The sequence below is a fragment of the Hydractinia symbiolongicarpus genome, chromosome 9, assembly GCF_029227915.1.
Source record: "Hydractinia symbiolongicarpus strain clone_291-10 chromosome 9, HSymV2.1, whole genome shotgun sequence".
NCBI lineage: Eukaryota > Metazoa > Cnidaria > Hydrozoa > Anthoathecata > Hydractiniidae > Hydractinia > Hydractinia symbiolongicarpus.
In genome coordinates this window covers 6,147,544-6,212,745 of record NC_079883.1, presented here as the reverse complement: position 1 = coordinate 6,212,745, position 65,202 = coordinate 6,147,544, and the positions used below count along the sequence as shown (strand labels likewise).

The 65,202-nt window shown below is 33.5% G+C and overlaps 7 protein-coding genes across 9 annotated transcripts; 3 read left to right on the top strand and 4 right to left on the bottom strand.

The window, feature by feature from the left end:
• Nucleotides 1-931: 931 nt before the first annotated feature.
• Nucleotides 932-1,577, bottom strand: LOC130656902 (calmodulin-like). The gene has a single exon (XM_057459844.1). It carries the CDS (start codon nt 1,508-1,510, stop codon nt 1,082-1,084), a length of 429 nt encoding a protein of 142 aa, XP_057315827.1. The 5' UTR covers nt 1,511-1,577; the 3' UTR covers nt 932-1,081.
• A 1,533-nt stretch (nt 1,578-3,110) lies between these two features.
• LOC130656899 (dynein regulatory complex protein 9-like) lies at nt 3,111-6,683 on the bottom strand. 2 transcript variants are annotated; one of them, XM_057459842.1, is made up of 4 exons: nt 6,563-6,683; nt 6,302-6,388; nt 4,130-4,866; nt 3,111-3,661 (listed from the first exon to the last, which is right to left on the bottom strand). In XM_057459842.1, the coding sequence occupies exons 3-4, from the start codon at nt 4,851-4,853 to the stop codon at nt 3,261-3,263; spliced, it is 1,125 nt and encodes a 374-aa protein (XP_057315825.1). In that variant the 5' UTR covers nt 4,854-4,866; nt 6,302-6,388; nt 6,563-6,683; the 3' UTR covers nt 3,111-3,260. The 2 variants fall into 2 exon arrangements, with proteins under 2 accessions (XP_057315825.1, XP_057315824.1); XM_057459841.1 differs by lacking the exons at nt 6,302-6,388; nt 6,563-6,683 and adding an exon at nt 5,526-5,734.
• A 2,089-nt stretch (nt 6,684-8,772) lies between these two features.
• Nucleotides 8,773-9,987, bottom strand: LOC130656901 (centriolar satellite-associated tubulin polyglutamylase complex regulator 1-like). The gene is made up of 2 exons (XM_057459843.1): nt 9,847-9,987; nt 8,773-9,700 (listed from the first exon to the last, which is right to left on the bottom strand). Exon 2 carries the CDS (start codon nt 9,688-9,690, stop codon nt 8,914-8,916), a length of 777 nt encoding a protein of 258 aa, XP_057315826.1. The 5' UTR covers nt 9,691-9,700; nt 9,847-9,987; the 3' UTR covers nt 8,773-8,913.
• Nucleotides 9,804-10,369, bottom strand: LOC130656903 (succinate dehydrogenase assembly factor 4, mitochondrial-like). The gene has a single exon (XM_057459845.1). The coding sequence runs from the start codon at nt 10,211-10,213 to the stop codon at nt 9,881-9,883; it is 333 nt and encodes a 110-aa protein (XP_057315828.1). The 5' UTR covers nt 10,214-10,369; the 3' UTR covers nt 9,804-9,880.
• Nucleotides 10,370-11,868: 1,499 nt separating this feature from the next.
• On the top strand, nt 11,869-24,596 carry LOC130656896 (sec1 family domain-containing protein 1-like). The gene is made up of 21 exons (XM_057459837.1): nt 11,869-12,535; nt 15,946-16,016; nt 16,719-16,807; nt 16,936-17,026; nt 17,188-17,310; nt 17,448-17,535; nt 17,652-17,741; nt 18,077-18,132; nt 18,223-18,305; nt 18,561-18,660; nt 19,228-19,367; nt 19,732-19,822; nt 19,901-19,977; nt 20,308-20,389; nt 20,522-20,581; nt 20,739-20,775; nt 20,847-20,914; nt 21,369-21,722; nt 22,455-22,520; nt 23,541-23,615; nt 24,106-24,596. Exons 1-21 carry the CDS (start codon nt 12,505-12,507, stop codon nt 24,127-24,129), a joined length of 1,896 nt encoding a protein of 631 aa, XP_057315820.1. The 5' UTR covers nt 11,869-12,504; the 3' UTR covers nt 24,130-24,596.
• A 14,675-nt stretch (nt 24,597-39,271) lies between these two features.
• LOC130656898 (ADP-dependent glucokinase-like) lies at nt 39,272-45,530 on the top strand. The gene is made up of 2 exons (XM_057459840.1): nt 39,272-39,706; nt 43,532-45,530. Exons 1-2 carry the CDS (start codon nt 39,300-39,302, stop codon nt 44,607-44,609), a joined length of 1,485 nt encoding a protein of 494 aa, XP_057315823.1. The 5' UTR covers nt 39,272-39,299; the 3' UTR covers nt 44,610-45,530.
• Nucleotides 45,531-50,564: 5,034 nt separating this feature from the next.
• Nucleotides 50,565-64,847, top strand: LOC130656895 (ribosomal protein S6 kinase alpha-5-like). 2 transcript variants are annotated; one of them, XM_057459835.1, is made up of 17 exons: nt 50,565-50,758; nt 51,787-51,858; nt 52,170-52,388; nt 54,334-54,449; nt 55,499-55,606; nt 56,431-56,517; nt 56,652-56,755; nt 56,884-57,034; nt 57,568-57,729; nt 58,116-58,247; nt 58,416-58,486; nt 58,908-58,964; nt 59,337-59,424; nt 59,915-60,085; nt 60,319-60,522; nt 61,313-61,466; nt 61,677-64,847. In XM_057459835.1, the coding sequence occupies exons 1-17, from the start codon at nt 50,710-50,712 to the stop codon at nt 62,816-62,818; spliced, it is 3,087 nt and encodes a 1,028-aa protein (XP_057315818.1). In that variant the 5' UTR covers nt 50,565-50,709; the 3' UTR covers nt 62,819-64,847. The 2 variants fall into 2 exon arrangements, with proteins under 2 accessions (XP_057315818.1, XP_057315819.1); XM_057459836.1 differs by lacking the exon at nt 50,565-50,758 and adding an exon at nt 50,808-51,497.
• Nucleotides 64,848-65,202: the final 355 nt, after the last annotated feature.

The window sequence follows — 65,202 nt, the reverse complement described above, 5'->3', positions numbered from 1 at the left end:
TTATGCCTTTTTGTGAAGACGAAGTGTGTGTATAAAACGAACTGTGATAAATTATAAATTTCCCTCGACTCTGGTCGTATAACTAAACAATGTTATTATTAAAAAATAAAATATATCATCAAAGGCAGGCTTTTCCTTTAAAAATCGGCTAAGAATGCAAAAACTTCATAAATCTAGGTAGTAAGTATTGATTGGTAATTAGTTGAAGAATTGTACCAGGAGAGGAAGGGGGGGGTCCACGGGCAATTATCTTGGGGGGAATGGTTACCCCAATTTGGCACCTTTAAATGCAAAAACGGTTATAAGCATATTCAGGCTCAGATTTCTTAAAATATTTGCTAAACTACCTAGCTTTATTTAATAAAACACAACTAACTGTCTAAATTTGTACTCGTGTTATCATACTTTTTGCATCTATCGATAAGGCAACTATAATGTCTTTAATTTGTTTCTGCAGTAAACATAATGTAAGCATAGCCTAAGCCTCATTGTGCTTTTTACATAACCTTGTCCGTATGAATCTTAGTCAAAAATATCATGGGTAGAATTTTACACTCTGCTGAAGGTTTTCTTATGGTGGATAGATTACTAAAGTGAACCTTGTTTTCAAGCTCCTTAAATTTGCGCATGCGTATTTACCATAAAGAAACCAAACAACTTCGTCCCCAGGACATCTTTTATCTTTCCGACATCCGGGACTCCCTGTCAAAAAGATACAAAATACCCTGGGGGGCCACAGGATGGTAATACTGCCTCGAAATTTTTCACTAGTTTTTTGGCTCTTGCAGAAGAGAATAACTGATAACTCTTTAAAGAGATTTGAAACAAAAAGGCGCTTGATGCAATGACTATTGTAAAATCAATGGCAATGGATGTCATCCGAGTGATGAAAGGGTTTGTTGCCTGTCGTTGATGACTAACGTTGAAGTAGTTAATTTTTGCAAATGTTTTTTTTTGTCAGGATATTTATTTTTGGACAAAAATAACAAATAATAATAAATTATTCTAATACAACAAAGAGTTGACCCGTTCTTGTTGCGTCAAATAAGAAAAGAAGAAAAAGAAACATCCAAAATATCGTTCAATGTCCACAGGCATAAGCCTTTGCAAACTCATCAAAATATATCAAGCCGTTTCCATCAGTATCCATTTTATTGATCAACTCCTCCACCTCGGCGTCACTGAGCTTTTTGGGTAAGTAAGACAAGGCTTCTTTCACTTCATTGCGGGAAACAACATTGTCACCGTTTGTATCGAACACTTTGAATGCTTCATACGCTTCCTCATACACTTTATTAGTTGACAAAACACTGTTAATAAGTTCTCGAAACTCCTTTAAATCTATGTCTCGGCTGCCATCTTTATCAAATTCATATACCAAGTTTTTGACGTCACTTACTGACAGTTTAACACCTAGACGTTTAAACATTTTCCCTAACTCTTTTGTTGATATACGGCCATCGTTACTTACATCGACTTCTCTGAATAAACTTTCAATTTCATCCGCCATATTGTACAAAATTACTACAAAGGAAAAGTCGTCATAAACTAAAGGGAAACATTTATTTTAACAACATTGCGTTTTCCATTAAACAATTATTGTTGCACTCCACCGGGGGTTATAATGACATGTTAGCGAGTTTGTTAGTCGGTTTCGACTACTTACGTCAGTCAATCCTGTGCAATTGTTTTAAACATAAAAAAAAATCTTAACAACGTTTTTTGTGCAACATCTCTTACGTTGCTTTGTTGTACAACGTGTTTCCATTGTGATCGTAGCTGTGACTGTTGTGAGGCAGTTGTAAAACTGTTGCTCCAACCTCGTCCCCAGAACATTTTGTATCTTTTTTAACATGGGACGGCGATATGTTTGTCTCGCCGTCCTATGGTTATAGAAAAGAGACAACATGCGCTGGGAGCAAGGTGGCTGTTACTTAACGCTTTTTATAATGGAAAACGAATTTTAGACACGGCACTATCTAGGACAGTGTCTTGTTTTCTTAAGCCTGCAGTTAATCTTTTGATGACGATAATGGAGCTATCTCCATTGAAAATTATCCTGCTTATCCTAACATTTAACGTGAATGAAATACCTCACAAGGTTCATAGAGGGCTTAATAAACATGTTATAAAGAACTGTGTTGTGCGTCTACAGCAACCAGCAAAAACTAACTTAAAAAAGAAATTAACACGTGAAAGAAGAAACAAATAATTTCGAGTAATTTTACTATAAACCAAATTAAAACTACCGTATTCAAAGTGTTCGTTGTGATAACAAAAACAAAACAACCTAACAAATAGAAAAGACCTCGAGATAATGTTGCATATAACAGAGTGATCTCTTCTGTATCACTTTGTTGTTAGTGAGAACACATGTAGAAAAAAAAGTCGAAATGAATATTGGCATCCTTTTTAAAGCCATATTTTTATTAGATAGTACTTGTTTAAAGCATACACTGCTATTTAAATTATGCAAAATTTCTTGGTGCAGCTCCAATGTTACAAAATTGTGCAGCACTATCGTTGCAAAATTTGCAGATTGACAAAATCTCAAAAAACATGCAATCAAACTTATTTTAAATGTTGACAGATACACTCGCTTCGAAGTTTTATTACAAAAACTAAATATACTCAGTTAAACATTTCAGGTTCTTATTTTTATTTTTAAACTTGAGAACAATCTGATACCAAGAGTATTTAAACCAATATTTTAGAAGATACAACATAAGTATCCTTTCCGATTCTCGCGTAATAAATTCTTTCAACCCAGAAGTAACTATACAATCGTTAAGTCCTCTATCACTAGTACAGGACCTAGACTATGGAACAAATTTCTTGACAAACACATGAAAACCTTTTCAACACTTACTCAATTGAAACGGAAACTAAAAAGGAAACTAATGACTGCTGACAATGAACTACATCTTTTTTAGATAAAAAATGATTAAATCGCGACATCTGTATCTTCCTTGCTAATCTCTACGAGAAGGTTCAGGGGTTTGGTGATAAGACTACTGCAGTCTTCTTCTTGTTCCTGTCATTTTTAACTACTCTAGCTGCACGCAAGGACATGCAATAACACATTTCTAGGTTCTACAATACAACAGCTATAGTTTTGTATTAATTTTCACGAAAAAAGGTAAATTCTTTAACGGCGAAATGACAAAAATAATAATAAACAAAAAAACAAAATTTCTAATTAGCAAAAAATACTTTTTCAAATAGATAATTTAAACATTTTAAAACTAAAAAAAATATTTTTATTTCTTCTTCCCGCCCTTTTTCCCCTTCTTTTTTCCTTTCTTCCCCTTCTTCTTTACTTTGTATGGTCCTAACTGTCTGCGTACCATGATACCTTTCCACCAGGCTTGTATCGTAGTACACGCTTTCTGTTCTTCTAATTCTCGCTCCGCTTCTTTGCGAAGCCTTTCTTTTTCTGATTTATCATCCTCCACCACCTTGCTGTATTCATGGTACTTCTGTGTAAGTTCTTGTAGTTTAGCGAGATCACTTGCTTTATTTGATTTCAATGAATCCAGCTCGTTTTGTTTATCTTCGACGTCATTGTCGTATTTGTCCATCCAGCGTTCGACTTTTTCTTCGAGTAACGTGTGGTGTTGACGCAGAAAGCTTTCAATTTCGGTATTACAACGCGCTTCATCTAAAAAGACAAACAAATATTTTGTTCGAACAAAATTGCAAAGAAAAAGGACGTTCATTTTCATTTTTACAAAATTATAAGACATTGAAATCTATGACATGGAAGCGTAGGCTGAGCAGTGTGTTGATAGGTCACTTCGATGGTTGTAAACTTCTGTGAGACAGATTTAATGAGATAAACTCATTGAAGATTGTTGAAAAGCTTTTATCGTTAGATCCATTACATAAATTAAAGATGTTTATTGATTGTTCTTGTCTGTTTCTAATTTCGCGTAACACAAAAATCACAAGACAAACCGAATCTAGTATTTTGAAACATTTCTGAGTTCTGAGATTGAAATCTTAGACCATGCATTATTGATTTTAAGCTTCTTCGTAACATTTGCGACAACACCTCGTCCCTGGGGCTTTTTTATGTGTGTGAGTTTCTTCCAAATATAAAAACTTATATATTTTTGGTAAAACTTACTTTCTAATTGCAAATTTAGCTGCTGTATTTCATCCTTTAATTCTTTCTCTGTTTGCATGCATTTCTTTTGTGAAATTGCAACTCGAACCTCCGCATCTTTTTTGATGTATTTACCTTCCATGCTTGTCTTGGCTTTTGTTTCTTGTAGTTGATCTTTCAAATAAGCTATCAATTCGCTCCGATTTTGCAACTCAGTTTCTTGTTCCTTACGATTGTCAATAATCGCCCTTTGTAATTGTTTCACTCGCTTTCTACTCGCCTCTTCCCTCGCCACAATCGCTTGTAATTCTGTCTTCTTTGTTTTCTCTTGATTGACAGCATCAACTAGAGTATTAAACGTACTGGTTTCTTTTATTTCACGTAAAGTTGATTCTAAAACGTCACTTAAAAATCTGTGATCCATTTGAATTTTCTGTCCGGCGTCTTGCACGAACTTATTCCGTCGAAAACTTTTATTGATAGCTTGTGTGTTCACATGAATTGCTTTCGTCACTTCAGTGATGTCTGAATCTGGTTGTTGTGCTTTGGGTAATAACATGAGCTCTTCGTATCTAGCTTCTAAAAATTTTTGTCGCTCGACCAACTCAGTAACTTCATCGTTTGCATGCTGTTTTGGGTTGGAACTTGTTGGCATGATACGCCCAAGTATAGCCAATTGATCACAACAGTCTTCAAGAATAACTGATAAGTGGATGGAATCTAACGCGGATAACTTGTGCTCCATGTTGTGACAGGGTCTAAAATGAAAAAAAAAATTGACACAAGTTACGCTATATTTGACGTCATCAACGCAAGTTATATCAGTTTTTTTTACATCTATATAATATTACGTCACCTCTTTATAAAATTACGCGATTCAACCCCGATGTTGGTTAGCGGATCTTTTTTCTTCTAAGCGGATAAAAATGGTCAAGGACATGTGCTAGGGGGGGAGGGTTGTTATCCTACGTTCGTATCGCCGTCTTGATATAAAAAGAGGCAACAGTCGTTTGGAATAAGGTTGAGCTAAGGGGTATTAGCGGGGAATGGGAGGTGGCAAATTGTCCTGTCATCCGATAAAAACGCCTTAAACCTTTGTTTCGTCCCACGTTTTTCTACCTTGAACTTGTTTGCTTGTCAGTTCAGCAAAAAATCGTCAAAGTTGAGAGCACCATTGAAAGTTTTTATAGCGCAAAAGTTTTATATGTACGTAAGAAGATTTCTTCAAATCGTAGTCACAAGAAAGAGAAGGCTGTGCTAGAGACATCTATACACATTATTAAAAAACGTTTAATCGAGACGTGTTACTATGTTTATAACTGTACGTTCCTTACCACAGAGTGAATTTTTATATATTCGTAAAACTTAAATTATTTTTGTTAAATACGATAAAAAATCGACAATATATAAAGTTTACCTCGTGCAGGCTGTGATTACTTTCTTATTTTTCTTAATGTTTTGAAAATATGTGTTAAATAAAAATGTTTTTCTCTGTTGCCACTAGATACTTAAATTCGTGTTTTCTTTTGTTGATGTAATTTTTAATGTTTACTCTCCACCACGGAGTTTATGATTATTGCAACAAAACCAATACGAAAGAAAAGATCGCATACAAATCGTTTTTAACCTGTTAGGAATAAAATCATAAAAAAATTAAAAAATTTGTAGATTTTACTGTACTGTTGAATTTTTGTCCTCTCTCAATTATGAATGATTTTAACGATTTACGAAGTACAAGAGTTGTATCAATTTTATCAAATCCTCTGACTTTTAAAAATAAAATAACTGTTAACTGTTAAAAATACTAACTGTTTTTCGAAGAAAAAATTCCAGCCATTTCAAGGAGTTTCTTAGATTAAGTGCCCATCCTGAGATTGCTAAACACTACTTCACTTAATAAATAAGCCAGTATCCTTTTAAGTTTTCCTGAAAACACAAAATATGCCAAAATGATATGTCTCCGGAATCATATCGAACTGCAACATTTAGACATGCCTTTGCATAAAATGTACGTTTTTAACGTTATCTAAAGTAGTTACGGGTTTGGAAAGAAACGACAAGAACGATATAAATTAATTAAACAGTCCCACTTTTTCCTAGAGTGTAAGACAATTCTAGAAATACACGTGTTTCTTGTACGGAGCAGGTATAAGAAACATCTATAAAAGTTGCTAACGTCAAAAATCCACTAACGTTAAGGCAGTTCTCGTTGATCTTGACTTCTTCTTCTTCTTTCATCCATCACGTTTTCGTCCAGTGCTGGAGGGAGGAAGCCATTTGCTAAAAACAAGTAACAACTTTGCTTATCGTTAAGATCCTGATATCGTTAAATTTTTTGCTGCACCCAACATCTAATTTTAACAGATTAAAAAATTACACACGACGAATATAGGTACATACTAAAATTCTTTATAAAACCAGCGAATAGAAAATGTAAACAAAGCGAAAATTTACCTGCGGATGAACTTCAGCAAAATAGAATTTTCAAGATTTCGAATGTTTTTGTTCGAAAAATATAGAAAAAAAAAATTTTGTTTGAAAAAAGGAGCATTTCAGTCAACGGAAGAACTTATTATCCACGTTTTCAAGATCCTGCATGAGTTCCTTAATAAGCGATGTACAGTACCCAGATTATTTGATTTATTGTTGTTCGTAGTCGTTTCATCAGTTTGTGATTGCTAAAGAGGTGAAGAGGGTGTTTTTCAGATTCCGAAGCTATCGTTATATGTATATATATATCCATAATGCTAAAAATTAGTTTTAAAACAAATCTTTTGTCCTCGAATAAAAAACTTTTGAAATAGTTTAAAATAACTTAAAAAACAAAGCGAAGGGATTTCCCTTCGCTTTGTTTTTTGAGTTATTTTAGTTTGGTGGCACCACAATCGTTTACGTATTTGCGATAACATTCCCAATTTATTCACACCGTTAAGTTAATTCCTTTAAAGTGTAAAGAATCTTTCGCGCGTACATTCTAGTCCCCAGAGTTCTACTTCAATACCTCTGTGGAAGAGAATGCTGCACAGCATAAACCTTATGCATTGACTATTTTTCAAACACCCCAAGCTTGATATTCAGTAATGTTATGAGCCAAACACAAAATTGTATGATTTGACAGACGTACGGCGTTTTGATGCACAACAGTTTTTTTCGCTTAATACGATCTTGGAAAAATCAAAAAATTCTGAAATTGAACATATGTAGAAAACCCATAACAAGAAGATATATCAAAATAATCGTGACACCAACCTCGCCCCCACTGTCTGTTTTGTTCTTTGGTATAAGAATGTAACACGTACTCGTCATACCAAAAAGCGTCAAAGACTCTGTGGTGGGATTGAGGTTTTTGCGACTTGAAGATACGCGTTGCGAAAGCAAATACCCCGTTCGTGTACCACGGCTCTGGTGTCATGTCGTGGACGCACTACCGAAGTAAATATTAAATGATAATTCAAATGTCGTACGTACAAGTGTTGTCAATGCATCGTCAGACTTTGGTCGGATTGTTGTTACACGGCCCATCGCGAAAGTGGCTGTTTCTCAAGGTGTGGAAACCAGCATTTTGTGCGTACATTAAGAACTAAAATTTTTGACGGAAAAATTTTCTGTCAAAAAAAGTATGCCTAAGTCTTTTGAACGAACTTTAACCAAATTTCAAAAGTAATGATTACGGAAAATTATACAAAAAAGGTAATAAGCAAAAAGTACGCTAGTGTGCATATATTCAAGCAAGATCTAAAATAGGGATTAGGATCCAGCTTTATAGATAGAGCCTCAACCAAATGTGAAAAAATAACGAAAATAATAAATTCAAAAACTGCAGTTTTTATTGATTTTTTGATTACCCTATATATAATTTCTATGCACTGGTCCTGTTTTTAAAAAAATTAGAAAAACTAAAATTTTTGGACGAAAAAACTTTTGGCAGACACAAATTTTGGACAGAAAAAAGTTTAGAAAGAAAAAAGTTTTTCTGTCTGAAAATTTTGTTCTTATTGTAACTCTCTTTTCGTGTGAAGAAATTGACAGAGTTGTAAAGAAACACAAAATGTTTTCAAAATTGTGAATACAAAACATGTTTTTAATGAGTTTGAGTTTTTAATAAATAATATTTGCTATCACCAGATGAAGTTTAATTCTAGCAAAAAAAAAAAAAAAATTAAATGGTGCCTGGACAAATTTTTCACACAAAGAAGTTCTCATCATTTTTAAAATTTGTGGGAATCAAAAATAGTGTTGTATTTTTCTTTTTAATAAAGAAAATAACTCGCAAGTTAAAACAGGGGGACTAATTTGTAAGTAAACGCAATGAAATGATTCAAAGATTTTTTTTTCAATTGTACCTAGATTTTAAGCAAAATTTCTTGATTTTGCGTGAAAATGGCTAAAAACGCCACTGCCAATTACACTCGTATTATTTTAAATTATTTTATCGAAGGTTCCTGTTATTTTAAAATAAATCATAAAGTTTTTTACTGTACAAACAGCTTCATTGCAGCAAGTGCTTGTGATATAGAGGTTAAACGTAATTTAATGTGACGAAAATTGTCTGCTGTGTATAGTTAACCTCTATATAGGAATGTATTGACCAGATACCAAAATTTCAAGATATTGTTCCTCGCTATAATACACCGTACATCCGTAAGTTTATTACTACATCCAAATCTGTCATTTTAACGTGATTATTTTGTTTAAAAATAACTTCGCGTAAAAGAGTTTGAAGGTCAAGCACGTTTATAATAACTTAGTATATATATATATATACAACTTGTAAAAATTTGACATGAAACCATAATAAACAGTGTTTACTTTAGTGTCTGGTGCATTCCAGAACTAGGTCGAAATTCCGGTAACACATTAACAGATTGATTTAGCATCTCATTCTTCGACAACAGCATCATAAAACCATAAAAAGTAATTTTTACTGAACTACTGAGTACTATTCGAACCACTTCTTGAGGGGGTGCTGCAATTCTTATATCCTTGCTATAACACTCTCTTTCAATGCAATGCAGAAAATGATTCGAACTGATACCATTAGATCTTTGAGCATCACTTGTATTAACCAAATCAGTACTGATATTTGTGGAGGAATGATCTTGAATATTACTAAATATTTCTAAGCATTTAAGACAAAATTCATCATAGAAGAAATGTAATTGGAAGGCATATAAAAAGTCTGAGAACGTTATCAAACAATCTGAAGCATCGTCTGTGAGAATCGTTCGAACAACTCTTTGTAGAATCTTGAATTCGAAATCGTGACAGAGAAGACATAATAAAGAATGATAGTCTCTTATGGTCAGTAAATCACCTTGAACACTGAAATGTTGAAATGTGTTCCAGAAATTTGAGATAAATGACTTTCTGTTTCTTGCTGTAGCAGAGATAAAAGAATATTCACGAAATACTGTGTGTGTCCCTTGCTTGATACTAGAGAAGTAATCATGCAGAAAAGAAGCTGGGTTGAATTTAATGTTGGCAGATTTATATTGAAGCATTTGAGTAACAGCATCTTTGAAATACACATTTAGGTCGTGCTTTGAAAGATATTTGTCTGCCGATAACGGTTCCTTGTTCATTATTTGACTTCTAAAAAACCCCAAAAAAATTAGATAACAAATATTTGATAAAGAACATTTCAAAATGGATAACACCCAAAACAAAACGTATATATATATTCCAAAAACAACAATTTAGAAGTAGAGATAATTGTTATTGAAAGAATTTACATATACATTTGAGATTTTTAATATGACAGTCCAGTTAATGTCAAAAATCAGACACTCTTCCTTTTCTTTCCCAATCTCCATATCTAGTAGGCTCAGGACCAGTTGGTCCTCCTATTTCTCCAGTTGTTGGATTTGTAGCATCTGGAAAACTTGCAAATGGATCTTCCTTTGTTTCTAGATCATCCTTGTTTTTCTCAATTACTTTTTCTGCATCACTGAAGCGACCAAATGGAGTTTTTTTCTCTAAGATGCTATCATTTTTATTTCTGTGGGAAAACATGCTAAACAAACTTCTCTGGTAAAATGGCGATATAGGTAAATGGAATGATGAAGTAAAGAATACTGTTCTGCATAATAAGTTCAATTTATTCATAGTAATTGTATCTAAATTTAAATTTAAAAGGAAAATATAATGAAATCAAAACACTACTTTACATTGGTGAATCTTTGATAATCAGGTTTACCACAAGTCTTACTAAATTCATAGATTCTCGCAAGCCCTTATAACACACTTGAACCCCTACTATGCAGCCCCTGTCATTTATTATGTAGAAGAAAAAATGTCTTTCAGTTACAATGAAAAAAGCTCCTCTTTCAAAAGTGATGAAAGAAACACCACATTGCCACACAACTGAGATAAAAAAATTTGAATGACATCATTAAGTCCAAGATGAAGTCATCTTATATTTCCAAATCCAAAAAAGGTTAAATATGAAAAATAAACTTTATAAAAAAAAATTCTAACCATCTGTTAACCAATGAGTCACCATGATGTGATGTCATATAAATTTTTTTTTGACTATCCTGAAGCTAACGAAGTAATATCAAATAATCACAGATGATGGCATCATCAAATTTGTCTTTATATATAAACTTCTTACTGAATATGAAGTCAATAACATTTTGTTAAAAGGAATTGGATGTATAAAATAATTTTGGACTTATATTATAGAGCCTAAAAAGTTGGTTAACAAGTCTTTTTAAATTTTTTAAAAGCTCTTTTCATTTTCAAGATATTCACATTTAAGGAATTTCAGATTTAATTATGCTGCATAAGTTATGGTGTCATATTTAACCCTATTTAGTATAAGCTTTTTTGGCCCTTGTAATTATGGGGGGGGGGGCATAAAGTGTCCATGGGCTGTAACTTTTGATCTGTTTAGATTTAAAAGATGAAACCTGGCGCAAGCAGAAGCATCAATATGTTGTGACTTAATTAGTGACAAAATATTTGGATTGAAATGTCATCACAGAAAGTGATTACGTCATAATGAGACAATGGTTGAAGAAAATATGTGTTTTTTGGAAATTGTCGTTTTTTATCTTTTTTGAAACTATTTACAGTACTAGTCATTAAAAACTAATATAAGAATATAAGATATTATTAGGAACATTAACAGGTGGTATAAAGACAAACAATTTCTCTAGGGAAAAAATGGATATAGAAATAATTTTTTTGAAAAATCCATACTTGAGAACCTTGGTGTTAGTAGCTGTCATGGAATAAAACTTGGTATATTTATGCGCATTTATGTCAGTAACTACTTAACCAAGACAAATTTGGGTTGTCATGTGACAAAATGACCTATAGTGTCATCATATGACAATAGAAATAGAGAAATGGGAAAATACTAATATTCCAGTCTGTAAATTACCAATATTTCGGTCTGTAAAATACACAGTATGCATGTCAATATTGTATGATGACTTATGTCACTATTAATTACATAATTACATATTCATACAACCGGTTAGTTTAGAAAACCTTTATTTTTAGCACTACAGCAAAAGTTGATGTGACCACCTGTCAATAAAGGACAAAGTAACATTGACAATTTTTTGAAAAAAAAAATTATTTTCCAAAAGTCCAATAAAAGTTAAGTCACAAAATTTCAAGGAATTTCATCCAGTAATTGAAAAGTTATGAGACTTTATGTGGGTAAGCTTGTATAAGCCCTATGTTTTACTCACAAAATTTGATTGCAAACCAACATGCAGATTCCAAGTTATTCATCAGCAAAAAATGGAAGAACGAAAAAAGCTCTTAAAAAATTTAGCTAAAAAACTTGTTAACCAACTTTTTAAGCTCTTAGTCCAACATTATTTTATACCTTGGGTTCCCTTTAACAGTATGTAAAACAGCATTCAACAAAATGTAATTTCTTGTAAGTTTTTTTGTTCCTCTACAGAACATTCATTGTGCTAAATGCACGAACCTAAAAAATTTGCTTGTTTGCATAATTTTCATGCTGAATTAATTAGCTAGCCTCGTTAGCTAGTCATACTTCTTAAAAGTGATTAGGAAATTTTCGTTAGAAGATTTTTGGGTTCTTGGGTAATTTTTGAGAATTGCTGAAGGTAGCTGAAGTTATTTAAAGGTGTCGTTCTCTATATTTTTTATTCTAAATCAAACTTCTCATAACATCTGCCGCATAAAGGTACATTTGCCATAACAAAACCGTTGGGTCTTTACTGTTGATTGCTTCCTCGGAAGCGCATCCGTGTGCACACAACAGTAGGATCGTTTGTTTTCAAATTTGGGGGTCGTTGTAATGTGATTGACGTGTTTTCCTTGTTTCACGGCGGACGATGGATTTATCGGCCAGCGCTTGAGCCTGGAAGAGCGCACCGTTGCCGTACACTACATCTAACCAGACATTAAACATGGCGTCTTCGCTACGATCAAAGCAAATAGGTTTGTTATGCAGTTTTTTAGTTTCTTATTCTTGGTTCCGGGTTAACATGCTTAAAATTTTCTGATCCATTTTCAATAAAAATAACTAACATACTTGAATTTAACATCAAACTGTTAGCTACAAAAGTTAAAAAGTTTGTGATTTTTTTGCACATGCGGAAGCATTTCTGTAGGCAGAAAATATAAACAACAGATCACAGTAATCGAAAAAATCCATCCAAAAGAGAAATATCCGCTCAAAATTAGTAATAAATTGTAAAAAGAATTTAATTTAAGTTCCTCTTAAATCTTATGCTACCCCAAAAAATCTTTAATCTTCATTAATAACCATTTTACCCTGTGCAAGTCCTGGTTTTTTACCTACACAAAAGTGCGCAGATGCCCATTTTCTTAAAATGAAATCAAAACAACTACGTCATGTGAAAAGTGGTATACAACTGCCTCCTGTGTAATTACAGTACTGTGAAAAGGTTTGTTAGCATCGTGGTCTGTGTTTATTTCATGTTACGCACGAACCACGATAGCCCGCGATGGTTATTTTTTAACAATTATGGACCCCACAATCATGTTTCTTGGACTACACGAACAAAAATTAAACATTACAACGTGGCGTCCACGATAGATAACTTCTATTGTAAAACAACAAAGCCTGTTTTAGTTCATTAATTAAATCAAAAACCGACAGCAAAAAAATAAATTAACACTTGTTGTTTTCATTTGTTGTCATAAAGCTAGCTAAATAATAGATTTTAATCGTTCAGGAATCAAAACGCGATGTAAAAAACATTTCTATCACCGTTCTTCTTTATTAAACTTTTAAAACGCAATCTAAAACAGCATTTCTATCGCCGCTTTTCGTTCTTAAACTTTTAAAATGCAATCTTAGAAAGCATTTCTATCGCAGCTTTTCGTTTATAAACTGTTAAAATGCGATCTTAAAAAACATTTCTATCGCTGCTTTTCATTTTTAAACTTTTAAAATGCGATCTAAAAAAGGATTTCTATCGCCACTTTTTATTTTTAAACTTTTGAAATGCCATCTAAAAAAGCATTTCTATCACTGCAATTAAATTTAACTTTTCTAGACAAATGACATTTCGTAAAATACAATCGCGTCCTTGACGAAAAAGTATACACCATGCAAAAACTACGAATATACTTGATAAAACCTGAAACAAACAAATTAACTTTAATGAAAAACTTTTTTGAAAAAAAATTTTTAAATTATCTAGCTATAAAAATCATGGAGCTCACAAAAATAATCGTGGGAAACACGTTTCTTCGTGGAGATAATAATATAAGCGTGGTGGCCACGATAGAATGTTTGAATGCTTGTTATATAATAAAGACCACAATTTTATTGTGGTTCATGTGCACCATGCTAGTTACACAAACACAATGTTAATAAACCTTTTCACAGTACTGTAGGCTACACTATATCAATAAGTTCTGTGGAAAAATCCATTTAGGAAAAAAAAATACAAAGATCCGTCATTTGAACTTTACCGACGTCAGCAATAGCCCACTGATGCACAAAGATTTTAATTTACAATTTTTAAGCTCGATCCTGTGTGGAGTTTAAAATGCTAATCAATTTTACTGACATTGGCAGTGTCCCACCAAATTGCACAAAAATTTTTTTTTTACTTTTTTTTCGTGTTTCTTCCATTGTGTAGAGGTTGAAATGCTGATCAAGAAAATGTATAGGATGATGCTCTTTTGAGAAACGGTTGAAGGGATATGAAGATTTAACTTTTTTTAACTGTTTTTCTATAAACTTAATTTAAGAGGCATCATAAAACACCAAAAATGATAAAGTTAATATATTTTTATTTCCCTCTGCTCACATGACAAAACTTTAAAGCTTTTCTCAGCATTTTTTATTGTTTACCTGTTTTCTTTAAACCTGTTTTCTCTTATCTTTTTCAAAAGTAGAAATCTTAAACGTCGTAATCGATTTCCAATTTTGATTTGCAAATTTTTGCTCAAAAGCCAGTATGCAAAGAACATTTTCTTTGAAATGCGCTAGTTGGTAAAATATTCTGGAGGTCATAAGCGGAACCTGACTAAGGTCATAAATGGATGCAAAGCTTACATTTAAACTGTATTGTATTTTAAAGGAAACAAAATTTGAAACCAACTCAGAAACGAATCATGAAACAAATTATTTTCCCAAAGCAACTAAAAACATAAATAGTTATACGCAAAATTATTTTTCGATATACATTTCTTTTTTGTTTTAACAAATGTCAAAAAAAATTAATTTAAAAAAGGGTAACTTCTTTGAGTGAACCAGTAAAATTGCGTATTCATAGTTTCGAAAACCAACTGTGTGAGACTTTGTTTGACCCCGTTTTATTTGTAATATCCTATTTTGATAGTTTTTAAACAAATTACAGCAATGTTTTGCTTTTTTATGATTCCTATTTGATTGTTTTTCAACAATCTACGGTGATATTCTTACTTTCTAAGATCATGTTTTGTTCTTTTTGCGATGGAGAATGCTCAATTTCTGTAGGTGATGTGTGACAAACATGTTATAAAACGAATTAGTTTAGTTTTTTTTAAAAGATTCAGAAACAATTTGGAAATGATTGACAATTCATTGAAGCGATTTCTATATATTTTGTAACTATTTTGAAATTGTGTATCACTTCAAATTAAATATTTTACGAATTGAAATGCTTATTTTTTATACGATTGGGAAGAAGACCCCTTGGAACAACTTAGTGTATAAACTTTGCATGTTTTAATAAATTTTGATGCTAAACCTAAAGATGCTAATCTTTTTTTAAACAATCAAAAAATTTTAAGCTTGTTAACTAATGCTATGGTTTAAAATATGACACTGTAACGTGTCTGGGGTTCAAAACTTTAAGCATCTCCCACTCTCGGCAAATGAAAAAATAATAAATTTTGCTAAGAATCATGCATACCCACCGTTTTACACTTCAGAAGTTGCGTACAACAAATTAAAGTAGATATTTGTAGCTAAAAAATAATAATAAAATAATAATAAAAATAATAATAAAATAAAATAATAGTAAAATTTTTAATAATTACGAAGATGAAAAAAAAGAACAAAATATTTTTATTTTAATCACACCATGATAGATCAATAGAATGTATATACTATGAACATGGCCCATACACCACTGTGCATGAAACACACTTGCCATATTAAGTGTCTTGATTCCAGTACTGTATGTTAAAATGAAATGCAATCTTATTATTATTTCTCTGTGTCTGTTATAAATAAGAAATAACTTGAACCTCCAAATAACTTAACAAATGAATACACTAATTTTTAAAGCCAAATGACTTGGGTATACATAGTGCTCCTACAGCCTCAAAACTTTCGACTTTTGACATTGACTTTCTAATCGTGCTCATCAATTTCTTTCGTTTAGAATGTCTTAAACGAATGTTAAATTTAAACGAAAATGCTGCGAATTCTTCTTCTACTGAACCATCATGGAAGGTAGGTAATCTATATAATAATACACCAGTTCCTTGTGTCTGTAACAGGCAAAGTGGATGTGTTGTTTTTTCTAAAGAAACAGCCACAGTAACATGTCTCTTTTGCTAAACTTTTATTTTTATTCTGTCTTTTGTGCGTTTTAAATTGATTTAAAATTTTTGTTTTAAAAAGTCACGGTTTATTTATTTTATTGTTCTCATAAAAAGCTTTGTGTAATGATGTAAACTTTATTACACAAAAGTCACGGGTACTGTTATATGAAAAACATTTTGATTTTATTTATTCCCGCTTGAATGGAATTAACAAAAAAACAATGAATTTTATGGTTAATTTTGCTCACTATGTTGCTGTTTTTTATTCAGTATCTATAGTGGATTTTTCCACGGTGCTAAATACTAGTCTGTTTTTAAAATAATATTTTAACTTTTATGGGGGCATAAAGTGACTGTGGCAAGTTCAAAGTTTAATAATTTAAATTTCTATATTTTCCCTGATTTTGTTGTTGTCTTTGTTGAATGTTGAGATCAGCAAGAACATAATCATGCTAATTTATTTATTATTCTCAATAAATTTGTGCCAAGTTTATGTCCTCAGTGTAACTTTGTGAGGATTTTTTAATATTAAGCCTTATTATATTTATGTAACAGATTAAGCATAATGGGTTGAAGATTGCAGACTGTTTTTATTTGCCCTTTTTTATAGGTGCTTGTTTATGACAGATTTGGACAAGATATTATCTCTCCACTTCTAACTGTAAAAGAATTAAGAGAGCTGGGAGTTACCCTTCATTTGTAAGTATTAATGTTTCTGTTGTCATCCTGCTAGGCCTTGCATGTCATTTTAAACTATGATCTCAAACATGTAATGTGGGTTTAACATTGTGCTTTATATTATGAAGAAACTCTAATCTTATTTTTAGGTTGTTACATTCAGATAGAGACATAATACCTGATGTACCAGCTATATATTTTGTTTTCCCAACAGAAGAAAATGTTCAGAGGATTTGTAGGGTATTGTTGCATATATATTTTATTTGGCTTATTAGGCTCAGGTTTGCAATTGCAACACATATAATTCTTGTGGTGGTCTGTCCTGCTGTACTGTTTGATTGTTTTGGTTCAGTAAGAATATTGTCTTTTTTTTCCAAGTGTTATATATTTCTTTCTGTTAGGATCTACAAAATGGATTATATGAAAAGTATTATTTGAATTTTATATCTCCAATATCTCGTCACCGTCTTGAAGATTTAGCAACATCTGCACTGCAACATGGTAGTGTTGAACTTGTATCCAAGGTAAATATATGTTTTGTTTGTTTATTTTTACTCATGCAGTTAACATATGGACAAGATTGTCAGGTGATCTAGAAAGATAAGAATAAACTTTGTTGTAATTATCATATGAAATATCTACTAAATGTGTATTATTTTAGGTTGTGGATCAGTATTTAAATTATATATCGTTGGAGGATGATTTTTTTACAGTAAAGCACCATGACAGGGACAGTATTTCATACTATGGTATGGTACAGTATTTTCACTCACTTGTGTATAAGTTTAGAGGATCTTGCTTATAAGTTTAGAGGATCTTTCACTTTGGTGATATATCCTTAAACTTTTACCTATATTTTATTTAGCTTTGAATAAAGCAGATGCAAAAGATACAGACATTGAACATATTTGTGATACTTTGGTAGACAGTTTATTTTCCTTCCTAGTTACTACAGGTAAGGGTACTACTCAGGTAGGGGTAGACTCTATTTTCTGTCATCATAAGGACATATAGCAAAAAAGAAGGAACAGAAGATTCTCAAAAATTTCCACTAATGGGTCAGGTCATAACGGAATGACAGTGTTTGAATCACAGCAAAAACAGAAAGACAGGTAATTGTTTGAATCATTCTTGCTAGAGCTGTATAGGAGAAATGCATGTGGATTACAAAACTTTGTACTGGGTTTTCTATAAGATTGTACATATTGGATACATTCTGGTTTGTGTATCCATTATCTTAATCTGTGTTTGTAAAAGAAGTAAAGATATTAGAACCTAAATTTTTTTTAGGTACTGTTCCAATCATCAGATGTCCTAAGGGAAACGCAGCAGAAATGGTGGCAGAGGTATTTGTCACTGTTGATTCTTTGTTTTGGTGGAAATTTTTACAAAGTTTATTACAGTAATAGTCTATTCTGTTTTTACTTTTTTTTTAGGTACTTGATAAAAAGATTCGAGAGAATTTAAGAGATTCTCGTAATAGTTTATTTACAACGGATATACAATCTGGAAATTTCAGGTAAAAGAATCTTGTTAACGTAAAGTATAGGTTCCTGTATGGTGCATTACTGCTACATCATGCATTTTACGTAAATAAACACAGAGTATTTTGCAGGCGGGACATAAATGTGCAAAATTATGTGCCAATGAGTTAAAACGCTTGCTTCAAAATTGTTTATAACTGGCAACATTAATTTTTTTTTTTTAATGTTAATTGTCTTTTTAAGTTAAGTTGTTTATTTTAAGTGCTAGTTCTGTCTCATCTTACTTTCAGCTTTCAAAGACCTGTGTTGATCATATTGGATCGAAATAATGACTTATGTACCCCTCTTCATCACACTTGGACATATCAGGCATTATGTCATGATATATTTGTAAGTCAATACTTTACCCTATCACAGAGATTAGAGAAAGTCAGGAGGCTTTGTTTAGCTATCAGGGATAATTTACTTAGGGTCAGGCAGAGGATAATAAGGGAATTCTAGGTGTTTATTTATAGTGTAAACTTGTAACAGCCTTTTATCTGTGACTTACCAATAGTCTCTCTGTGAGATGTATTTCGGCTTTGGTGTGTCCAAGAATAGTCGGTTAATATGATGCTAATCAGTTAAAAAAATGTATTTTCTATACTTTGCAGTTACATATTTTAGAAAATTATGTTCTGAACTTTCCACTAATCATCTTAGTCTATATAATTTAGTGTCAGCAAACACAAATATGTAGATGTGTTGATGCAATATCCAAGCACTGTACCATAACGAAAGTTGCTGAGAACCAGCCCATAGCAAATTCTGTGTTTTTTTTACATAGTATAATTGTAGTTTGTGTTTTGATTTGCCTCCATTATTAACCTTAATTTTAATCAGGAATTTTTGCAGTGCAGTAAAATATAAAGTGTTCTTTAAAGACTTTTAAATGATCATAAGGATTTTTCTTTGTAGGATCTTCAATTAAATCGTGTATCTGTTCAAGAACCCGACACCAATATAAATAATATGGCTAACAGTCAACCCACTCGAAAACAAGTCAAAAAATATGACCTTTCTGTTAAAGATAAATTTTGGAATCAACATAAAATCAGGTGAGAATGTAAATGTGATCTTTAATAATTAACCAGCTGTAAGCCAGAAGAAAAATTGCTGATTTTTGTAAGAGAAAAAAGAATTGGTGCTAACCTATATTTTGGGTTTTATAGCTTAGCTTACCATAGCTTTACTTGTAACGTGTTCGATCTCCCATCTATAGTTTTAAAAGCCCTATACACAACAGATTTTATTTTTCCTCCAGTGTATTTGACAAGACGTCCAGTAGTCTTACAGTTAATTAACTTAGAATGTTTTGGTGCCGTTTAAACAGTTTTAATCAACCCCATTGGCAAAATATTTTCTGTCTCAAAAATTATGTTGATGCTTCTATTATATCTTTTGCATTTTTTTTTTTTACAGTCCTTTTCCAAACGTCGCTGAGTCAATACAAAAAGAACTGGATGATTACCGTTCTTCAGAAGAAGAAGTCAAAAAACTGAAGAACATGATGGTGAATTCAAATTTGTTTCTTTAAAATTGCTTCATCATAGTAAAATTTAAAGTAATTCAAGTCTTTTTTTTTACATAGGGTGTGCAAAACGAAGAGGATGAAATGATCGAGAGTATGTGGTCGGACAACACAACTAAACTTACCAATGCTGTCAGGTATTTTTGTTGTTATTAGTGTGACCACGTAAATCTATATATACTTTTCTGGTTTTTTTTTTTGCGTTATGCTTTTATCTTCGTACTACTGATGTCGATATGTTATAGGGCCGTAAACCTTTGTTATAAGGATTAACCAGAATACCATGTTCTCTTTTGGTACTGCTATAAATAAGTTGTTGATGAACATTTTATAGAAATTAGATTGTAAAATATACCTACAGGGATTAAAAATTAACACCAAAGTGAATTTGACTACATCTAATTGCATTTAATGGGACTCCAAGTATTTGACCTATGGCCTGTAACTCGTGGTCTTTTATCGTTTAGTTCTCTTCCAGAATTACTAGAGAAGAAACGTATGATAGATATGCATATGAATATAGCAACCGCCATGTTGGAACACATCAAGGTATTTGAAATTTCTACCCTGATTTAATTTTCACAAATTTCCAAGTTTTGCTGACTTGCTTTCCCAATTCTTTTTAATAATATTAGGTAGTTGGCTATGAAATCAGTATTGTGTTCTGTATTTGTTTTGTAGCATCGTAAATTGGACATCATGTTTGAAACAGAAGAAAAAATCATGAGCAAATCATCACTGGTAAATGTATTTCTTTAAATTCTTTCTTCGCACAAGTTTTTGTGTAGAAAGCCAGAGACAACTTTCGATACTACAAAATTTAATTTACTGATGAGATGTTTTGCTGACAAAAGAAAAAAAATTCTCTGCTTTTATATTCCATTTAAATTTGTTGTAGGAGACAGCTGTTTTGGATATTATCCAAGATCCTGAAGGTATAAATTTGTTCATAAAGTTAGAATTTATCATTTTTTTGCTCTCTATTATGACTCTTGTTATTTTTCAGCTGGTTCACCTGATGATAAGTTGCGCTTGTTCCTTATATACTACATTTCAACACCACACATGTCCCAGGTAATAATCTTAAAATCACGTTTGTTAGCGATGTAATCATGTCCTTGTTTATCTGCGGCGCACTCTGTATCGCCTCGCTGGTATAGCAATTTTTGAGTGATTTTTTTGCTTCATGGTACTTTGTATTGAAGTATCTCTAGTCATCAATGCCTAACTTGGAGATTTGAGGTTATTGAGGTAGAAAATCAGAGTTTGAATCAAAATGTGGCTCATTATTATTTATCATTTTTATTTATATTATCTGTTTTTATTAAATTCTAACTTTTGTTGTTATGCTATTGTTACTTATTGTTTGCGTACTCTTTTCTCTAAATATCAGTCTCACGTTACTTGAAGCTTATATACAAAAAACAGTAGGTCTATTGTTTAGTGCAATGAAGAAATAAGAATAATGACCTAAAGGAAGGGTGTAGTTGTTTAGTTCTCGCTACCTCGTTATTTTTTTCGATTGCAGGGTGAATTGGATCAACATATAAACGCATTGACCCAAACAGGGTGTGATACAAGTTGTCTGTCATACATGAAAAAATGGAAAGCATTCAATAAGGTCGCGTCTGGTCCCATCCAAACTGGTTCAGGTCAAAGTACATACAGCGCCATGTTTTCACGTATTATGAGCACGGGTTCTCAGTTTGTTATGGAAGGTGTAAAGAGTTTAGTGGTGGGAACAAAAAACTTGCCTGTCACAAGGATTGTAGACGCCATTATGGATCATAAAAATATACCGGAAACCGAAGATTATCGTTATTTTGATCCTAAAATGCTAAAAGTGAGCGAATCATCGCAAAGAAATAAATCTTTTCAAGACGTATGTATTTATACCTCTCTTTCTGTCAACCATAGCAACAACAAAACGATAAAAACACAAGAATAATGACTTTTTGTTTAATGACGTTTTTGTAATTAGCTTGTGTCGTTATGTATCTTGACTAAAGTCGCAAATTAAAAACTCGCGATTCGTAAAGCTTACCCCGCGCAAAAAAACAAGTTGATTTTATACGAAATAGCTTGATAAGTTGTCTATGAATCTTTTTATTTTTTTGAAAAATCTCAATCGTTTCTCAATATCTTTGGCTTAAAAGTTTTGATAATTATGTTAATTAATGCCAAAAAGTTTAGTAAAGTATGAGGTGATGTAAATATGTTATCACCTATTCAGTTTGATATTTTAAATATATTTACATGAATATTGATACTTAGTTATGCTGATTATCATTTATGCCAGAAATTGAGCATCTAATAGATGATGTCATAATTCTGCATTATTGCCTAAACTTTCAAACTTTAAGTATTTGATTACTGAAAATACACACAGAAAACAGAATGAAAATTTCGTTTATTCTGCTTTAATAGAATAAAATCCCTGGGAAAATATCATATTTTCGGCTATTTAAGATAAATACACACAAAAATTAAAGCGCGTAAGGTAGCCTTTATGTGGTAATGCTGAAACAGTGTATCTCTTACAATATTTAGCATCCATTTTATTAATGGTATTGTGTAGCTCAGATGTAAAAAGTGTTATTTTGTTCTATGTTAGGCTATCGTGTTCATTGTTGGTGGTGGAAATTATATTGAATATGCAAATCTTATAAGTTACGAAAAAGTAAGTGATGTTGAAAACCAAAAGAATTTTTCATTTTTTCCTATTTATCACATAAAATTGCAAATTGAAATGTATTTTGTGGCCTGTTTTGTTTAGTACTTTAGCAATTGATAGTAAAAGAAATTGAACGGCTAAATGTTTCAGTTTGTTACTTTGCCTTTCTTTATACATTACAGCTCCTAAGAATTATTTATTTTGCAGATACCTTAAATTTTTGACACTAAAGTTTAAAACTTTAAGTGTAAAAAAGTCGATAGTAAAGTGTACAAATTTAGGAGTCATGACGAGATTGTTCTTTGATTCACTTTCAATCATATGACTCTTTCTCACTCGCCGTTTCGCTGTAACTTGTTCCATTGTTTGGTTTCTGGTTTGACTGACTGATTGGTTGTCGGCTGGTCCACTAAACTAAAAATACATCTGAACATGACTATGACATCGAAATGTTATTAGTTTGTCACCAACTTAAGGAATATAAGATTCGCGGGAATTAATTTTCCAACTTTGCAAGTTTTTGGTAATTTCGTAAAAATTGGTCCTTGCGGAAATTATTCAGTAACTCGTTATTTGTGAAATTTGCGAAATAAACACCTGTGAAATTTAGATATATTTTTTTCTTATTTGAAAAACGATTGACACTTATTTTACCTTCTGATTTACCTACGAGAGAGAAAGAGAGATGCAGTGAATTTCAACTCCACAAATATGTTATGTCTCTTTACATAAAAGCCTTTAAAACCGTTGTCATTAAATTATATAACTTCGTGAATTATTTTTTTTTTTTAATTATTCCGCAAAAATTATTTCCCTTAAGGTAAATACTGTTTCTAAGCAAAATTGGTCTAACATTACAACTGCGAAATTAAGGCAACACAAAATTTGCGCGAATTTTAAAAGCGCGAAATTATTTGCAAGCTAACTAAAACCACGCAAACTATGAGGGTATACTCTATAATTGATTTGAGCTTATTGTGTTTTTACTATCGAACATAGAACTTCTAGCATATTTTTAAATTCTAGCGTCAAGGAAACAACCAGAAAAAAATTACATACGGATGCAGTGAACTGTTAAATGCAAATCAGTTTTTGAAACAGGTAAGAGAAATTGCTTACGATTCTCTAGTTCCCCTTAAAGGTGATGTAAATAGTTGTCTGATAGGAGGATGATTTGTGTACTGCCTTTCACAAAGGCGTTAATGAAAAAGACGCTTCGTGCATGAGATTGCAAGGCTTAAATTACTAAGGACATTTTTCTTTTTCATTGTTTACACCCGCGTGATTCAAACTTCATATGCTAAGTAAAATACAGGTATGCATACGTGTGACCAGGTTTCATACGATGTTTTCGAACGAGTAAATAATAGCCCACGGAATAATAAGCGCTCTCCACCACAGAGAAAAAGCGTATTAAGTAGCCTACTCTCGGTCCAAACTATGTTGATCCTAAGTGATAAATTTTGAAAAGGGGACGAAAATTAGGTGTATCGAAAAACTGAAGCCGACGAAAATATGGATCGATGTTGCTGAATCATGATATTTATCTGAATCATAATATTAGTCTGACGCGCATTTTCTACTTTTATAGCTGCAACTGCTGGGTAGTAAATGAATCGCATAGGATGTCAACACCTGCAACAAACTGGTGGTGGTTATCCATTATGACTACGAGTAAAGTCATCACGAAAATGCAAGAGTAGTAAGAAGCCGAGAGCAGTTTAATGTTACATGGAGGGAGAACTGTAGTCAGGGATTTGGTTAGGCGAGTCAAGTTAATTGGTGAAAAGAAAATTTTATATATTTAATGAAAGATATCTTTGGTAATAATAAGTGTAAAAACAAAATCGAGATTAGAACAAATAAACTTGAATCGTGAAAAATATAAAATTTCATGTTTAAAGAAACCATTAGTCGTTAGAAACTAAGACGTTTACAAAATGAAATCTTGAGGGTTTTTTCCAGACCTCTTGTGTCATTTAAAAGACTTCAAAGGTACCATTTTTGAAAGTGTATGGGTATTGTCTCGATTAGTTTTTTAGGCGTGAATGCGTAAATATTTATTTTATTAAGTAATCGAGAAAAATATATGTGTACATCATACTTCTGAAGTTAGTTTTTTCACGTATACACGTTTTTCTTAAAGTAATATGGAGGCTTAAATATTTTAAAACTAAAAGGATCCTGGAAATAAACGCGTAAAAACGGTCCCACCGAACCGCCATATCTTCTAAGGGTTAGGTTGTTATGAAAAAGGGCTGCTCATGTTTTAGAAAATGGATAAAGTGGTCAACCCCACGGTACCTAACATAAACCATCTGAGTATTGTCCTCGATCACCAATCGCGTCTTCATTTCGGAAAGCTAATTATTTGTAGACTGAAAAGGGGAATTTTTTTTTAAAAAAAGGCGTTACACCACAAGGGTTAAACAACAAAGCAACTTGTAACCAACAGTCCAGCGTGGAGTGAGTAAATAATAAATAGACACAGTAGTACTAAAAGTTAAGGAAATTTTGACCGGCACATCAGGCTCACTGAGAAAGTAAATTTGATCTTCTCGATAACATAGTCAAGAAGCAACGAACTAGCAAAAGTTGTGCCTCTAACTGAAGCAATATTTTTGCCTCGAAAATTTTGTATTCTTATTGGGTACTGTAACACACTAGTGAAATGCATGCTGCTAAGTCGAAAAAAATTATTTTCCAGTTGTTTTTCACTTTTAGAACAAGGCGCACCAATTAATACAGATATAATTAGAAGGGATTGTTCGATAATATCTTGCGCTCCAAAGGTTTGGGCTATTCTAGGTGTGACAGTAAATGGGATATTTACTTTAACTTTTTTTTTCGTTTTTAAAGTACGTGTGAAAAATGTTCCACTACTGGAGATACATTTCTTGTACAAGTTTTATGGAGTTTTCAGAAAGATGCTGCTTGAAAACGTCGCCGATCTCCTTCCTGCGGATTAAACTTTCAAAGAATTCTGCGGGGTATTCAGCTTCAAGCGACATTAGCAACCATAAAAGTAACATTATATCATTGTTCTGCGTGGTCACACTAGCCGTGTTTACTTTTTTTTCTTGCGCAGGATTGTAGCTGTACATTCGGTTCCCTACATTATTGTCAATTATTTTAACCTCTGGTGCGGAGATCCCGGCCTTTGTTTCTTTGACAATTTCAGCCGTGATATTTCTTTGCGTAAATGAGGGATTTATTATGCCCTCCGACGTGTTTTCACTAACTTTCTTATGATCCATTTTAACTGACGTTTTATTGACATTTTTAAAATCTTGTCTACCCACCAATTTCGTTTCTCTAACACTTTCAACACACTCCTTCTTTCCTCTGATAGACAAATCATTGAGTGATATAACATCTGAAGAGTTGGTTGCCTGGTTTTTTATTACGTTCATCGCCGTGTTTTCTTTTCCGCCATTTTTTGTTTTACGTAACGGTATCACGAATTTTACTTCTTCAAATGGTTTCGTCTTTTCGGAGTAGATAACTGATTTCAAAGATTCAGCAACTTTTTCGCTCGCTGCTTTTTTAACAAGTTCAGCAGATGAGAGTCTTTTTTGTGTGCCATCAAAAGATATAGGAGATACTCGATTCTTCATACCTTCGATACTTCCGGATATTACACTAGAGCCGGTTTTTTTATCAATTAATCCTTGTAATTCAATATCTTCAGGAATAACGATATTTTCAACGCTTTTAGGTTTGGGTTTTGTTGAAGGAGGAATTCTTTTTGCGCTTTTCCATTGCTCTTTGGTTTCTTGTGATATATTTTTGTTCGACATAATTTCCCTTTTGCATTCCTTTAACGGATTTTGATTTTCGTTTGTTAATTTTCGGTAGTTTTTAAATGAACCAGATTTTGACATTTTTTTTCTTTTTCAATATATTAGTAACATCAGTCAAATTTGTTTTAAAAGAAATTGTAAACTCTACAAGTTAAGTGCCAGAACCGGTTGCGAAATTGAAGAAAATGTGGCATAAGGGGGTTATATTATGAAAATGCGAATTTAAAGTTAGAAAAATAGTGTAGAAAAAGTTATTTGAATTGTACACAAATATTTCTTTAACAAAACCCTTACGTTGAATCGTAACTGATGCGGGCAATTAAACTTGTTAAAGTTAGAAATTTTTATAGATGTTATTAACCACTATTTATACCCCCTGATTTCTTGAACATATCGTAGGTGAAGCGCGGAAAAACAAAAGCATTGTTTATAAAAAGAATTATAATTTTAATATCAATTTAATATCTTTCTACATCTACTTTTGAAGAAGTGGTAATACTGAGATATGTAAAATCACAGCTTCGTGCCAAGTTTTTTTAAATAGATTATTAAACAACTTCGTACCCAGACATTTCTTTTGACTGATAACCAAAAGCACTCTTTTATTGTTTTTTCTAATACATGTGTTTCATAAGAACGTCTAAATTTATGGCTATTTTCTAAAAAATATTTAGCCTAAAATGTGTAATGTGTAACCGTTAGTTCAGATTCTTCCAGCGTCAGCGTGTGAACTTTTCAAATGTCCTTGACATTTACAACACGACTTATTCGTCCCGATTGATAATCTAACTATGTAAGATCATTGAACGACTTTAGAAATCATGGTATGGAATGGTGGTCCTGGATTGCCCCTATTTGTTTTTTTTACAGATGATGGGCTCAGCGGTGAGACGTTTGCTTTGGTCAAAATACCGTCTCTGGATTTGACGCTTCTTTCAGATGTCGCGAGTCGGAGTATCGCCTTGTTGTGATAAGTATGTAGGTAAGATATCATACAACCTTCCCCATTACCAATTCAATTAATGTCCTGGTTGCTGGCTAATGCTTTCTTTGTGGTACATTTGACCACTTCTACTATTGACTAAGCTAATCCGTTAGATTGAGGGCAGTAGGAATGTTGCGTGTTTAAATTCCCACTGTGTTGAAAATTGTTTAAATTTGTAGGGCTTGTATTGTGGTCCATTATCTGGAACCACTTCTGTTGGAATGCTGTACCTTGCAAAGGTGTCCTTCATTGCCTCTATTACTTTCTCCAAAGGCAAAAGGTAGACTTCCGGAAAGAAAGAGAAATGGTCAGTGATGACAATATATATTTTACCATCAGTACCTAATTTTTCCAGGGACGAACAGGCAGTGGAGGCGGTTTGACCGGAATTGGTGAGTTTGACTTTTAACGCTTTCAATTTTGCCAAAAGCATGTTTGTCTCGCACGACTTTTAGAAATGTTCCATACCCAAGTATCCTGTGCAGCATGTCTTTTTGCATTAAGTTGGTATAACTACCTTTTAGCCCTTTAATATTAATGCGTCAATTTCTGTGAGCTCTGATCGACTGTCCCAGGAGGTTTGTACTTCTGGGTGACTCCTGATTTTGTGCTAGGCTATCTTTTTTCAATCTAACATGACTTGCTAAAGTTTATTATCTGTCTCTTGCTGTATTTCTGTGATCTTTTGATTGCTAGCTGACATTGTCGTGATAATGGAATAGACATATGTGATAACACCTTGTTCCATGTATTTTTCTATTGATTGTTATTGTTGTGTTAGTGCTCTCAAGAAGGCGTCCGCATCCAACCTTATTGGTACCCTTGTGCATGTTCCTATTTTTGCAACCCCACGTTATTGCTGGCATCTCCACTTTGATGTGGTAGTAGCCTTTTTCTGTCAAATATCTTGGCGCACAAGAGCATGCAGCTTCTTTTCAGTATACTGCCGATAGAGGATGACACAGAGGCCATTAAGTTTGGCGGCATCTACTCTGATCATACTGGGTTTACTTATACCACACAGTTTTATTGTTGGCGGTGATGATAGGATTCGGTTAACATCATGGAATGCATTGTGTGTGCATGGATCCACACCCATTCGTGCTTCAAAGCATAGTCATGACTATGTCGAAAGATAGCAGTTTTCTTAACGAAGTATTCGCTTTAGCGAGGTCAGGCGAAATTCCCATACTTGTTGAACCGTGTCCATAAAACGCCTATCTTTTATTTACCAGAATATTTATACAGGATATGTACATTTCAGTTTTAAAAAACTGCTATAAATATGTGTGCTGTTTAAAATATAAAAGTAATGATTTAAAATAAATTATATATAAAATATGCTCTAAAATTACTATAGATATGTTAAAAAGTAGAAAACTATTCAAAAGAAAAATATTTATATAATAGACAGAGAAGATTACAAACATACCCAAACAGACTATATCTAAACAAATGTGAGAGAGAAGGGTAAATTTACTAAGTATATATTAAAAATAGAAAACTATAAATGATAAGTCTGCGCACATGTTATATAATATAATATGTTCTTCAAAATAAATAGTTAGATAGATTGAAACGAATGTGAGAAAATAAAATGTTGAAAACTAATACGAGACCAAAAATAGAGAGCTGTTGATAAAAAGAAAATTAAGAACCACCGTAAAAAAAAATATTAGGTAAATAATAATCTAAAATACGAAATCTTTGATCTTTTGTTCGAATCATTCACATTTGTCGCTTTTCGTATATCTAGTGGCAAACTATTATATATTTTCGCTCCCATATAACGAAAACTGCCTCGTGTTACTTCTGTTATTTTTGGAATCTTCAGCAAACAGTTTTGGTTTCTCGTGCATTTGGAGTGAGAATTTACTTCAAAGTATTTTTTCATGTTACTACATGTTTCACCAGCAATGCATTTCTTCACTGTTTTACAAGCATGTCGCAAAATAACAGTGTAAGTTGATTTGATGTTTGTATTTTGGTTATCTGTTTTGCATGGCTGTCCAGAGAATTCAATTTATTTATTTCGGTTCTTGAGAAGTTCAACTGTATGATACTATTAAGAACTACCAGTGGTATAATCATAGTGTTGTAAATTGTTGTGGCAGTATTATTTTCCATGTTCTTTCTCAGATTTTGTAACAGACGTAAACGAGAAGAAGCTTTTTTATATGCTTTGTTGAAGTTATCTGAGTTAGAGTTGGATCAATTGTAAATTTTGCCAAAAGCATGTTTGTCTCGCACGACTTTTAGAAATGTTCCATACCCAAGTATCCTGTGCAGCATGTCTTTTTGCATTAAGTTGGTATAACTACTTTTTAGCCCTTCAATATTAATGCGTCAATTTCTGTGAGCTCTGATCGACTGTCCCAGAAGGTTTGCACTTCTGGGTGACTCCTGATTTTGTGCTGGTCTATCCTTTTTTCAATCTAACATGACTTGCTAAAGTTTATTACCTGTCTCTTGCTGTATTTCTGTGATCTTTTGATTGCTAGCTGATCTTGTCGTGATAATGGAATAGACATATGTGATAACACCTTGTTCCATGTCTTTTTCTATTGATTGTTATTTTTTTGTTAGTGCTCTCAAGAAGGCGTTTGCATCCAACCTTATTGGCACCCTTGTGCATGTTCCTATTTTTGCAACCCCACGTTATTGCTGGCATCTCCACTTTGATGTGGTAGTAGCCTTTTTCTGTCAAATATCTTGGCGCACAAGTGCATGCAGCTTCTTGTCAGTATACTGCCGATAGAGGATGACACAGAGGCCATTAAGTTTGGCGGCATCTACTCTGATCATACTGGGTTTACTTATATCATACAGTTTTAATGTTGGCGGTGATGATAGGATTCGGTTAACATCATGGAATGCGTTGTGTGTGCATGGATCCACACCCATTCGTGCTTCAAAGCATAGTCATTACTATGTCGAAAGATAGCAGTTTTCTTAACGAAGTATTCGCTTTAGCGAGGTCAGGCGAAATTCCCATACTTGTTGAACCGTGTCCATAAAACGCCTTTCTTTTTTATTTACCAGAATATTTATACAGGATATGTACATCTCAGTTTTAAAAAACTGCTATAAATATGTGTCCTGTTTAAAATATAAAAGTAATGATTTAAAAAATAAATTATATATAAAATATGCTCTAAAATTACTATAGATATGTTAAAAAGTAGAAAACTATTCAAAAGAAAAATATTTATATAATAGACAGAGAAGATTACAAACATACCCAAACAGACTATATCCAAACAAATGTGAGAGAGTAGAAATAGAAAACTATAAATGATAAGTCTGCGCACATGTTATATAATATAATATGTTCTTCAAAATAAATAGTTAGATAGATTGAAACGAATGTGAGAAAATAAAATGTTGAAAACTAATACGAGACCAAAAATAGAGAGCTGTTGATAAAAAGAAAATTAAGAACCACCGTAAAAAAAATATTAGGTAAATAATAATCTAAAATACGAAATCTTTGATCTTTTGTTCGAATCATTCACATTTGTCGCTTTTCGTATATCTAGTGGCAAACTATTATATATTTTCGCTCCCATATAACGAAAACTGCCTCGTGTTACTTCTGTTATTTTTGGAATCTTCAGCAAACAGTTTTGGTTTCTCGTGCATTTGGAGTGAGAATTTACTTCAAAGTATTTTTTCATGTTACTACATGTTTCACCAGCAATGCATTTCTTCACTGTTTTACAAGCATGTCGCAAAATAACAGTGTAAGTTGATTTGATGTTTGTATTTTGGTTATCTGTTTTGCATGGCTGTCCAGAGAATTCAATTTATTTATTTCGGTTCTTGAGAAGTTCAACTGTATGGTACTATTAAGAACTACCAGTGGTATAATCATAGTGTTGTAAATTGTTGTGGCAGTATTATTCTCCATGTTCTTTCTCAGATTTTGTAACAGACGTAAACGAGAAGAAGCTTTTTTATATGCTTTGTTGAAGTTATCTGAGTTAGAGTTGGATCAATTGTAGAACCAAGATACTTGTAGCGCTTCGTTACGTTAATATCAACTGTACCAAATTTAATGTCGGTTTGTGTGGCATAGATGACAATTTTTTCCCACTACCGAATAACATCACCTCTGTTTTACCCTTTTTCAAATTTATAACTAGATCGTTATTTGCGAGATATGTCGATATATTTTTAAGTTCATCATTTAAAGCATTTTCAATATCCTCTACGGACTTGTGTGCAACATACAACACGGTGTCATCAGCAAATTTCACTGTTTTACTCTTAAGTAGGGCTGATTTAAAATCGTTGAAGTAAATCAAAAACAACAAGGGTCCTAAAATGGAGCCTTGTGGAACACCGCATGTTATATTTGAAACGTTAGATTTCGAATTTTCATAAACGACTTGTTGTCTCAGATTGAAAAGGTAGTCGGTGAACCAATTTAACTCATTGTCGTGAATGCCAAAAGATGGTAGCTTTGATAGCAGAATACTTTGGCCCACTGTGTCGAAGGCTTTAGACAAATCTATAAAGGTTGCTCCAACTAAATTTCCACGATCAATTTCAGTACGAATGCTGTCGAGGAATACTGTAGCTGCAATATCAGTTGATCTCTTACGTCGATATCCGAACTGTTGCCCAGAAAGCAAATTATTTTTCACCAGGTATTCCATCAATTGTGTATGTACAGCTCGTTCAGGGATTTTTGAGGCAATTGGTAGAATCGAAATTGGACGATAGTTGTCAACTTTGGTAGATGGTCCCGACTTGTGTATTGGTGTAACAGTAGCGTGTTTCCATTCTGTAGGTACGTCTGCTGTACTCAGTGACAAGTTGATTATGAAACATAGCGGTTGTGATATTTTATTAGCACTATCTTCCATCAAAGCTGGTGGAAGGTTATCAATACCAGTTGCCTTGTGGCGTTTTAAGTTCTTCAATTCCTTTTCTACGAAAGACTTGGAAACATATTAAAATCAAGCCTTTGTGTCGTTATTGGTTCGACTTTGTTTGGTTGGCGCCAAATGAAATATTTCATGAAAATGGATTTCTTTTTTAAAGTCATTGCAACATTTGAAAAGAAATTGCTGAGTAGGTTAGATTTTTGAACAGGAGTATCAGCTTTAACACAACCGTGTTCAAGAAAGTGTGATCTGCAGGACGTTCCTTTGGATTTGCAAGGCATGATGTTTTTTATTGTCTGCCAAAACTTCCTTGGTTTATCTGAATTTTCTTCTAAAAGCTTTTTGTGCATTTGTGCACTTGCTTCGCATTTTTTTGTACGCGGTCTAGTCACAGGCTTTATTGGTTTTCCGAGCGTAACGTAGTGCTTTGTCCCTGTCAGTCATTAATACACAGATATCAGTTGTCATCCAAGGGCATAAACGACCCTTTACACGTTTATCAATTACTGGTGCATGTTTGTTGAAAATGTTTGTAAGCTTGTCTTTAAAAAACGACCATGCAGTGTTTACATTTGTACATAAATATAAAGGCTCCCAGTTTATATTACGCAACTCTTCGCACATTTTAACGTGGTCATAATTTAAATAGTTTCTGCATTTTATATTCTTAGGTTTAAATTTCTCAGAGTTTATTTTTCGTACGTAGCCAACCATATCATGATCTCCTATGTTATTTGGTATGACGTCATGCGATGGAATGTTTGTTCGATGCGTTGTAAAAATGGTGTCAATTAACGTTCTAGAGTCGTTGGTAATTCTTGTTGCTTTTTTAACAATTTGTTCAAAACCAAAATGAACAAAAACGTCTTTTACGTCTCCAAGGATTGTAAATTCTTTTAATTCAATAATCACTATATCAAACATATCGTTTAATATCCTAATATAATATCCTACAAGAAAACTCTTTCCAATTTTGAAAAAAAATTCCAATCAAAATACATTCAACTTTCTCGTTTTCTAGGTCTTCTCTACGTACCCACTTTACTCTTTCAGAAATATACATTCCAACGCCACTAAAAGTACCCTTCTTTTTGTTGCGATTTATAAATGTGTACTGCCGCAGTTCAGTTATTTTCTCAGGTTCCTAAAGTTGGTTCAAGCTTCGGTTTTAGCGGTTGTAGGTGCCACACAACATCTTTTGATAAATGGTAGCCTATAAACTCGACTGATCTTTTTTAAAATTCACATTTAAAGCTGATTGACTCAATAGAGTAGTGAAGTAATTCGTTTGTTGAGTTCATCGGTTGCTTTTGCAAAAACTGAGAAATCGTAAGTTTATTAGAACACTCCTTGAAGTCGTTCTATTACGTAGTTTATTTTCTTGTTAAATACCTTATCCAGGGAGTTCATTCCGAAAGGGCCTCTTGTGCAGCTATATAGGCCTAGAGGCGTGATAAATGTTGTTAGAAGTTGACTTTCTTCATCTCGGGCTTGCCAATACCCTGCGTTTGCGTCCAGTTTGCTCATAATTACGCATTTATCTCTCAGTTTTGCAATGGTTTCTTCCACTGATTCTAACTGGTAAAGTTTTCCTTCTATACCTTGAGTAATTTTTGTCAAATCTAACATATACGTATTGATCCTGACGGTCTTGGTACCACCACGATTGTGTAGTCTGTTGGATAGTCAACTTTTCGTACGAATCCCAGTCTTTTTTTGTTATTTCTCTTTCAACTGCCTTTAACATTAAACTATCTGTTCCAGTAACTCCTAGTTTTGCTTCATATGTGACAGAGACCACAGTAACGTCTGCATCAGTCTTGCCGTGTACTGTAGGAATTTCTTATTCACATGATACGAGTGCATTGCTCTTCTCAGTGTTGTTAATGACACCCCGGTACAATGCTTCGAGTTTGTGTTCCTAATATCTTTGTGTTACTCTGGGCAGAAAGATCTTCCTTTCTAGTGACTCCTAGTAGCTACAAAACTTATAGTATTATAATCTTGGTTGGTGTTTCCCATACCGTGGTGGTTGGTATTGATAAACCAGTTTGACTGCTTCCTTCTTATCTTCACGTTGATGTAAAATTTTTGCAGCTCGTTCATTATCCTTTTCGAATGTTCAGCAAACGTCTTCTTTTTTCGTTATTGTCATCTTTTGGTAGAGATAAGGATAACTATTTTTCCATCATTGATAATGCATACCTCAGCATTGAACATTGGTACGCTGGGTGGTATGTGTTCAGCTGCCTTACCAGTGCATTATTCTCCCAGCGCGCCTTCCACGTTTTCTATGCCGCATAACGCTCAATTGTCAGGTCAAGGATTGGGAAGGGAAGGGGGGGGGGGGGGGGGGGGGGGTGGCATACTTGGCTTGTCCATTATTTCCACAAAAAATTATAAGATTGAATGTTTCTTTTGTGCTGTTTTGTTATGAGATATTGACAGATATTTTCTTCTTTTTTTTAATTTTTTTTCTTTGCAGTTGATATGTGTCGCAGCACATGTTGTGTTTACGTTCATAAAGATTCCTGACACATGCGGTGAATATTGCACCGAGCAATCCCCGCAGCATGTCAGATATAACAAAATAAGGTGGAAATTATTTTTTTGTAAAAACATATAGTACATGTATGCTACCAAAAGGAGAAAACTGGTCGAAATAATTCTTAGTATTTTTCGATCCATGTTATTTTGTTAGGAATTCACACGGAGTACGTTCTTAATATGTTCTTAATTTTTAAGAAAATCTCACCCGTTCTTATAAACTAGGTTCTTATACAAAAAAGTTACAGTAATGTAATTAAAGATCCTTTTTACAAGTGATCTATCACAATTCAATTGATTAATATTATAGCATTAACCAGTAATACACGGCTGCACTGACCTTTCTAAAGAGACGATTCTTTTTTGACATTTTGATAATACAAGGAAGCTTTTATAGGAAAGCGACCTGTTACAATTTTTCTTTAGTTTCGTCAGCCTTTATTAATTTTTAAGAACATTTATTGCATATGTTTTTATGTTTTTATAACCACACAAAATTTAAACATTAAACAGCTTAGTTGACTTTTATAATTTGTTTTTCTTTAAAACTAAAATCAAAGCAAAAGTCTTAAAAGGTCTGCCTTTAACTGAAATAAACGTTCAACATTTTCACTGTTCTGTTTTAAAGAAATATCAAAACTTATTTCACGTAAAAAAAAAGATTCTCTTGATTTTAAATTTTTTTATCGTTTACCTAACGTGTTTATTTACTACAAAGTTTTTACAAGTGTACATTATATGTGAGTACAAACTAAAATTTTACGAGTTCTTCTCACAAGCCTTCACTCTATCTTTAGCTGCTTTTTTCTTTTCTTTCAATAAATTGTTCATAATCTTAACTTCTTCTTTGGAGATTGGTGCCACAACTTCTTGAAATTTTGTTGACTCAGCTAATTTCTCGTAAAAATCTCTCGGGTAGTTCTCATCGCTTTCAAAACTCAACGCAAGTAACATGCATGTCGTTAGTCGTTTATTGATTAATTCTTTCACTTCTGCATCGGGATCTTCTTCTTCTTCTTCCTCTTCTTCTTCACTGTCATCATGTCCAGAAGGCTTGGCTGTGACTGGTCGTCTCGGTTGTCCCTTCGCGTCTGCAATTTTATCTTGAATCTTTCTTAACTCCTTGCTAAAATCAATTTCTGGGTCTTCTTTAGCTTTCTGTCTTAACTCAGTAATAGATTGTTCGACATCATCCAGAACTTCTCCTTCATTTTCTTTCTTCTCTCTTTCTTCTTCCTGTTCTTCATTTCCTTCTTCTTTTTTCACCTTTTTATCTTTGGGCTTATCATTATTTTTTTCTTTTTTACTCTTCGTTGCTTGATCCTTCTTTTTCACCATGATGTCCAAATTTTGTATGATCCGAAGATACAATAAATGTAAATCTAAAATCATGAAATTTATTTCAAGTAACCTCTCACTACATCGCTTTCATAAAATGATTTTTTTTAAACAACGCTACTTATATAGAATATAAAAATTAGACATAGCAACCAAATAAATTACTGATTATTTTCATACAACTCAACTTTTTATAATTTATTTAGTTCATCAGAAAAAAACAAGAAGGGAAGATAAAAACTGAATTGAAACTAAAAAGTTATATAATTTTCCCTGTTTCGTGTTTTATATAAAAATGTTTATCTACCTTGTACGGCCAGCTTTAATGTTTTACTCTGTTGCAGCCTGTATCATGGCTGTTAGCAAAACATAGCGCAGCTATGGCTACCAATTAAAATTGCTTCATTATTGATACCATTGATAACACAACCACCTTACCACATCCTCTATTGACCAAAAGTGTTTTGATTAATATTTAATCTGCCTCGTTTTCAATATAATATTTGTTACAAACATTCACCTGGCAACATCAAAAATTTGTAAGGGTTACCATCTAAAGAACAGCTTCTAGAATATTTTTCAATTCTTACTCACTCCAGAAAATCGAAACTTTGTAACTATGAGCAACTTAAACACAGATGATGCAATCTCGTACCCAGTACTTTTTGTGTTTTATATCAACGCAGTGTTATTTTTTCAACTATAGCTCACTGCAGTTTGACAGCACATTTTCAGAATTTTAAATTTTGTAGTGACAGATTTTCACACACTTTTTTACCCGGGTTCGATCATCCCCGTTTCCACGGTCCCGGGGTCCCTGAGCTCTTATTGCAGCTTTAAAATGTTGCTCTTTCTTATGTGTTGGACGCGGAGATGGTAAACCACGTATGTTTTGATGCTCTAATCTAATCGAGCAATCTTTGGTGGCAGTGGTGTATTAAGTGGACTTGATGGAACCAGTTTTGGTCTTTTTGGTAATGGTGTATTGAGAGGGCTTGTTGCAACTAGAGTTGCTTTTCCACAAACATTGCTCTCTTTCTTTTTCGCTGCAATCTCATTTTAAGTCCGTTTTTTTTAAACTTCGTCGCAACTAACTACTGGAACATTGAATTCTTAAACTCAAATCATGATGTAGGACCATATAAGCATGATGTATTTCTTCACACTCTAGCATTTGTCGTTCATGTAATAGCAGCATTGCTTGCCATGCATTCGTTTAATACCACGTTGGATGATGCAGTTGGCAATGTTTTGTTATGAACTTGTATTTTGCAATCAAGATTTTCATCAACCTGAGCATCTTTCAAGACTTTATGCCGGCAAAATTCATTGTCACAGCACTTTTCAGTCAATAAATTAACCTTGGGTGTTAATTTTGGTGGTGGCAGTGGCGGCCAGTTTCTTTTGGATTTGTCTTTATTTAGCGTCAAGTGAGGATAAAACTTTTTATTTTTAGCAAATAAATTAGTGTATCATTGGGATGTCTGCAGAATTAGGTCATTTACGTTGTGCTGTAGTCTTTTCCTTTTTTGATGTTTTCTGCAGCGAAGAAATTTTCTCGTTGAAGCTGTATTGCTTGGCTGAAAAATCTTTGAGCATAGCTCTTCCGTAATCCGGCTTTATGATGGAATCTTTAATACAGCTAACAGATTGACTATCTATCTCGGGGAAATCTTTTCTTTCTTTCTCTTGATGTAATTTCTAACTCGAACTTTACTGCTCAAGTATCTATTTGCTTGCTCAGGTGTCATAGCTTCGTTGTTTATACTTTTTTCCCTTATTTTTCTTCTTGTCAACTTCAATTGGAGCCATCATTTGTTCTCTTGCCGCAGCACAGACATTTGATTCTCCATAACTTACAAGAGCGGTATCAATAACTTTTAGTTTATCCTTGTTTGATACATTTTACAGATACGTCTGATATTTTTCTTTTTGTAAACGATCTCTTCGTTCTCCAAGCTTCGTAAAAAGCGACTAATATGTAATTTGACGTCATATTAATTTTAAAATATTGTGATGTCAGTTACTGAAGTGATCCTAACATTTGATAGTATAACAAACGAAAACGCCGTAGATTAGTGGTTATAGCTCTCATACTCTGTGCGGGAGACCGGGGTTCGATTCCTCTTGACGGCGATTCAACATGGGCGAGTGAATGTTACCATAGCCCCGGGTTAACCCAAGCCATGTGAGGGAAATTGGGAAGATGGCACACTGTGTGGGCCGTTGGATGTTGCCGGGAGTTGTCTAGTAGAGCGCTGGCCCTAATTCTGCGTCGCTCAAAATGAGCATTAAATACTCTAGGACTCTCCATCTAAGCCATGGCCCCTCCTGGAAATAATAGACAGGGTATATCCCTCGATATTTGTGAGGCTAGCCATGTAAAATATGCACATCTAATCTAATCTAATCTAAAACCATGACCGAAATAAATAATTTTTAGAAGGTGTCGTCAACCAAAAAATCGTAGTGCTGCCTTTCTCAGTAATCCAATCCAAATACTTCTTTTTCATTCTTACTTACATTATAAACCGAAATATTTGCAACAATAATATTACATTTCTGTTTGCAATGAGTTATGCGCATTTTTTAGTCTTAGGTTAACAGCATATTGAAAGTAGCAACAAAGACATACCGTGGAGCTTTCACATTTTCTCAACAGTCAATTTTGACTGCTTTGCCGTTAAAACCCCCATGTTTACTCCTAAATCACGCAAACTGCCGCTAATGGGTCGCACATTTTCGTTTGCAAATTTAAATTTAATAACTAACTTTCAAATATAATTGGGACTCCCAACCTCGTTCCCGCCCAGGTACCAAGGCTCTTCTACACCTATGACATGTTGACAAAACATAACTTTCTTACCATACTTCTCCGGTTTTGCGGTTCTGTATTTTTACCGACTTCTGACTATGTATTTTTCATGTACAGTTTCTTGGTTTCGTTTTAAGGCTTAGCCGGGTGTTATCTAAGAGTGCTGTTTGGAATAGCTATTTTGCTGCCATTTTAGCTTTTGACAGAAGAAACTCAGGGAAGGGTCTGGCACTTACCTCCATAATAATGTTAATTCTAAATAGATTTACATTTACCACCCCCCCCGCCCTCCCATCCACCACCCCCGCCCTCTCTCCCTGTGAGTGATATTATTTTGATCGAGGAACTTTAGAGAGTACGAACGAAGTGGTGAATTCTGCCCTGGCTTCCCTTAAAATAAGTTACATGACGGTAAACATACATAGTACCGAACACACCACGCAGGCAGTATTAAAAATGGCGGATAAGCCGCACGCGTATTCAATTTTTCGAGGGTTTTTGTTTGCAGTTGCTGTTGGAATTTTATCTTACTTGTACTTAATTTATCATAAAACACCTCACGATGAAGCGAAAAGGCTGGAAAATGTTCTTTCAAGACTTCTTGCGGAGGAACAGGCTGCTAATGTATCAAAAGACCTTGTTATAGCAGTTGGTTTTGGCTCGTGTCTTGATCTTTTGGTAGATGGAATTCCGCTGATGAAAGCCCTTAATATTGAACCTCCGTCAAAAGCAAGGTACCATGAAGATATCTCAACCTTACAGGAACTTTCAGAAATGTTTGCTTTTTTTCTGGAGCAAGGAGCAGCTGTAGAGTAAGAATTTTTTTGTTTTATTGATATTGTTAAAGGCTAGGCCATGTAAAGTATGCACATCTATCTTTTATCATATAAACAGATACGCTTCCCCCTATTTCATAATAATGGCTGTAGTCAGGTGGTACACAAAAAATTGTTCGGTTAGTGTCCGAGTAAACATCGTTTATTCGGTCATCATATTGCTACACCATTTTTAACATCCTTCAGACGCGCATTCTAACTGAGTAGCCTGGTAACAAATAATAGGTTACTTTAAAACTCAGGGGTCTCTGGCCTTGTGTGCGATGCTGAAATACTAAAATGGGTTAGATATTGTCGTTGTCCCCACGCACTATACTGTTTTTCATATGATAGAATAAGAAAAAATAAAGGTGAAGTAAAAACTGTGAAAAAACAAGCAAAATAAAAGTTGCTCGTGACAATGTCTAGGTGGTTTTATGTTCAAGACAAAGCTAACTCTTTCTTCTAACATTGAGCATTTATGTGCCCACGTCTTACATGAATCACAATCAACCCAAACGATGGTGCGGCTTCTCGTCGGATCGTCTTTGTCTTGGCAAACGACACAGTTTCCAGATTCTTTGCCATCTAAGACAGTGTAATACGAAATTATGGTAATGTAAAAATTGTAATATAAAACTTATATACTTTCCTATTATCTTCTCCTTTAACAATGCAAACTGAAAACCAATCTCGCTCTTTCATGTTCACTGAGTGTATCCATTTTTATTTCGTTGTTTTATGACATTAAAAAATCGAATATTAAATATCAAACGAGAACGTTCTATTTAAAATTTTAAAGTCTAGATCAGATTGGAAGAGGGTCATTAATATACCCCGTCCAACCCATGCTAGCATGGAAAACGGACGTTAAGCCGAGAAATCAAAGAATTTCGTGATTCTTACTTTTAATTCAGCTATACGATGACAAATAAAGCATTTTTTAGTTAAAGAAAAACAAAATTAGTATGCCTTTGTTTGATTTATAATTATTTTAACGACCTGGAACGAAAGTAGCAAAGTTCTCTTTCATTGAGCATATATTCGTGCATGTTTTTACATAGAGTTTTTCATAGACCTTACACGCAGCGCGAAGATCAACCTGAAGATTGGATCTAGAATTTCCAAAAGCCTAGTCAAAATTAGGCATTTTTTCCAATTTTAGGTAGGGTCAGTCGGAGGACATTAACCGAACATTTTTTTGTGTGGCGCCTAACAAATAACCTGTTATACTAGATAGTTATTGGCTTAAACAATATCACCTTTTTTTAAGTTCACCTCTGTACAATATAAATTGAAGCAAATAAATACTACTACTACGTAGAAACACGACTGAGAATAATTTTTTAGCTTAAAGGAGCCTCAGTTTTTTAACTATTTTTGGATGCAAGTTTTATGACCATTCTGAATTTTTTGATATTCTCTTGCTTGGAATTTTATGTGGTACAGGCCTTGCCATGAGTTGTGAGCAATTGCTTGCGCCCGCGTAGTGCTCGCGTAAATGCTCGTTACCCGAGCATTTTATTGCTCGCGTAAATATTAACATTTTGAGATAACTGAAAAGATATTTGGTGTGATTATTTTCCACCCATCGTGCAACAGTTCATTCGCCATTTTATAAAACATGTGCAATACGAACATTAAGGTTAATCTTTGTTGCGCATTTATTTTGCAGTGGAAAAGTGGGGGACGTTTTTACTCGTGAACCCCAAACACGATGACCAATCTTAACTTCCTTTTCTACATGTCCGAAATAGTATTTAATGTTCATTTTTCAGGTCATCAGAAGCAAATAGGAAAAGATATGCTTCGTTTTCAAATTAAAAAAATCTTTATCTGCGTGGTTTAAATAAGACTTATAAATAAAATCTCTTTTTTAAAGGTACACGTCACGCACATAAAATTTATACAGAAAAAAAAATTATACCGCATGTGGGTTTCGTTTTTAAAATTGTTTGAATAGCAGTTGCGGCATAAAGAAAATAATCCATTAAATTTGGACCTGCTATGGTTTCAAATGAAGAAATTATCTACAATTAAATCCATGATAAATTGTCTGTTCTGCCTGTAAGTGCAGTTTTGCAGACTTGCGTCATTCGTGCTCCGTCGGCGTTCACCTCCGCATTAGTTAAGAACCGCATGGCTGGATTTCTTATGTAAGACCTGGTTACCAACGACGAAGGGGCCGGGCAAAAGAGATTTATGTCTACGTAGTTCTTTTAACTAAGTCAGGAGTCGGTGAATTAGCTAGGATGGTCAGGTTGGCTATGAATAGGCTTGCTTGTGGATTTAAAGGACCAGGACTATTCAATAATTCTGAGATCTAAAAGTGTCCGACCAAGACGGAAATCTATCAGACGTTTTAACCGACGAAAGTTCGAAACGAGCTACGGACATGTCCGACCAAACTGGAAATGTGGCGCACGTTTTAATCACACGCCCGGAACGATTTAGGTGTGTGCCAAGGCGCACGCCTCTCCTGAAAAATATGCCCTGAGAGACTAAATGTAAAGTTTTTTTAGCGAAAAATATGGCGAGCAAAATTGCTCGCGTAGACACTCTGACGCGAGCAATTAATTGCTCGGGAGGTTATTTGCTCATGGCAAGGCCTGTGGTACAACTTTCGGGTGGAGAAAACACAGACATTTTATAATCAAACTCTCACAGAAGAAGCTTTGATTAAGCAAGAACTACAAGTATCTAAAAATTAAACTAGTAAAACTAGCAAAACTTATCCTAAAACTGTATATACAATCATTATGACACTTTAGAAGAAGTTAGAAAACAAAGATTATATAAAAAATTCAGCCCCTGTTTAGGTGACTGCGTGAACAGCGTGTTTTGCCTCAAATCATAATGGTTACCCTAAAAAATACTAAAAAATACAGACCAGTAATTGGTCTAAAAGTATCAAGTTACATTCAAAATATTTATCACACTGCACATTATCTGCGGCTAGTGTTTACATTTATATACCTTTGAAATTGTTAACGACTATGATAAACAACTATCATCTCGTCTTTATAAGCAGAGGTATGTTTGTGCACCATTATGACTATTCATTACCTGTACAGCACAAGTAGAACCTGTGGAAACAGAGAAAGCAACAACTTAGCACCCATTCCAAGCCACTTTGCCCTAAACCAACCACCAATTATATATGTATGTTGCTTAATAGACACTTTAAATATCAATAGTATGCAAAATAGTTAGCTCAATTTGTCACCCACCTGGGGCTCATTTTTGCCGCACAGCCAAACATGCAGGTTTTTTCTGTCACAATTAATTAGGAAGAAAGACAGTGGCAAAGAAAACAATAATACAAAAAATTTTAACCATTGGAAGTTCTTGTGTCTGTTATTTCCAATCTTTTAGTGTGGGTAAGGGCCTGTGAACGAGAACAATACAAAGTATGTAAAGTACACAGAGTTGATTGAATTTTGACTATTTACAACTTTTTATGGAGGTTACAAAAAATTTTTAAAAATTATTATGTCAGCCATTTTTAATGTGCGCGACATCTACAGCAAGCTTCGAACCAAAATATTTTGTCAAATAAAGGGGTTGAATTGATACAATAGAAGGTTCTTACAGTACAAGGTACAAGGCTTAAGGTACAAAAACTTAACAATAAAATTGTAATAAATAGAAGAAGTTATCTATAACATATATGCTTGGCCTTAATTGTGCGATGAGCGTATATGGGCCATACAATGGTACAAATGTCGCACTTTTTAAGAAAAACAGTATTTACCTTGGGCTTTACCGTTGCGCTGCACTGTTGTGGGTTTTTAGTTTGGCTCATTTTTTTTTTCTTTTTAGGAGATTTATATCATTAAAGTTGTTAAGAAGTATGGTAAAAACTGCGGACAGTTTGAGTGGATCTCGTTGGGCTGGTGGTGGAAATGCACCAGTGATGAGTAATAGGTTTATTAAAGAAGGCTTCAAAAATGTCATTGTTGGTGCACAAGCTTCAAGCAAAATTAAATCTTTTTATTCATCAAATATCCACTTTTCAGAGACCTCAAATGGAGAAGATGATATACACTTAATTCTAGAATATGAAGCAGGTGAGACGTGGGGTAAATTCACAGCATCTCGTGCGAATCGATTCATTGTCCATAGCGATCAAAACAATCCTTACATTGGATCTCTTGAAAGTTTTCAAAATGTCATAAGAGAAACTCCTCCACGTTTAGTAATTGTGAGCGCGCTTCAAATGTTAGATAACTTTCCGTTTGAGGCAGGTATAAGAGAAACACGAATGTCGGCACTAACAGACATGTTAAAGGAAACGCCCAGGTCAACTCTTCTACATTTCGAAATGGCTTCGTTTAGTGAAGTGGCTATGATGGAAAGCATTTTAAGTCATGTTATACCATTTGTCGATTCCCTTGGAATGAACGAACAGGAACTACCAAACGTGGTTAGTATGTTCCAACATGGAGAAATAACAACGCATGCTGATTCCAATCCAAGGACAGCGACTGTTTTAGATAACATCAGAGAACTTTATAGACACTTGCAAACCCGTAGTAATCGGGGTTTGACTCGTATTCATGTTCATACGTTAGCTTTTCAAGCAATACTTCTAAAAACAGGATCTCAATGGAAGAACAATAAAGCTGGAACTGCGAAAGCCTCGTTAACAGCATATCGACATGTGTGTGGCCTTGATACTGTTGATGTAAATAAAGCTCGCCTTATCATGGACGAGTCGTTCTCGTTGTCGGTAAATAGCGAAAAACGAGTCTATTTTAACGAATCGTCGCCGATATCGTGTTGGGATGAAGAAGACTACGAAATTTGTGTAGCACCAGTTTTAGTTTGCACTGCAGTCAAACAAACTGTTGGCGGTGGTGATAATATTACTCCTGCAGGTCTCGTACTACAAATATGAGTTTTATATAAACACGAATTCAATCCTCCTTACCTTGAATTATCTAATGTCCGGATATATTGCGAATAGTAAATTTTGCAAAATGTCGGCATTTTGTGAACCGCCAAATCGTTTTTTAAGGAAATCCACTTTCATTTCTTTAATAAGCTGTGTTTTTTTATCTTTGTCAAAATTTATCACCGCGAAATACGCTAATATCCGTCACCCGCAAAAATTAACTCTGCGAAAGTGCGAAAATTTTGCGTTGTTCTCAACTACAAAAAATTTTTTTCCATGAAGTTCAACTTTTCGGTCTTTTCACTACGATTAATGTCACACATTTTCGCAAATCACATCGTTCCGAAAATTTAGTAGAATTGGTCTGAAAATTGGTTTGAAAAGTCTTTTTTTTATTTTTTGGATTCTTTTTTTTTTTTTGCGAATTGAACTATATATTAGATATTTTGAGAAAAAGACTTTCAAATACAATGTTTTTTTGCAAGCAACATCAACGCAAAACTTACGTCCTTAAAAAACGAAGCAACTAGTAAACATGCCTGAACTTAGTGAATCAAAAAAATATATACAAAACACTTGAAGTTCAGTTATGTTGTTGTTGGCGTAATTAATTTTACGAATCCGCCAAAATTAGAATTTGCGAGCAGACCAAATTTCTCTTTAATATGGGCAATAATCAGGTGTTTACTTCTAAACTATGCACGAATTTCTGACATTAAAGCTCTTCTACTGTCGCCATTTGTTTACCTCAAGGACTGTAAAAATTCAGAGCTAACGATATACAACCACATTGTTTAAATTTTTAATGTTTTTAGTCTTGAAGAAAAAACTTTTTAAGTTTTTTTAGTTTAACACAAAATGTATATAGATATGATGAATTACTGTAGAATAGCAACGTATTGAATTTACTAAATTATCACCGCACTTTATTATTTGTTTTCCATGCTATATATGGGTTGCGTCAGGCATTTTTGTCTTCTTCGTTAGCTATATTGCTGATGCGTTGTATTTATTTATTTATTTATTTATTTCACGAATGTTTTACAAGGATGGCCATTTCAGACATAAAGTCTGTTATCAACATGGGTCCTTGGAATAAATAGGATAAAAAAAAAATATTAGTAACAATAAAACAAGAAAATGTAAATGTACAATAAAAACGGTAAGTATAAAATATATAAACTGCAAAAAACACACAGACAAAAGGCTAAAAATCAAAATACCACACTAGAAAATGAGTTGATCAAGACGAAAAACAAAAAACAAACAAAAAGCCATAAAAAGGACTAAATACGCAGATAATATTCTCTCAGTTGCGACTTAAAAATATTGTATGATTCATATTTTCTAATGTCCAACGGGAGTGTATTGTAAATATGTGCTCCAGTGTAACAGAAAGATCCACGAGCATATTCCAAACGAAGATTAGGTAATTTCAAGCTATTTCTGTTGTTACGTGTGTTTCTTGTGTGGTTTGTTTTTGTGAAGTAATTTTTAAAATTTTCACACACATCGTTGTCCAAGCAACGGTGAATGAAATTACAAGCTCGCATTTCTATCATATTGACAGTATCAGGTGGTGTCAAGAATTGATTTCCAATAATTGAAGTTGCTCGTCTATGTAAAGATTGGAGTTTGAGTAGTTGTGTCTGAGAATTCTTAAGGTGAACAAATCCGCAATATGTTAATACTGGTTGAATCATTGTTTGAAAAATTGCCAATGCAGCTTTATCTGTAATCAGCGGTCGAATGCGATATAGTAAACGTAATCTACCGGAAGCTTTTTGATACGTTAAATCAAAGTTGCTGCTCAAATTCAATGATGGTTCGATAAGTACACCAAGATATTTATACGTGGATGTTACCCTCACAGTTTGGTAGCCGTAAGTTACGTTTAATGAGCTGTTTTGTTTAGAGAGGTTATTTTTCGAACCAAATAACATTGCTTCAGTTTTTCCTGCTCCGAGATTTAAAATTAATTCATTTTCCAAACACCATGCAAGTACACAATTCATGTCGGATGAAAGACGGGTTTCTATGATCTCTAAGTCCTTACCAGCAACAAATAAAACAGTATCGTCTGCATATTTGACTACTTCAGAGTGTTTCACTACGGTAAAAAGATCATTGAAAAACATAATAAATAGTAGTGGGCCCACAATTGACCCTTGTGGTACTCCACTATTGACTGGATGTTCATCAGACAAAGAATTTTTGTATTGAACTTGCTGAAATCTACCAAACAAATAGTCTGTAAACCACTCGTGTTCGTCTCCAACAATTCCAAAACTGCTTAATTTTGACAGTAGTTTACCATGACTTACCATGTCGAATGCTTTTGTGAGGTCTAAAAATACGGCACCGACCATTTTGCCATCGTTAACCTTCAATTTCACAGTGTCGATAAAGATTGTCGCAGCCAGTTCAGTTGAGCGACGAGGCCTGAAACCGAACTGGTTGTTGTTTATTAAATTGTTACTTTCCAGATATGCAGTCAATTGTTCATGCACAACCTTTTCAATCACCTTGGATATAGCTGGAATAACAGATATTGGGCTATAGTTATTAACAGATGACTTTGCTCCAGACTTGAAAAGTGGTAACACTTTGGTGCGTTTCCAGTCACTTGGAAAAGTTGAAGTTTCAAAAGACATGTTAATAATATATGTCAGTGGTGAAGCGATTACCTCCATGCAGTCTTTGAGTAACCAGGATGGTAGATCATCTAGCCCAACAGACTTTTTACGTTTTAATGATTGTAGATGTTTCATGGTTTCATTAACAGTGATTGGTTTAAGTCGAAATTTTGGATTAGATTTACTCGGTATTTCTTTATGATATTTCCAGAAGGAGTTTGTCAACACAAAAGCAGATCTTTTTAGTGAATTTACAACATTAGAAAAAAATCTACAAAACGCATTAGCAATAGAATGTTGATCGGTTACCAATTTCTCGTCGATTTGTATAGTAGTATTCACTTGAGAGTTCGATCTAAGTGGAAATACTTTTTTTATCGATCGCCAGAAGGATTCTGGATTTCCGGTGTTCTCCTCAAATAACTGTCGCTGATACGTATTCTTTGCTTTACGAACTTTATTATTAACCTTGTTTCTTATTTTTTTATAAGCGGTGATATCTGCTTCTGATTTGGTTTTACGCGATTTTCGTAACAAATTGTCGCGTGAGTTCATCTCCTTCTTGAGATCAACAGTCATCCAATCACATGGCTTACCGCGAACTTTTTTACGAATTAATGGAGCCATGGAATCGTAGGTGCGATATATAATTCCCTTTAACAAAGACCATGCTTTATTGACGTTCGTTGAATTATAAACATCTTGAAAATTCTGTGATGAAAGTGTTTGACAAAATTTATCTTTGTCATAATTTCGACAGTTTCGACAATTTATTGTTTTGCTAACGAAACGGGTGTGATGTTGTTTTCTAATACAACATATAAGGTCATGGTCACTAAAAGAAATGGGGATGACTTTGGTATCCGCTATAACTGTGCAATTAGTTGTAGCGATAATGTCGATAAGAGTTTGTGACGTTTCCGCTATTCGGGTTGGTGATTTAATGACTTGTTTAAAACCGTGTAACGTTAAAGCTGTTTTAATCCCAACATGATCGTTCTTTTTCAGAAAATCGACATTAAGGTCCCCTAAGATTATAACTTCTTTGATACCGTCTAATGTTAATGACAGTACATCAGATAGAAGAGATGAAAAATCTTTATTAAGATACTTTGAATTATCCGGGGGTCTATAAATTACGGAAAGTAAATACGATTTCGCATTTTTTGGACATATTTCTAACCAAATACCTTCAATTTCATTTATTTCTAGATCGTGTCGCCTTTTATAAATAACATGATCAGCAACATAAAATGCTACTCCGCCTCCTTTTCCAAATTTACGAGATTTGTGTATGAATGTGTATCCATTAATTGCAAACATGTCCTCCGGTTCATCTCCCGTATTTCCGTAAGAGAAAAAATTTCGATTTTTCTGTTGTTTATAAGAATGTTCGAAATCTCAGCAAAATTTGCCCATAGACCTCTAACGTTCAGGTGAAACATATTCATACCCTTTGCATTAGTAAATTCACGGATTTCATCTGTGGCATTAGGTCCAGGACACTTTTCAACATCACCGCTTAAAAGCAACAACACAAACAACCATTTGCTTCGTCTAGAGAAATATACTCGCGTTTTGTTAAGACTTGTAAAAAAGCACGATTCAATGTTACAAATACCACTACTCTCGACAATATCCATACCACTTTTAAAATAAAGCGAATAGTTTTCATTTGAGCATAAGTAAAAACGTTTTTGCAGCAATAATACAACAAATAATAGAGCAGCCACAAACGCTGCTGCTTTCTGTGCTGCCATTTTGATGATAATGAAATGTAATCAATTTTTAACCTTATGATTTATTCAATTAAAATTTTAGGCCGCTAAATAAAATAAGTCGTCTTCAAAATTTACAAAGTTTTTTAAATGTAATGATAAAACTGAAGGCAAAACAGATGTGTCAAGTAAACATTTTGTTGTAAAACTAAGGCTACTAATATGCTCCTATTTTTAGTGCAATCAAAGCCTTAACGTTGTTATGAATGTGGATTGTCCCTTAGCTTAGAAAACCTTGAATAGTCTGGAATTAAGGGTTTTTGGCAGAAAATGCCTAAATTTTCTGACTAATCTTTTAAGGAAAAAATGGAAAAAAATAAGTTTGAGAAGTTATATTCGTTTTAATACAATTGCACTGATTATAAGAGCTCTCATTTAGTACTTTGTGAAATGCTAACAGAGCTTCAGAGGTTATCTGTGTGAAGTTTGTGAATATAAGGTGATCCAATAACTGAGAGGGTTTGGTGTCTAGTAATACAGATCTTATATGAATAAAACTCAAATTTCTCAAAATATACTAACTTCTAAAATATGAGTTCTAATGCTTAGCAACTTCTTGGCACTTCAAGGTTGTATTCAAAATTGATTTTAAGGTTGCAACAAATATTGGAAATGTCATTTCAAAAATTTTGTGTAAAATTAAACTGGATAAAAAAATGGATTCCTTTGATAAAAATGTTATAGCTCGTTTAGATTTTGGAATTGTATATGTTAATTTGTCGTACTTGGAACCTGCAATTTTTTAAAGAAAACCTCGAAAAGTAGTTTTTTATCTTAGAAGAAGCAGCATGGGATAGCCTGATTTTAATTAGAAAACACTAATTTATTATATCGTTCTGCTTCAAAATTTTACAAATCATAGAAACAAAAAAGACGAGCTAGCTATTTCTTATTCTTCCCATTGTTCAGGTGAAGGGCCAACAAGTCAAACTATTTTAAAAAACGAAGTTGATAACCAAAGAAAATGCGGCAGAAAGGAGAATATCTGACCGAATCCATAAGTACATAAAAATCGGACTTTTCGATTTATGTGCTGAGGCGAACGAAAAAGAAACCCTGCGAACGAGATGGAAGAAAAGTCGAATTAACATTGTTCATCGGTTATTTAGTTAGACTGGTCCATACTGGTCCATAATGCTAAGACTGGTCCATAATGCTAACAAAGGGATCAGCGCGAAGCGATATAAATAAAAACTTAGGATCGACCTGAGCATGTATTTGAAAGTACAGTGCTGTTTGAAAGCAAATAGTCCTGGGGACGAGGTTTTGTATTTTTTCTCAAGGGATAAGGAAAATTGGAATCACTTGTTCGGAAGGATTGAAGGTGAGACACATTTTTGAGCGAACTAATTCATACATGCGTTTTTCGTACCGCAAAGCATATTTCGATCAATAATTAAAGGTAAATTGTGTTGGAAGGTGATAAATTTTTATAATCAGATTATTTTGCTTTCAAGAGAAACCCTAGGAAAACACTTCTCCGCAGGTCCTTAATTAATGTATGCTGAATTTTAAGATACTCGACATTTTAAGCCGCGTGGCGGAGACTTTTTATGATAATAAACAGAGACGAACCAATATGGCTGCCCGGACAGAAGCAGATGCCAAGAGCAAGAAATAACGAGCTCAATGATTTTTCTCTTAAATATTGTCGTGCCTTAACGTTATTTTTTTGGCTATTAAAATATAATGGCAACGTCGTCTGCTTTGGAAATTAGAAACAACGATTTTGAGAAAGGTGGGTTACTTTCTGAATAATTTGCTCACGATGTGAATGATTTTTTTTGCTGCCAGCTAGCTACTGGCTGGCTAGCTATCCATTTTTGCTCAGCTGGTTGGCAGGGCGCAGCTCAAAAAACACAGTTCGCATACGATATTTACTAAAAGCAAGTAAAGCATCGCTTGCCTATTAACACTTGTTTAAAATATTACAGGAAAGTCTAGAGCTAGCTAAACTAGATTAAGAAAGTGTTTTACTGCCTTGTTTCAGTTCACACACCTAGGGAACATGCATCTTTCTTTATCATCTCACTTCAAAGTGCATTCTCCAGCGATATGGAGTGGTATGTTTCCAGGTTTTTCACAGCAGTCAGCTTACTAAATGATGTATTAGCTAAAGCAACCTATTTATTCCCAGAAGGCAAAGGAATAACAATTTTTGGACACAAGGTTTAAAGTACATTTTTGCTACAGAGCATTGTTTCTAGGTAGACTAATTTTATAAAAATTAACTGCAGATAGCTAGCTATATAGTAGAAATAAAATTGAAAGTTTAGTTAGCTTAATTTGTACTGGCAATATGTGGATCATGCCTGAAGTAAGAGTTGAATGACCTATGAAAATATTCTACTAAATTAGGAAAGTAAACAATGTGGAGATATATTTTGATGACCTATCCAGTGAGCTCCAAATAAATCAAAAATCTGTTAAATACTATGCTTCCATTATATAGAGATGAAAACACTGATCAAAATAGGGTATGAATCATGTGCTTTTAAGAAGATATTGTTTTTCTGTGATTTTATCAGTTTGTAGATTCCAAAGCAAGTTAGTTGACAGTGCTTTAGGAAATTAATTTGATTTGGGTGCCAGGTGGTATCTAGTTATTTCAACCCGTTTTCAAATTATTTGGCCTCAAACTTAAAATTGCACATCAATTATATATTGTTATAGTTATTGATATTTCTCAAAAAAACATATATACTCCTTCGACACAGAATTATCATTAGTATATTAGGTTAAACTGCATACTTTGAATTATTTTAGGTTTGCTTACTGAAAACCATGGAAAAATCACATTAGAAGATTTTGAACTTTTGAAAGTATTGGGAACTGGTGGTGAGAGAGAATTTATAATTTTTTTGTCAATTTTAACTGCTGAAAGTGATTTTTTTTTGTCAATACACTAATGTTTACGAAAAGTTTAAAAAAGACAAATATCCCCCCCTCTTCCCCCCCCCCCCCCCCCCCCCCCACACACACACACAAAGCAATAAACGTGCAACCTCCAATGTTCTTTAAGTTATTTTACTAGGTTTTTATCTTATCCATGTTTTCCCAATTTGAGTTCTTCAACTTCTGGTGTTGTTTTGTTGTTTATTCTAATACTGTGTTGTTTTTAAACTGCTATACCCTTTTTACATCTTTAGCCTATGGCAAGGTTTTTCTTGTCCGTCGAAAAAATGGAAAAGATAAGGAAAAGTTGTTTGCCATGAAAGTTTTAAAAAAATCTGCAGTTGTTGCCAAGGCAAAGACAACAGAGCACACAATCACAGAACGACATGTTTTAGAAGCAGTACGCCGATGTCCCTTTATTGTTACAATGCATTATGCATTTCAGACAGATGCAAAGTTACACATTATCATGGGTTTGTATAATCTTAGTTTTGATCATAATGTTAGCAGGAACTAGATTTCTTAAATAAGCCAACTTTAACATATTCAGAAATTTCATAGATGAGGGATATTTGCCTTATTAAAAAGAAATTTAGAAGAGAAGCATTGGAAAAAAAAAGATATTTTCTTTATCAGCTAGATTTGATATGCCTCCTATCTGTACCTGTAATTTGTACGTTTGTATGTCAAGATCACCCAACTAAATGAGTGATGTGTTTTATATTTGTTAATGCTGAAGTTATGCAGAAACAGATGGTAAAAATATGTAGAGATATGTATAGTACTGTCTAGATCTACCACAAATGCGAATCTTGCATGAATGCTTAAAAGAAAAATAACTTTTCAATAGCCTTTCTTTTTAAACAATATTCTTTTCAAGCAATATAAAAAATAATTAGCGAAGTGCAATCCATTATTTAAATTGCAATAAGTTTGAAGATCAATTTTAGTATTCTATTTTGCAAGAGTTTGTTTGAAATTATTAATTGCCAGTAATTACATTTGCAAATTCTTAGCATTACATGTAAAAAAAAGTTACAGGAATAGGCTTGTGAATTAACAAGAAACTAAAACATTGCCATATTCATTAGAAAACCATCAAAATGGGATCAAAAACAGTTGAAACATTGCTGTATTCCGTTTGAAAATTGTAAACACAGGATTGTATAAGCAAAAATGATGCTGTAATAAAACTAATACATGAGGAACAGTTTTTCAATACATTTACACAATGAAACTTGGTACTGCAAAAATATAATTGCTGTGATATTTTTTGCGATAACATTGTCTTTGATCAGGCAAATAAAATTTCACAAAACCCTTAAGGGATTTAATTATAACAAAAGATAAACAGCTGCTGTTCTTCACGCAAGAGTGTGATGTTAGTTAAAGGCAAAATAAGGGAAAACAACCTTGCATTATGGACAATTTTTGTGTGTGTATCAGAATTACCAAAGAAATGTATAGGTTTGTGTAAGCTGTGCTGTGTAACCAAAACTTTCTTTATGGATCAATTGGGGCCTTATCGTCAATACTTTAGATTACTTGCTAATTAACCAATATATTTATCATAAAAAAGGCTGAAATATAGTATTCAAAAATGATGGGTATCAATAATCTTAAATTATACTTTATTCAAACAGCAATACTAAATATAGGTTTGATGGTTTAGCTATTAGAAATATTCTTTCAATGCATATTCTTTTTTACATATGAAAAATAGATTAGAACTATATTAGAATTATATTGAATATAGTTTAGAATATAAGATCTTTGATTTTATGAATTGTGGGTTGGATTTTATAACAGATTTTAAAAGATTGTTCATGTTAATGACAGTTTGATAAATAAATAATTTTTGATTTTTTTTAATTCAGGTATTTGATCATATAAAAAATTAACATTTCTTTTTTTAAAACATGCATTTGATACAAAGTGACACAGTGGCAATTGTTCTGATTTTCCTTACTATTTTTCGAGGTTAAAAAGAGAACTCTCTTTGTATTATACGCTAGAGATTTGAGTAAAAAATTAACCAATTTTTTCCAATTTTTTAACAGATTATTCTATATTAAGTATCTTGTCCACTGAACACAGGGTATTGGTTTTACCCAATAACCTAAAAGCATGACATTGGAATCTTCCTTTCACTAGCCATGGCCGGTGATTTTTTAAATTCTTGAACGTTGCCCTTTATCTTTCATGCATATAACAAATTAAATATTGGTGGTCAATAATTGCTGGCTGACAGCTATTTTTAAGTTTTGTCTGATACTTATTAGATGACAAACTGTAATTACAGGATACTCCTCACCATAGTCTAAGCACCAAGGGAATGCCAAATAATTTTTTTATATATAATTTTGCTATTTTATGAGAGTAGAACTGATCTAAGTGTCCACAACTTTAAATTATTAGATTATGTGAGTGGAGGAGAACTATTCACACATTTGTATAATCGAGAACATTTCAATGAAGAAGAGGCAAAGTTTTACACTGCAGAAGTGGCCATTGCATTGGATTTTCTACACAAGGTCAGTATTTGCAAAAACCAGAGAGACTATTACTTCAGATATTCTATTACAATTTTTTTGTAATTTTTAATAGCATAACAGTTTTCCTTGCACAAAGGCATTTTCAGCCATCATATAAAAGTGAAAGAAAAACAGAAGAAAGACTACAATGACTGAAATTGCACCAATTTTTTCATTCTTTAAATATTTGAAATCACTACTCAAGTTCCTTTTCGAAACAGGCAAATACTTACATTTCTCATACAGTTTTACTAATTGTGGTAGCTATTTTTAGTAGCCAGGCTGTTAAATCTTTTAATCTCACCTAAAGATATTTGAGATAGAATTCAAAATTATCTTCTTGAAAATATATACTTTTCATTTGTTTTATTATTATCAATATTTCTATGGCTATTTTTAACCTTTTTTTTATCTCAAAATATTTAAAAAAGATTCAAAATGATTTTATTTCATTCAAAAGTCTTTTACTTTTTTATCTTCTTGAAAAATATTTCTATTGTCCCCATTGTTGAATATAAAAGAAATACCTGATTGATCATCTAACAGAGTCTTTAAGGTATGCAAATAAATTATTTTCAGTTGTCACAGGAAAAAATTCTTTTGCAAATAAATTATTTTCAGTTGTCACAGGAAAAAATTCTTTCAGCCTGCTCAGAAAAAAGTAACTACTGCATGTTGTTTGAATTAAGTTTTATTTCATCACTGTTGACATGGTGTCTGTTATGACGTTTGAAATCTTGTGCTATAATTTCCCATTTTTTTTAGTAAGGTTTCATTAAAATATTTATGTAGCCAGTAGTCAAGAAACTTAGAATAGTCCTGCTTCACACATGTGATGTCACTTGCAATCACATGACTCCCAAAACCTGCCAATTTACAGCTATAAATATTTAAAGAATTTTGTATGTATCAATTCATTTAGGAATGTTAAATGCTCATTTTAAGCAGGGTTGTTTTTTCACTTCAATTCTTCTTTAAATTATTTTACTTCATTAAGTTTATTAACTTTTCTTTATTTGTTACACAAGTTATTTGTTTACTTATTTCAGCTTGGTATCATCTACAGAGATATCAAGTTAGAAAATATACTGCTTGATAAAGATGGACATATTGTATTAACTGATTTTGGTCTGAGTAAAGAGTTCACACCACAAGAGGTATGTGTGTATGTCTTAACACTGTTTACACTATACTATGCCACCTTGTGATTTGTTGTAAGTTTTTTGCTGATTTAAATTGGCTTTATGACATAGACCTGCTGTGCATATTTTTAGTTTTTCATTTTGTTTTGTACAAAATTATTGTGAGCAGTTAAGGCATATAGTGAGCAATGTGGGTTTAATCTCACAGCCCTGATAGCCATAAATTCATTAATCAGGCCATCTCTTGAATAAAACTATGCCAGAGCTACAAAAAGCACCCGCTAAAAAAATTACGAGTGCTATGGTGTGCGAAAAATCGCACTTGTAAGCTAAATTTACAAGTGCGATGTGAATATTTGCAAGTGTGATTCACACTTAACTATTTTTTGTTTACCACAATAATAATGTATAGAGACAAATTTTGATTGTAAAACGTATTAACCACAAGTGCGATGGTGTGTCGGCAGATTTGCTATATGTTTTTGGCATTAGATATATTTCTAAACATTTTTGATTTCTCCTTCTTCTTTTAAAAAGATTTTTTAAACTTTATTTAACATGTTTTTTCTTTGGTATTACATCACAAAAACATTCATCTGAAAGCTGTATTAAGGTACAGGACACCTAACCTCTCCCATGTTCTGGCTATATTTAACTTGCATGGGTGCAATATTTTAGAAAAAGAAAAAATTCACCAGTGCTAAAAAAGCACTCGTAAATCTTTTTACGAGTGTGCGGGCAAGTGCGCGTGCCATCGCACTCGTCTCAAGGAATGGCCTGATTAATAATAAATATATTTGGATTTTGTTACTACAATGCTGGCTCTTTGTTATTTACAGAGTGATGGTCGGGCTTACTCTTTTTGTGGCACAATAGAATACATGGCACCTGAAATTGTGAAGGGCGGTAAGGTTGGCCATGGAATGGTATGCATTGTATTAATTTGTTTTGTTCTGTGGAAATATGTGGTGAAGCCATATGATTATTGCTTTTGATCCGAATTTGTAATTATAATGAATACTAAGTGCCTTTTATCTTAGTTATCTGGTTTTGTATCTAGGCTGTTGATTGGTGGAGTTTAGGTGTTCTGTTTTATGAATTGATCACTGGAGCATCTCCTTTTACGGTTGAAGGTGAACGCAATACTCAAGCTGAAATATCAGTGTAAGATTTTTGTTTGTTGTGAAGCACTTTTTACCAAAACATTTTATTGCAGTTGTGTAGTTATTGCACATATATTTGTAATGAAGAGAAATTGTATTTCTGCTCTTCCAATGTATATTTTTTCACAGGCGGATACTGCATAACCCTCCACCTTTACCACGAACAATTTCAAGATGTTCTCAAGATTTTATTATTCGTTTGTTACAAAAAGAACCATCAAAACGCTTGGGTGGCGGACCCCGTGGATTGCAAGAAATCAAAGAACATGCTATTTTTAAGGTATCACAATTGCATACAATTTGTTAGTCATGTAAAGAAGAAAAGTGAAAGTAAACTAAGAATATGTATAATGTTATTTTTTGATTTTTCTATTTGTACACATTACTTTTTAAGTCATTAATCTATATTATAATACCCATACACGTCTGTCTGTCCGTCAAGCAAAATGGTAACCGCAGTAGCGAGACACTAAATGCAGTTAATAAAGGATGGGCTAAGCTGTGGATTTATCCATGGGTAAGCAACTAGTAACAAATAATGCAGTAAAGAATCTTACGAGCAAAACTCGTAAAAATATTTTAAGATTATTCTGGGTTTGGTGAAGTATGACGTGTGAAGTATAATTCTTTTTTTTATTCTAGCGAGTAACCAAGTATAGCTCAGAATTTCCTGTGTAAAATAACAGCCAAACCCTACCTTTTTAATAAAACGTTAGATTGGCTTATGAAACCTGTCTTTTTTATTGAAATCTTCTGAGACATTTGAATCTTAGAAAAGTTTTTTGGTAGCTATTGTGTGATTAATTCTTTTAGAACTTAGACTGGGACTCACTCGCACAAAAGAAAATTGATCCACCCTTTAAACCAGTTGTAAAGAATGATACAGACACAAGTAATTTTTCAGAAGAGTTTACTAAGATGATGCCTATCGATTCTCCTGCTGTCATACCAAAAAATGCTGAGAAAGTGTTCAGGGTTAGTATGTTTAGTGTTGGTGAATTATAATGTGAAATGTGCGTTCAATATCAGACCCAATTTAATACAGAAACAGCTTGAGTAGAACCTATCGCTTTAGTATCTATAGCTTAGACCTTTTTCAATTAAACGGTTATGATGTCTGCACCTGGAAAAATAACGAGATGCTCTTATATAAGATTTAGATAACTTTGCTTTTTGAAAATTTGTTCCAGAACAATATTGAAACAAATGAAAATTTATAAAAAAGAGACATTTTCACTTGTGCAATAATGCTTCTTAGTTTGACAACGTGGGTTTGTTGTATTTTTATTTTTCATATTATAATATTTCTTACTCTAAACAAAATATTTAACTATGATAACATTTCATCTTTCTTTTTTTAGGGTTATTCATTTGTTGCACCGTCTGTTATATTTGGTAATAACACAATTGCTGACGAAATATTTTCTTCTGATGCTGAGAATTATAAGAACAGACCGGGCAACGCGTCGCTTATATATGCCAGTTTATTTGAGGTAATTCATTTGTATATTCTATCTTGTGTTTACTACAGAGTATGGTGTCCACTGTTTGACAAATTCTTTGACTTTGCCCGCATAATACGGTTGTACATACAGAATACTTATAAGTTACCTTTTAACTGCACCTGCACCAGGTTTCATTTTGTTTCTTCTTTCATATAGTCGTCATCATTTCACAAACAATACATGTTATCAAATGAAATACTCGGCAAAGGTAGTTTCTCTATATGCAAGTAAGTAGTGGTTATCGTTTACAATCTTGTTTACAATGACTATTTTTACAACCTCTTTTCCAACTGATACTTCACGTAAGATTATATCTAACCTAAAGGCAGGCCAATCATTCAAAAACGTATATTTGCCGGAGTCGGTGTGATGAGGCTGTTCTTAGCAACAGTGATGGCTTCTTTGCTGATGTAGGCAGATCTTGAATCTGTTAGCACATGCGTTCACCGATGTGAATGAAGTTCAATTGTTTCACAACAGTGAAGTACTTTTCCAACTTTTTAGATAGTATTTTCATGTAATATGACATTAAGTCCCAGACTTCCCTTTTTAAAACATGACGGGACTTATCGGAATTGAGCCGAAAAGTCTATAACCAATTCGATTTTATAGTTTATCATTGTAAATTTATTATAATTATTTTTTAAGGAAGTGTGTTGACCGTCAAACAAAAGAAGAATATGCTGTTAAAATCATGACCAGAAGGTGGGTACCCAGCGACCAATTTTTACTGTTGTATTTCTGTCAAAAGTTTTCGAAGCAAGATCAAACGTGGTAATCCTAAAATACCTTACGGAAAAAACCATGCATGAATCGAGTTCTATTTTATCGCTAATTTGGTACGGTAAACTTTGTTTCCACAGAAGACTGAGTGCAACTGTTGTAAAACAGTTACAGTTACGTTTTTTGTATGAGCATGTGTGCAACTAGCTGACACCAGATATTGCACAGTTGCACAACAATTATGAACATTTTTATTGACAATCAGGACGAACTTAAAATCAAACATCTCTATAGAAATTGATTTTTTAGTTATGCTATTGCCAGATTTTGTAAATTGTTTGAAAAATATTTCAGGATGGATCATTCTCTTGAACTTCAATCATTAAAATTGTGTCAAAGTCATCCGAACGTGGTTCAAATTCATGAAATACATGAAGACGAGGTAATCGCTCAGTTTCAAAATTCGTTTGGTCCTTAGACTGTATGCTAATGATCTATGCGGGCTAAGATATACGGACGAGTGTTTTTGAAACAACTGAGAAATTGCAAAGATTGTCACCATAGCATTTAACAACGCTGTTTATATCTAATTATCACCAACTAAGAACTCTTTCAGCGAAATTAAGTTCTATGATTAAATCCAAAATGTTAACACCCCGTTTTCTCAACTTTTTACATCTTAGCGGACCGTCGGCAAGATTTTACGATTTTACGCGATGCATTGGTCCCGTTCTCCAGCATTTGTGCGAAAAATTTCTTGCTAATTTCGAGAAATGGCCAAACACGTCTATTTGCGAAATAGTAATTCCAGGGTTGTTCATGTATTATGGTTGAATTTTGATTTGATGTAATGAATCAGGGAGCATAAAATTGTCAATGTGTACAGGTTTTGCGATGGTATTCACATCGACGTTGATTAATTTTTCTTGTAGTTACATTTGTATGTGATAATGGAATACCTCCGCGGTGGAGAGCTACTTGATCGGATAAAGAGGAAGAAAAACTTTTCTGAAATTGAAGCAAGTAAGCTAATGAGAAAGCTTGTCTCAGTTGTTAATTTCATGCATACAAATGGTGTGGTACATCGAGACTTGAAACCAGAGGTAAGCCGGTTCAGTGTTTTTTTTCCGTAGTTAAACTTCTTAAAAAAAACGGGAAAAGTAATGTAATATCTTTGTGCTTGTTACCAGACCGGAAAAGATTGTATTTTACGCAGTTCGGATAAAACCAAGACCACGTCTCTCCACCTTTCAAGCTATATGAACCATGTAATCAGTTTCTTGATTCGACTTTATAATACCTGTTTTTTTTTACGATTTTAAATCTTTTGTTTTAGAATTTGTTGTTTACAAATGATTCTGAAACAGCTGAACTCAAACTAGTGGATTTTGGTTTTGCTAAGATTATAGGCAGCCAACCATTAAAAACACCTTGTTTTACGCTATCTTATGCTGCACCAGAAGTACTACGTAACGCCACTGGGGAGAGCATGGCGTCTTACGATGAGTCAGTGGATATTTGGAGTCTTGGTGTCATCCTGGTAAGTTAGGTTGTCAACAAACGATGTTCGAAAACATCAAATAGTTGTTACAAATAAACGTTCCTTTTTCCGATTTGAAATGAGTATTCGTGGAAATGCCGCACCTCAGGGGAAGTGAATATTTGCGGAAGGGAAGACGACGTAGTTAAAGTTTGCAAATAAGACCTTAAAATATTTCGGGAATTACGGAATAACAAAAGTCACACTGGTTGAAGTTTATTTTATCATAGGATATACAACTGAATTGTGAACAACTCAGAAAGGTTGATAAGTACGTAAACGATCCGCAAATACCGTGCAAAAATGTACGCTTTCGCCCGTTTATTTTTACCGCATTGTGCGCGCTCCGTTACTTGCAATAACATTTTGCGTGACGTATGACGTACGGGTATATTAATATTGATAAGGATTTAATGGAGTATTTTCTACAGTCTTTTCTTCACATTGATTCTCCCTTCAGACTTTTAGGTAAAACGTTTTTGATTTAAAATTTCTGATTAACCTGATAACATATAAAACAGAACCTGATGTACGGGCCACTTTTATTAAAACGACAGTGAACGCAACGGAATTTGTACAATCTGAAGGGCTCTCAGATTTGTTCTGGCAGTCAAATTGTTACAAAACTACTACTATTTCTACCATCAATGAGTTAATGGCAATGTCAAAATTTCGAGTTTTATGCAATATTTAATATAATGTAGAATCACTTGGAATTAAGTTTGTTAATAAATTTATATTCCCTGACATGTATGTTAACTTAAATTTTTGACTATATTTTTCTCTGCAGTACACAATGTTGTCTGGCAAAGTACCTTTCCAACCTAAGAAGTACACACATCAAGCTGCGTACGCTATCATGAAGAATATTATGAGTGGTGATGTTTCATTCTCCGGAGATGAGTGGCTCGGTGTATCAGCTTCTGCTAAACATTTAATACAAGGTGAGTGTGAGCATGGTGATTGTCTTTGGGTAGCCCGCAGTAAATAAAATAGCATTATTTTCTCTCCTAAAAAATAGTCTAATTCCGGGATTCACATGCCGAGTATATAATTTATCTGAATATCAGTCTGTATGTGAAAAGACACTGGTGCGGTCATGCATAGTAAATATAGCGATGTTACATTATTAAGACTGTATTTTATTTTGCTAGGCCTTTTAAAAGTCGATGCAAGTAAGCGAATGACATTGCACGATATTGAAGCTCACGATTGGCTATCAGGTCGGGTTGAAATGCCCACGACGCCGTTAATGACGCCAATATTTCTCGACAGTTCGGGTAACCTTGTCGGTAAAGCATTTCAGGTAGCATTTAATGCTTATCACAAAGCAAGAACGGTAACTTTGATGGACGTTGCTAGCGCGCCTTTAGCAAAAAGACGGAAATTGAAACATTCCTCATACGATCGTACTCCTTCGACTGGATCATCGAGTTCAGAGGAAAATAGGAAAGAGCGAGTCAATAGTAACGAGGAAAAGGAGAAGTCGAGTAATAAACGTAAAAGGCAAACGACACCGACAAGCGACATAGAAGGACAAGGCGAATCAAAACGTGCAAAGTCTGAGGCTAGTTTAATGTCCAGGCTACAAACTTCACGGGCCGGTATGAAGTTGCCTTTGACGAAAGCTTATGATATAAAGAAATTATCTGGCGTTTGTGATCCAAGGTTAAAACAAATCGCATCTAACCAGACTGAAGTCAGGCCTGTGTTTAGAAAGCAAGAACAAACAATGCCAATAGCAAAACCGTTAGAAAACTGTACAATACTACATGCACCTGCATTGAGCCACAATTCACACGTTACTCTACCAAGTAGTAGCAAAGTAACGGTCTGTACCGCTATGCATGCACATGCAGCTACGTATCCACCTTCAATGCCCCCATTAAAAGTGCTTCCGTACGAGCTTTTGCAAAGCAGTGCGACCACTTTGACCAGGAATGTCGTACGGGGTCAGATTCCTTCAATCGAAAGAAGGGTAGGCTTGCCGGACTCTAGTCATGTGATTAATCCACCCAGTGGTTACGTCAACAACATCACTATTAAAAAGGATCCGAACGATAGTATATTTTACCGAACAGATGCGTGCCAACAAGACATGTACAATCAATACTCTACGGTGCAATACACGTCACCGCTTAGTATGCCATGGGTAGACACTAATTTTCCGGCACCGAGTTTGGAAGTGCAACGTATGACGTGGGTTCAAGATATGCAAAACAACAATGAATCGAACACGTTAAGTATACAAGGTAATGATAACTTTAAACATACTAGCAGTCTGGAACCAACTTAAAGATTTGTTTCGTAAAGCATTATGGGATCGATGCCGAACAAAGCATTCACTCTAATAAACAGCGTGACTAAAGTCTTTTATTAATACTATCTAATAGTAACCTACGATTGCCATGTTGACTTTGTGTTAACTTCTCACAAATAGTAAAGGGGCGAGTCCACTGACGAAAAAAGAGGTTTGAAGTAGGCCGAAACCAAAATGTCTTCAGAATTCATAAATTTAGATAATGAGGACAAAATTTTGTGACACAGAAACACTTTGCAACACATCGCATATCTTCAGTGCAGTTAAGATATTGTAATCCGCTCGGCTTAAAACAAGCGTTTACTATAGATCTGACAACGATTCACTCTACTACTCTACTTTACTAGATTTGACAATGTTTAATTCCCACCAGTTTCCTATCTTCTCTTCGTGTGTGTGTAGTTAATTATATTATAGTAATTGCTCCCCGGTCCCTCTCCTTGATGACTTGTGACTGGATTCCACTGGCCAGATAAAACTTGGAATGATGTCTAATGAATGAGATTAAATTAACAGTTTTGTGACGTCATCAAAACTAAAAATTACGGAAATATCATTTTTTACAATAATTACGGGGAACGGGGAAATTAGGATGAAAGATTTTGTGAGAGAATTTCCATATCAACAGGATCTAAAAGCTTCGTGACCATATCTTTATTCAATTAAAACCTATCGCATTTTACACTTAGGATTTTTTATAACTTTAAAAATATTACAACTCATCTGTTCAGTCATTGAATAATATAGATATTATCATTTCATGAACGAGCGAGTTTATTCTAGGCTACGTTTTGACAGCTACAGTCCGTCGATGGACTGTAGCTGTCGAAACGTAGCTTAGAATGAACTCACTTGTTCATGAAATGATAATGTCTATATTATTTAAGGGTTTTTTATGTACATTTTATATAACTTCAGACAATGTGTATGATATTGTCATCCAACAGGTGAAACATTTCCCAAAATGAGTAAAACAGGGTTAATAAGTCCGAAAGAACCTAAATGTATTAAAAAAATTGTGAACTAAAAACACACATGAGAAAGAAGGGGTCCATGCGTTGTAGTTAATATTAAAATGAACAACTTTTTTCACAGTTTTCCTTACTTTCTGAAAGATGTAAACAAAGGAGTGCTGGGACGAGGTTGTATATATATGTATAAATATATTTCGTACTTATTTTAATAATTATTGTAATAATAATAATAAATTCTTCAGTTTTCATTTTTGTAAATCTATGGTATAATATTGTAACATAATATTTGTATGTAGTTTTACGTTCTGAGTTTCTAAAAATAGGCTTTATTGTTATTAATTTTATATACCAGGCTAGTGAACTCTATAAATTATCAAGGCTACATCTAAATATATAATTACATGTCAGAAGTAGTTTAATTATAAATTTAGTCGTCAACTTATTTTTTGATAATTTTTGTGGATATCACGAACAACAAGGCCGCTTTCCATTTCATTCATGGATGCAGTTTCCATTGTTGTTTTTCTTTTTTTTCTTGTTACCTAGCGTTGCAGGCGGAAATCAACAACCATTTTAATTCACGAAAACGCTGTCATTTAGTGTAATGAATATTGAGAACAAACTTTAAAACGCTGGAAGCTGAAGTAATGAATTCTTTCAGGGAAGCTGTTATAAGATTTTTGTAGCGTGAATTCGCCATTAGAAATATAAATATAAACTTTGTATAAACTTTGTCTTAACAAAATCATCTTTCAAGCTAGTTTCTGTCTAGTTTATTTATGGTTACACAATTAATTTTAGTTTGAGAGGTCAACTGGGGTGATTTGAGTGTGAGTTTTGTCGCTGTACCAGAACCACGAATTTTTATATGTATTATAACTTAAATAGACTACAAAGCTTACGCGATGTTTTTTTTAATTTTATGCTGTAGCCATTTGAGTATAAATATGAATTATTATTAAATTGCTGATGTTGCTTTTTTTGGCTGTATGTGTGACAAAACGAACAAAAATAAAAATTTTTGATAAAGATGTTTCGAAAAATATTTTCTCAAGCGTTTTACCTGATACCTTTCATTGCAAAAACATTCATTTGTCATATGAATGGCGCAGTTAATACCTCCAAACCATGTGTATTAATACCTTCTTGTTTTTGATAAATTTTCTATACTTTACTAGCCTAATTAACTCACCTTTCTTTGAGAATATCAAATTAAGCCACTTTATGGAAGTAATTTTATTTAATATTTCTTTCTTAAATTCTTTATACTGTGCTTTATACCTCTCATCCGGTTTGCTGTTATCAACCATTTCAATGAGTTATGGTTGATTTTATGTTAATGGTGACAATCTTTTTTCCGAACAAATATGACCTCGGTGTTGTTGT

Excerpts from the sequence above, each read along its gene's own strand:
- LOC130656902 (XM_057459844.1), bottom strand. The coding sequence starts at position 1,510 with ATGGCGGATGAAATTGAAAGTTTATTCAGAGAAGTCGATGTAAGTAAC.
- LOC130656899 (XM_057459842.1), bottom strand. The coding sequence starts at position 4,853 with ATGGAGCACAAGTTATCCGCGTTAGATTCCATCCACTTATCAGTTATT. Across the intron at positions 3,662-4,129 it reads GCTAAATTTGCAATTAGAAA|ATGAAGCGCGTTGTAATACC; the intron begins GTAAGTTTTACC and ends TTGTCTTTTTAG.
- LOC130656901 (XM_057459843.1), bottom strand. The coding sequence starts at position 9,690 with ATGAACAAGGAACCGTTATCGGCAGACAAATATCTTTCAAAGCACGAC.
- LOC130656903 (XM_057459845.1), bottom strand. The coding sequence starts at position 10,213 with ATGAATAAATTGAACTTATTATGCAGAACAGTATTCTTTACTTCATCA.
- LOC130656896 (XM_057459837.1), top strand. The coding sequence starts at position 12,505 with ATGGCGTCTTCGCTACGATCAAAGCAAATAG. Across the intron at positions 18,133-18,222 it reads CAGCAGAAATGGTGGCAGAG|GTACTTGATAAAAAGATTCG; the intron begins GTATTTGTCACT and ends CTTTTTTTTTAG. Across the intron at positions 20,915-21,368 it reads CAACACCACACATGTCCCAG|GGTGAATTGGATCAACATAT; the intron begins GTAATAATCTTA and ends TTTCGATTGCAG.
- LOC130656898 (XM_057459840.1), top strand. The coding sequence starts at position 39,300 with ATGACGGTAAACATACATAGTACCGAACACACCACGCAGGCAGTATTA. Across the intron at positions 39,707-43,531 it reads GAGCAAGGAGCAGCTGTAGA|GAGATTTATATCATTAAAGT; the intron begins GTAAGAATTTTT and ends TTTTCTTTTTAG.
- LOC130656895 (XM_057459835.1), top strand. The coding sequence starts at position 50,710 with ATGGCAACGTCGTCTGCTTTGGAAATTAGAAACAACGATTTTGAGAAA. Across the intron at positions 50,759-51,786 it reads AAACAACGATTTTGAGAAAG|GTTTGCTTACTGAAAACCAT; the intron begins GTGGGTTACTTT and ends GAATTATTTTAG. Across the intron at positions 58,965-59,336 it reads GTTAAAATCATGACCAGAAG|GATGGATCATTCTCTTGAAC; the intron begins GTGGGTACCCAG and ends AAAATATTTCAG.